This window comes from Cariama cristata, unplaced genomic scaffold (assembly GCF_000690535.1).
Source record: "Cariama cristata isolate BGI_N322 unplaced genomic scaffold, ASM69053v1 scaffold6926, whole genome shotgun sequence".
Classification (NCBI taxonomy): domain Eukaryota; kingdom Metazoa; phylum Chordata; class Aves; order Cariamiformes; family Cariamidae; genus Cariama; species Cariama cristata.
In genome coordinates this window covers 6225-74978 of record NW_009622643.1, presented here as the reverse complement: position 1 = coordinate 74978, position 68754 = coordinate 6225, and the positions used below count along the sequence as shown (strand labels likewise).

The 68754-nt window shown below is 39.5% G+C and overlaps 1 protein-coding gene across 1 annotated transcript; it reads right to left on the bottom strand.

Moving 5' to 3' along the window:
* Window positions 1–34121: 34121 nt before the first annotated feature.
* On the bottom strand, window positions 34122–62409 carry FAM169B (family with sequence similarity 169, member B; the record flags this gene model as incomplete). Its single annotated transcript, XM_009702402.1, is given in 9 exon segments — window positions 34122–34358; window positions 34360–34404; window positions 35390–35466; window positions 39463–39591; window positions 41986–42168; window positions 49666–49840; window positions 51435–51520; window positions 59374–59473; window positions 62276–62409. Coding segments are annotated over 9 exon segments (1166 nt in total), but the record flags the coding sequence as incomplete, so codon positions are not given.
* Between the last annotated feature and the right edge of the window lie 6345 nt (window positions 62410–68754).

Here is a 68754-nt window from a genome sequence, read left to right as displayed (position 1 = left end):
CAAGGATATGACTCTGGCCTGTATATCACTCTCCTCTACAAATTTCCCAACACAGTTCAGCTTATTTCCAGGTACTACTGGAACCTTCAAACTTGTTAACTTGTTTTAACTACCTTTTGCTAACAATCAGATTTTTTTTTAATTAAAAAAAATAGATGCATTTAAAAAATACTGTCTGAAATAAAAATACAGAAAAAATGACTAAAATGGTGGGAAAAAAAAAAAAATCATGTCTGAAACCGAAACATTTCATTCTAAAAATTGCCTTAACAATCTAAGTCCACACTGACACTAAGTGAGAAGAGAGAAGAAGATGCTATGTGATATTTCTGAGAGATTTATTCCTCTGAGAAAATGTTTGTTTGCTAACACAGGGGAGAAAAAAAAAAAGCAGAAAAAAAACCCCACAAATCCCCCCCCCAAAACTCAGAAAGTGGGGGAGAATACTTAAGGCACAAAAATATATGAGAGATATAAGACCTTCCTACCTCATCTCCAGAACATTTCAGAGCAAGACTAATAATATGATTTTAATGATACCCATGTAGGAATCAGTTTTCCTACCTGGAATTTCTTGCCTGACAAAGTGATCAAGGCCTCAGCCTCAGATATCTCACAGAGAAATAATATGTGAGAAAAATACAATTTTAATGTCTTCTACCAAAAATGATGACCAGCTGTGCCCTCTATACTGGCATTATGAGTTCATTACTTTCAGATAATGGGGAAGTACCTTTGCTGTGTGGTCGTAAGTGAAGTAGACTGGAGTAGTGAGTGCAAAAGTGACAGAAAAAAAAAAATCCAAGAACTCAACTGAGAAGCTTACTGGAAAAGTGGGGCTGAAGATCTAAATGCAGGAGGTGGATGATTCAGTAATGAATGGAAGGCTCATTCTGACAGCTTGGGCTGCCATCCAAGCTAATTTGTTTCCAAGCCTTCAGTTTGCCAACTGAAGTGGCTGAGAAATAATAGGGCCCCAAAAATATTTCTAAGGAAACACAATACCCATTATCAGTGTAGGAGAAAGAACCTGCACGTTTCAAAGAGGAAAAAGAAATTTAAGATCTGCCAACTTTGGCCAGTTCCAAGTGACACATGAAGGAGCAGTTACAATGTAGTAAAAGGAAAGAAGTAGAGTATTGTTAAATAAATTCAAAGTAAAAGTCATCATAAAAAATAGACACAATAAATAGAAGGATGTTTCTTTCAGAGAGAGATGATTTTATGGCTGAGCACATGCAAGCAGCCTATGGTAAAGAGTTAGGGGCACAGGAAAAAATGAAAAAGAAAGTGATAAAGAGAAGTAGTACGTAACAAAGTGGAAAATAATGAGATAATCCCTTTATGTTTGACTTAGTCATCATAGAATTTCATACAAACAGGTTTGGATATTTCATAAACATTAGAGACTTCAAAAATTGTCCCGCACACAAAATTTGTAGCTCTCAACAAAGTCAACAGCAGCAAGGAATGTCTTGTAACTGTCACCACAGGTCAAGCCTGGGCTTCCTTGTCCTTCCAGTCACACAGCACCTGTATACTCTCAGCCAAGACACTTAGAGCATGTCTACATCAAGCACGGTGCAGCAATACCCAAGTTACCAGTGAGGCCACATGGCACAGCACAGAGTTGTGCTGGTTTAACACCTGAAGTTAGGAAACGGAAAAGCCACATTCTGTCCATGGATCTGCCAGATGCAAAGACCAGAGCTGCTGAACGGGAGCTGCCTGTCCCTATATCACAGTTGAAAATACATCCACAGCCACTCTCTGCCTTCATACCCTGTTTCTTCACGTTTACTAAGATGACAGCTCATCTAGAAAACAGAAAAGAAGCAGGAGATTTGATAAATGTTTTCCAAAAAGTGAAGGGGTTTTTTGAAGTAGAGTTCTCAGCTAGAAAAAGGAGTTAGCTTTATGTGCAGTTAAGCAAAAGAAGAGATTCTGAAGTGTTGAGAAACCACTTCATGGCTACAAGAACTACCTATGGAGGTTGTACACTCTTTTCCACCACAGACTTTTATGAAGAGGCTAGACGTGGCCAGCAAATATATGTATGTAAAGCTTTTTTGTTGTTTTAATTTATGAGAACATATTAAAAAATGGTTATTATTTGTAAAAATATTTCCTTATTATATTTTTTTTTCTACCTAACGGCACAAAATTCCAGTTTTCTGGAATACTGGCATCTCATCTGCTTTAAGACTTGCTCAGCAAAATACTGAAGTTATCTGTTAGCCTTCAGCTTAGGTTTTCTTAACATTCAGCAGCTGCAAAACTCACCTTTCTCACATGCTACACACACCCTCTCTTTTTGCCAGCATCGTGCACAAAAGCAAACTAACGTTTTACTAAGAGACTTGCCAGCCTTTTGAATGATACCATCTTTGTGACACCCCAACAACACATGACTATAGAAACAGCTTTCTCAGCCTCCTAACCATCTTCCTGACTTGAAACCTCCTTTTTTCTGTAAGGTATGTTCAGCCTGCATTTTTAAATGAACAAAGGAAGAATGAAACTACTGTAATTTTCTTGCACTAGACAGATTCCTAAGTCTTAAGTGTTTTTAGATGCATGTTTCGTGGTAGATGGTACTGAGGACCATTCCTAATAGATTTATATAGGTGCCCGCTACCTCCATTTCCACTGAGAAGAGAATCTAGCACTGAAGGTTATTTTTTCTATTTTTAATACAATTGCATTACCAGGCTACTTAATTAAATGGGCACTCAAAGCTAACATGTTCCCTCAAGGTAAATCTGAATTGCAATGGGAAGGTATGACTGCAACTTACATAGGCATACCAAGCCGAGCTTCCACCTCATAAGTATCAGTAGCAACAAAGCTACACCTGAGCCGGCTTCATTGCAGAGCGTATCACTGCACACATATTCACACAACTGTGTCACCTCTGTGTTTTTTACAGCAGTTAGATTAAAACTAGCTACAGCGGAATCAGGGCCAGCAGTGGACTCATGAAACATCTGAGAAGACAGGATATGGGGTCCCTTCCCCTTCCAATCACCCACTGAATTTCTACCTAACTCAATTTCAAAGCCTTTGTAACTGTCTCCGTCACTTGCCTCTAAAGCCAACAGTGTTTCTGTGTGCTCATTTGCAGCAGAAGTACACTTTTAATAAGTATGCACTGTCATACCTTGTGGTTTTTTCAAGTCAGTTGTTTTCGTGAGTGGTCACCTCTCTACGGCAGAGCCCAAGGGTTTATTCAATACCTTGCAAATTGATTCTTCCTCATGAGAGGGTACTGGCTGGATGCCACTGAAACAGAAATAACTATGTTTCCAGAGGTGAGATGGTTTGTGTTTATTTAAAAAGCTGCACCTTCACAATATTCTGTTATTGGAAATCCAAGTATTTTAAGAAATTAACCTCTCGACAGAATTCTGACAAGACAGGATGTTTTGCTGATAGATGAACAGTATCCTGACGCACTTAAACAGATTAATATTTGTGAATTTTGACATAATTACTGATTTCCTCAACAGATTTAAAGTCTAAGTTTATCTTCATGTTAATCCAATTTCATGCCTAGAACAGAGCAAGCACAACAGAATGTCTTTCGTAACCTTCTGATATCATTAATTATTGCTACATTGGGAGTTACAGCATGGAACAAACAGGTTTTTAAATGGAAATCATTTGTCTCTCAGCAGGGATACTCAACAGTTTTATTTCCTTCAACACCAAGCTGCATTCAAGTAATCTTGTTTCACGGTGATCCTCCCTCGACAACCTGCAAGTCAATGGTGAAATCCCATCTATTTTGTCCCTGGATTGGTCAAACATGCTGCCCATAAGGGGAGGTGTCTATTTCCTCTCCTAATTGTGGAGGAAGGGTTTTCTATATGTTAAGGCCATGCTTTCCCCAAGCTGTGGGCATTTGGTCAGGTTTCCTGGTGATTTTCCACAAAAGGAAATCCCCTAACTCATTAAAAAAAAAAAATAGATTAATTGACCGGTTCAGTAACAAGCTGCCCCAGGACCCAATAAACTTTACAAAGGGTACATTCCAATTACGACTGGGCTCAGCATGAACCTGGTAAGTAAAGCAGCATAATCTTTCTCCAGCATTAAGAATTTTTTTCCTTTTCCCCATTAATTTAACTCTTTCTTGGCACTTGTGAATTGACTAACTTCCTATCTTCCCTTTCCCTGTGAATGTTAACCCTACTGAATAACTCCCATAACATGATCTAACAGGTTCAACAAAACCAACCACTGGTCTATACTCACTTCCTTGGCACTGCTGGGGCCTTGTAAGAAGGGTTAGTTACAGTGCTGCTTTCTTCCACACTTTGCCTGGTGTCATAAAATGAATTCAGATCTCAGACCAGGACCGGGAAGAGGGAAAGTGATCTTCTCACAGCAGAAACATCTACTGGAGCAATTGGAATCACTTGCTAGCAGAGTACAACTACAAGCCTGCCTTCAACTATGTCAGAGGGTTGGGAAGGATACAGGGTCTTTTGGTAACAAGCACAATTGCAACAACAGGAGAAGGAAATAGAAGGCAAACATCAAGTTAGGGAAACAAAACCAAAAGTTACTGGCTCCAAAACATTAGGTGTTTTATATTCTTATATATTAGTCCATCATAGCATTAGACAATACAGACATATAAGAAAGAGCATCTAAGACTCAAGTACTCCTGACCCCTTTGTGCCCATCCCTAAGGCACTGTCTGGAAAAGCCTGATGTTTGGTAACACGTACATGTCAGATGTGAGTAAGCCTCGTTAGCCAAAAAGAAAAGCTCCTAGTTTCAGGCCTTCGCAGCAGTTCTCCACCTGAGGCTGCATGTGCATACAGAAGACCATGCGGTTCAACTCTGTCTCCTCTTTGCCTATGAGAAATATTGTGGAAGCTCAGGCTGAGCACGGGGTTGGCCTCAGATACAAAAGAAATTGTTTGACTGCTCTGGCAGCATCTGGATGTGGCTGAAACAATCATTAGGCATCTCCTCCAGAGACAGGACCCAAAGGTCAGGTGGAAGCATCTCATGAACTGCATTTGCTCTGCAGAACCCCCAGCCTGACCCTGCTGCCACACAGCCCGGTTTGGGTACTGAACCCAAAGTGTTCCACTGGACTGAATACTACGGATGCAAGACAGCCTTTATTCACAGAGGCTTATTTAGAAAACATTCAACGATTAGCTGACTAGTCCCGTAAAGCAAATTTACACACCTGCCTGGTAACTACTGCTACTTTTAACACATAAAAATGCACAGAAATTTGCACAGAAGACACTTAAACTGTTTGGACCTACATCTACTTCTGCTCAGATTTAGAATATAATTTTCATACATTTATTACACCTAGCCTGCACTGTATTTCTTATAGGAACAAGAATAGCTGCAATTATTGTTGTCAATCAAAGTTTCTCTGAAGTCCTTAGCTTTACTGTTTCAATAACTCACTTTTACCGGTGGCAAATGTCTTCAACAAACACTAGAGCCTAATTTGCAGTTTGGTTCCCTTGTCATTTTCTGAGTCATCTTGGTGGAATGCTGTGAGGCAAGAGACTAGTTTTAGGACTTTTTTTCATCTTCCCTTGCTTTACATCTGAGAGCTGTTAAGAAGTTTGGTTTCAATAGCTCAGACATATCCAAGGCGTACTACAGGTACCGAAGGTGCAATAAAATACAAAGTTTATTCTACTTCAGTACAAAGAGAATACCTGATAAACTGTTCCAAAGTAAGCCTTAGCACATGCAGGTGCAGCTGGTTATTGGTTTCACTGGAATTACTGTTGCTTACAACTGGTGCTGGATTTAGCCCCTTACAAGTAAACTCGGCATCACATAGAGCTCAACTGTGATTGCACACCCATTGGTGTAAATCAGAAGTAACTCTACCAACGATGCACAAACCTCAGAGTAAACATCAACCTCCCAAAACAGCTAAGATGCCAAAAATAAACATGATACAATGCTGATGGATTTATAGGTAACTGACAGTTTCCTCCTCAGATTCTTAATCAAGTGTCACTGAGAGGTGCTAATATAATTAGGGATGAGATATGGATTAATAGGAAGAAAATATCATAACCTCACTCTTACAATAAAACAGTCCGTACACTCTACTTACCCGCAAACTGCACCATTCTTCTGGTAGCATGACATTTGCTAAAGCAAAAGCCTGTTGATAATTCTCTATAGTCCTATATAGCACTCTGTCATGGCTGCTCTTCAAAAGGCCATATTTATCCCCTGGGAAATATAGCTGTATTAATATGACATTTTGTCACAAATTAATCTTAAACAGGGGTAATATTTTTGACACTGAGTTGAAACTGGAACTAAAAGGCAGTTCAGGTGGTTAAAGTGGCAATATCCTGTAGCAGACTTATATTCCCTGAGATAATACTGTTATGATGTAAGTACCAATGTACTGGGATGTACCAAGGGGGAGAACCGTGCAAGTCTTTCTTCATTTTAACAACATACAGGATCATTGGCCTTCTGCTTTTTATTACAGCTGTAGTAATGCCCACTGATCCCAAACATCAGAGCCTATGGTGCCAGGTGCAGTATAGAATAACAAACCTTGTGCTCAGAAAAAGCAGCAAAGACAGATAATTAGCACCTCATCTACCATCATGATGGGCTGCACTGTAGAAAAGTAGACAGACAGTTTAACAAACTTCTTTTTTTTTAAAACTAATTTCTCATTAAAGCGATTAAAAGTGGCCTGGTCTGGTTTTTAATTGAAGTCCCATGGCACAAGTCAGTTGTGACGAAAGGGATTTTCGGTGATGCGCTCTCTTTCCTGCTGTGGAAGTTCCCAGGCTTTGTACAGTTCGTCAACGCCAGGCTAATTAACACAATGTAATCTTGCCACTTACACCCATTTCCCAACTCATTTGCACATAGCTTCCACTATTATATAAATCAGGGTAAATTCATAATACAGATTTTCACAGGAGTCGACCCTATTATAGAAAGGATGCTGTTAACCTTTTTTATTCCGTTCCTCCAAACTACATGATGCTGATGGCCACCAAAGATGACAGGTGATTTGGTGTACCCAAATATTACCTTATGGGCACTTCAGTGTACAACTCAGCTGTTCTTCACCAATTGCATGTCATTTGCCTTTAATGGGATCATTTTCATTAAGACTAATGTCTCCTCCCTGGCTGTTTAACTCAATTCCCTCCTGAATCTGAAGGCTGCAGGCAGAGGCCATCCAGAAATATTTGTTATATGAAAGACCGAAATACCTACACTTCTGATCTGTTTAATATCTATCTTTGAGATGTGATGTGAAGCCCGCTGACCGCTAGCAGTCATTAAAGATCCTATGGCACTTTTTGCAAGAGCAGAGGGTATTATTAACTCCAGGATCCTGGCCATATTCCAGTTTGGATAATTATATTCTACTGCACTAAATTTCCTCCTGCAGTTTCAGTTGGGGAACTTCTGTTCTTTGCTTCCTCTTTTAACAACCAGAGCAAAGTGTTGCTCACACTGAAATGCCAACACGTTCCAGCCCCGAGCTGCGGTACGGGACTCAGCCCATGGGTACACATTCTGCAAAATGCTCTGGGACTCGTTAGTAAGGAGGTGCACAACATGTGACCTAGAAAACCATAAAAACATAGCTCCAACCTCAGTGATACTACAGGTCAATCACAATGCTCACATGTTGCTGGATTTTATTTCTGGCAAATGCAATCAACATGAAAGGTCTGGGTATCCATCAGTGCTGCCCTGAAAGTCCCCAGGCTGGACCAAGAGGTTTTTCTGGTGAGTATTTTATCAACTGCTCAAGCAAGTGTAAGAATCAATCCAGCTGAGATCTAAAATTCAGGCCTTTCTACACCTGAGTAATCACTTGGTTGTACTGAGCGTCTACAAGTTTTTTGGGTAACAATTGGATCTTCTGGAAATAGATAGTAAATACAAGTACCTCTAATTTCTCTGTTGGAGAACATCAAAAATATTGACCTAAGGGTAGGATTTCTTACTTGAACAGAGAAACATGTTTGCTTATTCAGCTGAGTTGCTTGCTCCTTCTGAATGCTATTAGCTAAGAATGAAATGCATTTGTAGTGAGGCAACGAGGAGTCACAGGGGTACCGTTTTCATGATCCAGAGAGAGAGGAAACAGAAAGAGACAATGTACGAGTGGGAAGCACTTTGTCAAGAGAGGTAACCCACCAACTATTTAGTTTTGAAGGTTCATTTGATTGATTTCATATGAAAAATATTCCCGGGAAATCTAAGTCTGGGACTCAGAAATTATGATGGCTGAATGGACCAATTCACTGAACTATTAAAGAAACCTTGAAAATACTACTTCTGTGTTCATTTGAGAGCAAACAGACAAAATTCTCTTCTCTGAATTCCTCCAGCTTAGCATACGAAAGATGATACGCTGTAGATTCTGTTGCTCCAGGCAACTGATGAGGAACCTCTTTGATGCACTTTGATTAATGCTGGCTTCTTTGATTCAATGATATTTGGTTCCAGCTGCACTTAAAAAAAGAAAAATCCTTACCACCACAGGGAAAAACATTAAGGACACTTGCTTGGAAAACACTTGGGCTTATGTTAAGAGTTCTTATTCAAGATCAGAAAGTTTTGTTGCCTGTATCGTTCTCTCTCCTTTGAGCTGGTCACCTTGACTGCAAACCTGGACACCAGGTATACTCTCCAGGGGTAGCACTTGCCACCTTTTAGAATGATAGAAAAACAGGAGTGAAAGGGACTTCCAGAGATCATGTAGCCCCTCATCCCTCCCAAACCACCTGACTGTTTCTAGCAGACGTCTACCCGTCTCAGTGACGGAGGTTTCATACTCCTGCAGAGTGATCTATTTGGGGATTTGACTATCCTACCCATTCACACCTTCAGACAAAGAGATGCTTTCGGGAAACATTAGGCCTCCAGAGAAACCCAGCCATTTTTGTAGTAAACTGTGGAAGTTGTATAAAAATATATAGAGCAAATCACACTTCAGAAATGTTTGATTCAAAAATGAAAATTGATTAGGTATCCAGCCCAGGTGGGATTCAGTTAGAGTCAGAACAGCTGGAACCTACCAGGATTCCTTTGGCTATTCCACAACTTTGGGATTTTATCGTTGTTAATTTTGAGTCCAGCAGTTTTGGATTAATCAGACCAGATCACAATACCACGCTATCGTAGTATGACGTCCAGTTAACAGTAGAAGAAACAGAGCCAGCAACCACAAGGAGGAAAAAGTGGACCACCTATCATGTTTCATTCACAGGACAGACATCCTCAAACTCTCAGTCCAAGAAAACTTCCACTTGTTTCTGAACAAGCTGTTCAAAAACAGCATTTTCCTGAATGGATCAGTACAGCTCATAGACTAAAGGCTATTCTAGAATGAGCCAATGGCATTTTTATACTGCTCTGAGTTAATATCAGTCTATACTGCAATGTGTATATTGATAGTGGTGTAAGTTAAGATTTTTTTTTATTTTTTTTTTTTTTTTAAGAAATGTGAATTCCCGTATGCCCTACTTTGGTAGCTTAAAGATTGTAGGAGGTCAAAAAAAAATAGGTCAGTGAAAATAACATTGCAACAAGAAATTAATTGCAAAGAACGTTTAATATGACAGGGGACTACATAAAATCCTATTATATTTCTTCACTATCCTACTCAGTAGTCTGTACTATTGCTATACTCAAAGGCCAGGGCAGTCTCCCAGGGTAAATTGCTACATTAGTTTGACATTTCTGGCTCCAATTAACCTTATATTTGAGCTATTTTCCGAGGGTTTTTTAAAAAAAATCTGTGATAAGGTTATGTTTTTCTATTAGAGTTTCAATTGCTTAATGGCCTGTTCCTGATGCCAATCCCTCTTTAAACACACCCTAGGTAAGAAAATTAGGCCATAGTTTGACAATACATTGCTTTTGGCAGCAGGACCAGCCTAAGGTATTCCAACCTCTCCTTCCTTGCCCCAGTCCTCACAGGACAACACACTATCCTCTCTTTTGCACCCACCCGACTAAGTGCTGCACTCCAGTCCAGGAACTAAACTGGTTTCAAAAGCTTGCCAAAACCCCTATCTTACTAAGTTTGGATTGTGAAGGAATCAGAAGAACAGATTTGACAAGGAAAGCAGAATAACTCCCCAAACTTGCAGCTAAGGGCGATGCATCAAATCACACCTTAGACACTGCAGCTACCCTGGCTGTAAATGTTAAGTATGGACATCACGATGGCAGGTATGTAGAGGACACATAGCCAGGTGGAGGTCACTGAGCAGGATCCCACAGCACTGTCCAACTGAAGAAAGCAAAGCCACCGAATTACAGCTGTTGTAGTTCTGACCTGATTTCCCTTTTGTTTATAGCAGTACAGAGATTTATATAAATAAAACATGGTAGTTTCCACCACAGGATGGGTGGTGCCACATCCTCCTCTCTTTCCTCAAGCTTTAAGGTGCAATTGCACTACACTCCTGATGTGGTACCACTTTACCATGAGGGAGGAAGACTGCCATATTCTACTCATTCTTAGGCATGTCTTCACATATGCATCCTAGGGGATCATGCAGGAATGGCATAAGTTGAATTAGAGAGGTCTTCCACGTGCAAAGTAACCTTGATCAAGAAGAAACAAGATTTGCCTCCCAATCTGTATATTAGATCTGAATAACACAGAAACAAGTAATGCAAACAATTGTCTCAACAAGGAGAGAGCAGGACTAAGGTCTTGCTTATACCTTAAGCGTGGAGTATAAGTATATTGACTCTGACACTACTTGCAGCTATTACTAGCATTTTGAACAGATATCTCCAGTTCAGAAAATGCTGCCAAGAACATGCAAAAATGTGATGAGAACCAATGAACCCTGCTCACAGCTGCAGATCCAACCAGATCAATATCTTCTGGGGACAAATCAAAGAGAAACAAGAAGAAATTCAAGAAAGCTTTCTCTATGGCCACTTGCCCAAATAATGTTCAATGAAAAACACTACCAGTGAAATTGGCTTCCTCCCTCTCCACAGACACAAACATATATTCATTATTTGAACTTCACCAGAAAGTAATTCTTGGGAATAAGTCTTGGTCTGTAATTTGCTGGCAAGCAGTTCGCTCCAAGTATGAAATTTTCAAAACATGACATTCAAGCTATATGACCTACAGTTTGGCAGAAGAGTCAATTTTAATGCTTTAATCACGATTCTGATATAAATGCTTACATTTATGAATGCAAATTCATTAGCTACGAGCATTTGCCAAAAAAATATTTTTTTGAAACATTCCCAATGTCAAGTCTGTTTATTTTAATGTTTCCGGAATAGAATTACTCGGGAAGTGAAACATCTTAGATTTTATTTTTATGTTCATATTAATATATTTCAAATGGAAAGAATAGCAGCTAGATTTTGCAGATCCATCCAGCTCCAGTATTAGGTGAGGGGTAATAATACTGCACAAAGCATCATAGAGACAACTACAGAAGTGCGAGAGCTGAGATATGGTTGGCAAGGAAACCTCAACTTACAATAGCCTGGATTTTCACATGCAGAATCTACAGCACGGTAATGTTAATTACATAGAGCAAGGCAACGCTCTGCTTCTGAAGTCAAGTCACTCCATTGACTGCCGCATGAACCAAACTAAGCAAATACCGTGTACTTCATCACCACACAGAATTTCTCTGACAGATCCAATGGAAGTAAATGACAAAATTCTTCTTTAATTCAGTGGACAAAGATCAGGACCTTGGGCCTTATTTTATTTATTTTAATCCATTCTTAATGCCATTGACCAACCAAAACTAAATGGTATGGTAAAATCCACATGATGCCATACAGTCCTCTGCTTAAAAAACAAACAAATAGATTTTGGGAATACACAGTGACAAAATAATCATGGCTAAGATTTTCAAAAGACTGATACTTAAGTTAGGTAACTTAGTAAGTCATAGTATGGTTTTTAAAAGCACAGGAGCTCTTGAAATCATGTAACACAAATGAGGATACTTATTTAGGTGCCTAAAGAAAGTTCAAGTTAGAAGTGAAGTTCTAGTAGCCATCAAAAAACCCCAACACTAAAATGATACTTCTGAACTACAAAAATCATTCGCCTCAATCCTGAAATCCTGGTCAATATCTTATTAAAATAAGGCATATATAGAAATTATTAAACCAGATTAAAGTTACTATTGAAACCCAAGGCACAAGCATAATTCACAGCCTCTGTGGAGATGTAGACTTACAGCAGACTTCAGGCAAATTTCAGCTCCAGGTGCTTAGAGGAATTGGCTGTTGGCTCAGAATCAAAAAGCTCAACCCCAAAATAAATAAGCTCCAATTTGGAGAAACCTTTCCAGAATTTAACTCTACATGGCATAGTGATAATGCATTTTGAACCTAGCAGTCTGAGATACAGATCCTGCTAGCAAACCTAAAGTCACGAGAGATCCTGCCCTCCGTGCAAACTTGCTGTGCTCCGTAGCTCACCCCTGACCCAGCGAGTCCTTCCTCGCAGGGACACAAGGAGTGTGCAGGGGTGCGAAGCCCGGTGCTAGACCCAGAAAGCCGCTCACTCCTCCCTGCTCACCAGGGCCCAAGATCAACAGAGCCGACCATTAGGCAATCTTCTGCCCATTTGCATTGTAAATGCCGTATGAGCACCACTTTATCCATCTGGAGGTTACCGGCATATCATTTATTTATTGTGTTGTCTAAAAATTACCTTCAGAAATATAAATGCTAATTTGACTGTAAAAAGATTGCATCAATGCAGAGATTCAGACTGGGGGATGTTTTCTACATTCATTAATGCAAAATAAACTGCTCTGTTTTTCAGAAGCTAAGGATCAAGGACTGTCTTTTACATAATTAAAAGTCTGAAATTTTAATATTATCTTCCCTGCACAAGATTCAGAATTCAGGAAACACCTCTCTCAGTATTAATTGTGCAGAATAATATGGCTGTCTGTCTGTATGATCTCTCCATCCTTTGATGTTTAAATTGATCCTAGTATTCTGGAGACAGCTTCTGCAGAACTGATTTCCTTGTCTTTATTTTAGCTAGGTTCATTCAAAGGGCAAAATATCTAAGCATTCAGCTTTTGACCCTACTAGCAAATATTTAATGTATGAATTAAACTGGACAGGGCTTTGCCAGAAGCTCTCTTCATGTTTTATTTCTGAAGCTATTTTTACCAACATTTAATCGCTTAAATGTAAGGAGATAAAGACATCTCTGACAAACTGTGTTTATTGAGCTAAATGCCATCAAGGAAAACCCTTTTATTTTTTTATAATGGGTTCAGCGCACTTTGCATCTCTGGCTTTATTCTCAAACACACTGTTACAATCCTAAAGGATGACACAGTAGCTAATATTACTACTAAATAAATGCACAAGTGGATGGGCACAGGAGGCAACTTGACAAAGAGACGGACGGATCAACTGGAAATCGCCTTTAATAGGCTCCCAAGAAATAAAAGAGTGGTCTACAATCTCCAGTTACTCTCCTGCCCTTTCTGTATATATTTACAAGGGACTGTTCTGTAAAAACCATCAGCAAGCCAGACACCTGATTAAAGGTCAAACCAGCAGCAACAAAGCACAAATTAAAAGGGAAAACTCTGATTTTCACTCCCCCTCCCCTGCTCCCATCAACCAGTAGGCGATAGAGACCAGATTGCTGGGAGTCAGCAAAAGTCAAAAAAATCTGGATATCCAAAATATCCATATATTTTTGGATATTAATGACGAGCTTTGGGATGGCCAGGAAAAGAAGGAAGGCAGTGAGGAGGAGAGGGTTTTAAGAACAAATAGCCAAAAAGCGGAGAGGGCAGCAGCAGAATGGGAGAATGACAAAACCAGGCCACCACCAAGTGGAAAGGGCAATGGGACAGAACGTGATCAAGTAATTAGCAGGTGGAAGGGGAAGTTAATGGTCAAAACCAATCTGTCAGGGGCAGCAGAGAGGTATTACCAGTGCAACTGGCTCTTGATTGACCAACGCAAGAGGAGGTCTGGAGGCTGCTAGGCAGAAATTACTGCCAAACGTTTGCCTCAACTCTGCACTGGCTGCAGCACGTTCCAGAATGGCCCAAACTTTTACTGCATGCCCACCATTGCTGCTTCTGCTACACTTGCCCATTTTTAAGGATAAAACAGGTCTTTGCTTTGACCCCAGTAGGTAGACAATGATCAGGCAGTCTGCTATGATAACTAGCTTTTTGTTTATCTAAACAGGAGGAGAGATATTCCTAAACTAATTCCAGTCCACTAACCATTTTAATGCAAGTAATTAAATACAATGGTCCCTTCGCTTCTCAGCCATCTTGGACTCCAACTTGTTTCTTTTAAACTGTTTTTATCAGGACTTGTCACGGCAAAAGGAGCAACACAATACAAACAGCAAGCATGAGCTAGACCCATGGGGGAGGTTTTTCCCCAAAGAGACTAGGGGAATTTATACACTTTTCTGATTTCAAGAACACAACTGTGTCTCTGTCTTTCTGAACTACCCATCCTTTGATGTTCAAATCCATCCTCAAGTACAGGACAGAGCACTGTGGAACTGATTTCCTTGTCTTTATTTCTTGTGAGGTTCATTCAAAGGTCAAAAATCTAAGTATTCAGCTTTTGACCCTAAATAATCTGACGGGCAGCACCACAGACAGGACAACTCTGTCTACAGTAAGAAGACAGAATGGCAAATGCCGAGCCAAACTTCCCTACCGCACATCCTACAGGATAGACCGTTGACAAATTTCCATTTACCATCAGGGAGAGAGCAGTGTTTTAGCAGGTGAAGCCCTCCACCACTGCCCAGTCACCCTTTGGTGCCCCTGCAGAGGCCAATAATAGTGGTGGTTTTTGTCACGGGGTAGTGATCTGTAATTTAAGCGGAGACATTCATCATTCAGAAGTCACAGTCGAACAAGCTGCTCAATGATGACCTGAGGGCACTCCCAGTCATGAAACCAGACTCAAACAGCAAGCTAGGGTTATAAATGTTCATGTTTAGGGATGAGTGTTTACATCCTGTCTCTCCCTCTCACTATCTCTATTGTTTAATAGATGGGTTGAGACCTCATGCGATGTCCTTCAAGAGTCTATAAAAAGCTACAGGAGTTTCAGCAATCAAAAGAAAAAGGAGATTCTGTTAATAGTCCACACCAATGATCCACTCACATTCATCATAAACTGACAAAAAAAATTAAGCGTCCAAAAATCTGAAGACCAAATACACTGCTTTATTGCACATAGGTGCAATAATCAATGGTTTTTCTGCTTTCTTAAGAGCCAGTTCCCAAATATATTTTTATTTCAATAGCAACTGCAGTGCTATGTGCTGTCTCCAGGAAAAAGAAAAAAGAAGAAAAAAAAGGGAGTGGGAAAAAAGTGAAATCTTTTCCCCCAGGGGCCTCTAAATCCATTTTCCAGCAGGATCCAGCAAGAATACTGAGATTTTTCATGGAGACAGGCTGGAAGTCAATAAAATTCTGAGAACGTTTCATGGCCAGCACACCATATGATGGACGTTTGTGAGTAGATGATCAGGCTTCTTTATGACTGTCTATTTACTAGGCCCATCTAATTACCTACTGGAAAAATTCTATCCATCATCTAACATCTACCTTCAGTGAGAACAATGCTACTGTCCGCTCCAGTTTCGCAGTCAGAGCAGGTTGCCAGGAACAGTAGCAATAATGACAACCCCTTCTGTCCTCACAGGAACTGAACACAGAAATATAGCTGCTGGGACTCTTCTGCACACTTCTGCCAGCTCTCTTGCCAGGATCTAGCCGTAAGACAGACCGAATCCAGAGATGGCTTCATAAAGTGAAAAAACAAAACAAAACAAAAAAAACCAACCCACCAAAAAACCCCAATGACCAGATGTGCCAAATAATTGAGAAACAAGACCCTTTCTCTCATACAGCTATATGAAACTTGCAGTATTATGTGAGAAACATCTTTAGCTGACATACAAAATAGGACATTAGAACTCTTAGGATTTTGCTCCTGCCACTGATCCTTGTGCAATTCACTTCACTGATCTATGCCTTGGTACCCCTTGTCTAAGTGGGGATGACAGTACTTTCCCATGCCTTTGTGGTTTTGTGAGGTTTAACCCTTATTAACATTTGCAAAGCAGACTGGGACCATTGAATGGAAGGCTGAAAAGAATTTTCAAAGCTTTATTACTTGAGAGAAAAATATTGGGGGAAAAAATATCCCAGTTAGGAGCAGAAGACTGTTCCCCTTCATGATGTGGCAGTATTCAACTCTCTGGGACCAGTTTAACCCTGTTCTGTAAGGCCGTTCTCTGGCTCAGCTGACTCTGAACAATCATGCTCTGCAACCACCTCTTTTCATACCCATTACAAAAGGTGAGCAATATTTATTGGTTCAAGCAGGGCCAAGGGCTGACATTAAGCAAATTTCAAGGGTTATTTGAAGTTAATTGAGTTTAATCATGTAATGATTTTATAATTAGTCATAGTTCCCAGTCTTGTACTGAAAAAGTCACACTTAAGAATTTTTTAAAAGAAAATTAAAGCCAATTTAGAATAAGCACGAGGAAACTACATCAGCGATTGGTGGGACTGGGCGAGGGGATCAGAAAGTGTGCTGGCTAAATGCACAAACTGCTTTAGTGCACTGAACCTCTGCCTTTTAGTGCAGTGAGCAGAAGTCCCAGCTGGCAACTTGCACTAAGGGTAAGGACAGCAGTACGTTTCCAAATGTTAGTCATGCTGACTTGGTGGTATTGCTCACTGGCAATGATTTGGATGGATCCTGCCCCATGGGAAAAGAAACTTCGGAGTTTTTCCACCTCACTGGAGCCAGGTCCACCTAGCTGACTCAAAAGCAAAGATCAGGAAATTGTGTTTATACATCCTTAAGATAGGACGTGCCAGTGGAAAACTATACTCCCCAGTTATAAGAGAAGGTAAAACCTACAATATGGTTAGTCTAGAAGTTCAAGCAGGTACTTGGAAGTTGAATCTGAAATGCAACTTTTTATTTTGTTCTTTTTTTAAAGGTTCCTGTGAAAATGGCATGCACAGCATAAATGCGGCATAAACAAGATCTGCATCAATGAATTCAGCGAAGTTATGACAATAATTTGTCATCCATTCTATCCCTAACTCTGCAAGGCATTCAGGACACAGGCAAATAACCACCAGTGGAACATAGCACCTCAGAAACTAAAACTAAATCTCTGGTCATAGATAAAGGACTCACAGATCATACAGCTAACTACCTGCTTGTAGTAACAAGTACCACTTCTCCTCACTTTCTGGTTATCCAGAACAGCCCTTACAGCCATGTTACACGGTCTTGATGAGCTGGGTTTCAGCATGTGATATTCAAACACAGCAGGTAATGGTGGGAGTATTGCTGGTGTTTCTGTCAAGGGTGGAGGCAACATGCAAGTCAGCTTCGTATCTTTTCACTGTCTGTGTCTCTGAGTCTCTGTATACCGTGAATATCATAGAACACTTTGGGTTGGAAGAGACCTTTAAGGGTCATCCAGCCTCTGAAAGTTAGCACATTCCTAGGAAGAGAAAACCCATTGCTTCCAGAGAAGAACTGGTATGGTTCCCACCAAAGCTGGCCTAAGGTGCAGAAAAAGTAGGCAGCAGCATGGGAATCAACTGCAATTGTGACTTTTAGGGTTGAGGCGAAGATCAAAATCTAGGGCTGTAACATCTTAGAGAAGCAGAAAAGTGTTTCCCAGCAAAAGAAGCTGTGCTCTGGCCCACAGTGACAAAAGCATCCTCCAGAGCAACCAGCACCTGGCTCAGCTCCTTCCCCTGGTCTTGTCTCTCAAGACCAAAAGGCACCCAAAGTTTTACCTATGCAACTTGAGCAGCCTCGCAGGGATGCTGGACTGGCTCTGTGTGTTGTTCTGCTGCACACAAGGCATTGCAAGGTTTCACTGCAGACTGCACCCTGTAGCGTGGTGCAGAATGGCACTATTGCCATGCACCGGTCTTCCCACACACAGCAGCATGGCCGTGTTCAGGGCAGGCCCCAAGGACTACGTGACTCATCTGGATTTAAGAAGTCCTCCTGAAAAACAGTTAAGTGTTTATAGGTACCACTTTGGTAAAGATACTTCTCACTCTGCACATAAACATAATTGTTGATAAAATTATACTTCTCCTAATCACCCACTGATAATTCTTCTATAATTGCCTTGCTTATTTTTACCAAATTACAGAACTGATGTGTCCCCAGCCACTTGGCAATGATGAGCCACAAGCAAGACTAGCTGGGACAAATCTTTTCTTTCAAATACTCAAATTGTGTGGAAAATTCAGCCATGGAAAAATAACAAGACAAACAAAAATTCAGAGCAAAAATAAAAACTAAGTAGAATGCTCTCTAACTACATTGTGTTAAAAATTAAATTAATTTGATTTTTCACTTCAGAAATAAGATTTTGAAGTGATGCCTTCCTAACTTTGTTTACAAATTCATACTACAAAAATATATATGTATATTCCAACTTGAAATGACTGGTTCCGCTTTTACTGAGGGAGAGAGGATTTCAGTGATAAATCTGTGAGACAAGACTTTCAGAGCAGCCCAGTAAATATCAGGCCTTCATCCTCTTAAGCAAAGGAGTAACTTGGAGGCAAGGCTCTACATGTGCTGCCATAGGACCTGAGCAGTTGAAAAGTCTGGAGATGCTGCAGTGTCTGCCCAGGACAGCATTGCCATTCAAAACACCACAATGCTGAGTGCTGCCTGATGCGAAACCTTTGGTCCTTCTTGAGAGAAAAATCAAGAACAAGAGGAACAAGAGGTCCATGAGACAGGACTGCATTCAGCAGGGGCCACGCCAAGGAACAGCAGAATCAGAGACAGTCAATTTGGTAGCTAATTCTTTCAGAGCAAATCCACATCCTGGGACAGTTTCCAAAAGCTAATGCCTTAACTCCAAAAGGCGGTGTTTAAAATGATGAGTCTAACAAAGGCTTCTTTTCATTTTAAACACAATCTTATCCACAGTATTCTTACCCTCTCCCTACAGCCATAAATAATACCAGCATATTACTTAATGATATGACTTATTTATTATTTATTTAAATGATTTATGTAGAGCCTATAGCCTTAACAACTGTAACGATAACGATTCAAAAACCAGAAGCAACATGAAAAGGAGATGCTTAAATAATTAAAAGCCTGCCTCCTTTCCCGAAAGAGAGCCAAGGAGCAGTAGGTTTTTCTTTCTTTTAGGTTTTTACTTCTCCTGCAAGTGAAAGGGCAGACTGCCATTGGCTAAATGCTGGCTTAGCAAAGGAAAAACAATAAATCAGAGTAACCAGTGTTACTGCAGCTCTTGTCTAGCCTTTGCCATCCATGCACCTCAGAGGAGGGCAAGTACCACAGGACCTATTTTACAGAAGGTGAAACTGAGGACAAAGAGGTGATACAAATGCTCCACGGTCATCCAGAAGTTCACATGCAAAGCCAAGCATAAATCTTTTCTTCCATCTACTAGACCAGATCTCATCCACCAAGCTACACTGCTTTCATATTTTCTCTTCTTGATTTTTTTTCTTTCATGATTCTCTGCCTCTTCAGCATTTACCATGTTTCTCCTTTATCTCCATCTCTCTTCCAGTGGCTCTGTTCTCAACTTCAAGTATTCCTCCTCCCCGGTAGCCTTTCCCTCCAGGTTTACCTCTCCTAGCATTCACTTTTTACCCAATTTTTCCAAATAGGTTTTATCCTCTGCAACTAGGCAAATACTTGGCAACTCACAGCACAAGTGGGTAATTGAGCACAGTTGTAAGTGGATTATCATAGAAATGACTGATTTTACACAATACAGAAAGCTCAAGGCAGCAACAGGGTGCTTTGCAATTTAAACATTGTAAAAAGAGGGAAAATATTTTCAGGTTTCATTTTAAAACTTTCTAAATGCAAAAATGGAAGCCGATTCCCCAATAGCAAGGCATAAATACATATTGTAAACTCAAATCACCCAATGTTTGCCTAATCCTGTTAAGGGGAACAGATGAATTATCAGAATCAAACTTTACAGAGCAGCTGGAGCAGTAAAAAAAAATACAAAATTTTAAAAGATATTCTGGACTACTCTTCAAACAAGCCAAAAAGACAGAAGCCCCTTGACATCGGTCTAGGGGGTACGATATAAAAATTACCAAAGTAGATGGACAAGTATCTCCAAGAGAAAACCCTAAATACTTAAACTTTGAGATTTCAAAGTTTACACCCATGTTGTGGAGCATTCACAAAAATAGCATTGAGAATTCATGGTCTTGACTGCAAATTCCTAAAGCAAAACCCAACAGCTCTCTAATCTAGAGATCCTCTCTGTCAATTTAACACAAAACTAACTCTTTAGCAAAAGGAATTTAAAATTTTTTCACTGATTTAATTGCGAGTACAGAAAGATAAATGCTTATGGATGTCTGAAAGTCTTTTTAAAAAAAAAAAAATTCAGGACACTGGACTGAGATTTAGTAAAACGATTCAATACTCAGCTCTGCCACATATTTTCTGTGTGATCTTGGATAAGTCATTTAGGTCTACGCATCTACATTAGGAAGCTAATCCACCTAGATAATGCAGAGACAGAGACAGGCACTGAAAGAGCAGGCATGCAGACCACCTAAATAATACATAAAGATATTATTTTCTCCTACTCTTCATCTCCTCTATTGAGTATTGCTCGTTCGATGCTGCATTATCTTTATGGCATAGACTTTTCTCCCACCTCCAATCAGATCCCAGTTTCGTATACCATCTTGAAGTATTGCATTAATACAAATAAAAATAAGAATACAAATTCCAAATTGTTATATTTATCTCATCAGAGCTGCTCAGATTTAAAAGATGTAACTGTCACAGTGAACAGCTCACAAGCAATCTGCAAACTAAAAAGGCAAATAAATGTTTTGTTAAAAGTTATTTGAAGAATGATTCTAGAAACCACAATCAACACAAGAAAACCACAGTCTGCTCAGTGACCCATTGAGAACATAAAGAGATATGAAGTTTGAACGAAAAAATTCACAACTTCAACTACCTTCTTTATTCTCAGAAATAGCAAATAAAGGAAACCATTTGTGAATAAGGACTATTCATGACTGGAAGCAGGTACGTTAGATATGGTGGACTGAGAAAGCAAACTCAGTCTGCTGGAGACAGACAGTCGCAACAATTTCCAGTGTCAAAGAAAAATCTGGCACCTTGTTAAATATTAATAAGCTGTCGGGGTCAAAATGTTTAGGTCCTCCCAACTCAATCACTTTCATTTCTACTTCTCAGAAGCCATTCAATTGGAAATACCCTTTCCTGTCTTGCCCCTCCTCACCCTGCCTTCTCACCAAGAACCATGCAGAATCAGATGAAAATGGACAGTAAATGAGTTGGCAGCCAAATGATGTTTTTGTCTCCGCTGCTTTGCTGGTATGCATTATTTTTAGTGAGGCACAGAAAACTTAAATACAAGAAAAAGAACAATGTGAAGAGTTGGTTTAGCAAATCTCTGCTGCATTTTCTGCAGGTTAGTGTTATTGATTACTAACACCTAAGGGTCTGACACATAATCGATAGACCTCATGACCCGCTTATGTGACATGGCCTGTGGGGGCTTTAGAAACAAGAATGAACATGGCAGCTCCATCCAAAGCTTTTCATATAATATTTATTTATTTATTTGCAGGCAAAGCTGTTTCTACTCAAATTACTGTCATGGTGAAAACTGGTGTCAGAGGGGGTTGCTTATTTCTTCTCCCAGTACCTGACGACTAGATAAAAAAAACCCCGAACTGTTAGTGAAACAAAAATCTAACTCTACATCAGCAATCTAGGAGCTGAAACTCTGAAACTCCCCTTCCCTCCCGAATTTAGTTACTCGCAATGAGAACTAGTCATCTGAAGGAGAAAGAACTGCTTAAATAAGAGAAAGAGGCAGAAGGTGTCTGACCAGCTTACCTTTATCTTTCTGCAAGGTGCCAGAGTAGCACAGACCAGCATGGAAAGCACCAGTTTAACTTCAGAAGAGTGGAGGGGCTCTTTCCTGATGCACAGTCCTCAAAGGTAGATGGTGAGAAAAGCTTTTGTACCGCAGTTTGCAGACCACAGTCTTCTCCAAACATAATTCTTTGTTTCATTGTTGTCTTCTTCCAATACAAACTGGTCACTCAGGATTACTCCTGCGTCTCGAGGAGCTACACCAGATGCGCTCATTTCCTTGACTGCAGCATTGGTTTCAGCTGAAACTTCACACTTCCAGAGCTTTCCTTCTCCCAGCTGACTATCTTTGCTGTTTCTGAATGGGTATTGTCTTCTCTCTACATTGTTCACTTTTAGTTTGAGGAGTCTGTGCTGAATTCCTACCTAATCAGTATTCAAATGAAGACAAACCTCTGAAATTCTCCATCTGGATTTTCAGATATTACTAAACTTTTTCCTCTCATTTCTCCAGTCTATTCTATCAATTGCCAATTACCTCCACAATTTTTCTAGTTTGTTTGGTTTTTTACTGTCGGAGGGGCAATTGCTATAAATTAGTCCTTACGCTGTTGTTGCAATATTTTAAGACCAGCCCATACGCATAGGCCATATGCAGGCTTGCTTATGATGGCACCTAAGATAAACACAGGCAGGTAACCTCAAAAGCACAATGGACAATCGAGAGCACTCACTATATAGTTAGTGGATCCTGGCTGGAAGAAGACAGAAAACCAAGGAAAGTGAAACATGATCAGGTGGTCTGAATAGGGCTCTGGGTATGCATCTTCACCCACATAAACTGATACTGTCTGATAGCAAGGCTGACATCAAGGCTGAAGATCAGCAGGCGTAAGTCTTAGTCTAGTCTCATGTTACTGGAGTGCTCTACTGCATAAGGGCCAGATCCTTCACTGCTTTGGAAACATCAGTATATAGAGCAGATAATGTCCTACTACAACAAGGTACCCTGCCCAGTCATGGCAAGTTAATTGTTTCCTGGATAAGCAAATCCATGCCAGAATAACCTAGGCTTTTTCATAAGTGAGCAATGGCTTTTGTACAGTATCTGCCTTTTTACACCAAGCAATATAGCTTGCTTTCAAGCCAGGCCCCAGGAATCACTTGGTGGGGCTGCCTGAGGCCACAGAAGGCATCCTGCTGTTCTCTTCCCTGTAGACTTTTTACCCTGCTTCTGTCACATTGACACTTTCCTGGCATATTTTGAATGAAAATATGTTTCTGACTCGAAGTTAAGTGGACTTTCTACACTTCTTCTAAATCACAAAGAATCAAACTGCTGGAACCAAAGAATTCCCACCAATAGCAAATAACCAGGACAGAAGCTAAGATATCACAGCAATCCTTTCTTACATTAAATGCCCTACAATAGCACCTAATCTTGAAATATCAGTCAGCAAAAGTCAATTGAGAGGCTGTTGACAAGACTTCAGTTCTAATAGATTCTTTGTCGACATCAGCAAAGTTTTTATTTGGGCAGCGAAGCATGCACTCTGTAATGTAGTGTACCACCACTTGTTGGAGAGGGGCAAATGCAGCTTAAGAGAGAGGTGGAAATGAAGCGTGTGTTGGGGACACACAACCCACACTCACCTGGTGGCCTTAGAGCCACTACAGTTCTAAAGCAGCTCACTACAGCTCTCAGCATAGTAACTATTTCAAATGCTCACTACTGAGCAAAGCTTGTCAATTCAAACTTTTCCACTCAAATCCTTTCCTGAACATCTTAACTCTGGTGCTTTTCTGCCCTCCCTTAATAACGATGTCAGTTCCTGATGCTGAGCAGCTTCACCTCAGTGCTGTGCTCCACCCCAAGCTGGCTGCATGTAAGGGAGGGTGGCAGGTGGCATTCAGCATTCTTGGTCTGTGAAGCATTCTGAATCCTACAGGGTAGAGAATACTACACATTTTACCCACACACATCTTACGCAAGCCAACTACCTACTTTTTTTTTCCTCTAGTTTTCAATTTCTTGCAAGACACTGTTATTTTATGGAGAGCCGAAAAATACCCATAAGTAAGTCAGAGGCAAATAATAACACACATTCAGTTCACCACTAGAAACCCTACGAAGATTTTCTCTTTCCACAAGACCCAGCAATATCCTGCATGAGAGATGGCTTGCTGCTACCATTTCAGAGGTGCAATCTCTTTTTTTTCATCCTTCCTGCAGAAAAATTCTTCATCAGCTCCTGGTAAACACTATTTCTGTTTCACCCTGTTGTGCCGCACAGGCAAATACACTGCTGGGCGCAGGATCTTCCTGGTACCTATTTTACGCTGCCGGGAGTTTTCCAGCAGCCAGCAATAATAAAAAAGATCACCACGGACTGTGATGTGACCAATTACAGCAGACAGCAGTTATTTATAGAAAAGTCAGCAGCACTGAAGCTTTAACACCAGCCAGCACACCCCTCTGCTTCCCATCACTTAGTGTGTGTGCTAGCATCCTGCAACACCCTGTGTAGCAAGGAGTTTTAAGGCAATTACCTTGGTACCTCACAAAACTGTGGAGACACATGGCATATGCCCACAGGACAAGGAAGGAGTAGCACTTTACATACACCATATCTTCGAGCTGCCACAGCATATTTCATTTTCATAAATCGCTGACCCCAGATGTCACTTTCATTCTGAAATCCTTGTCCGCCTACTCAGCAGCATAGCACATTAGGGCACAGCACAGTCGATGTGTGTAAGACCCTGTAACACACACCTTCCTGATTCCTAGCTCTTTGCAAAGTGTCTCTTCTCATCTTCTCCAGGACCTGCTATAAGGCCTATCCAAATATTACAGTACAAAGGAAGACAACATGTTAGCTAGGTACCTTTCTGAACTTCTGCAACCATAATGTAAACTAAACTAGTTGATACAGCTTTCACTCTCTTGATGCAAAGGTGGAAAATCCACCAAAAAGCTAGAAAAATCACAGTAACCAAGCGGGAGATGTTACTTCCAGGGGTCAAATACTGCCTCATTGAATCCCTGCTACAAGACAGACAATGCTGACAGTCCCTAACATGCTCAGAGCTGACACGCAGGATCAGGACTGCTTGGCCGCTGCAGTTTGTAACTCAGGCACCTGACACCAGTCACTGAAGAAATTTGGATTCCAAATGGAATTTCGAATTATTTTGCTTCTGGAATATTTAATCCACTATGTAAGTGCAAACCCGCTCTTGGAAGCTGAGGGAAAAAGTTCATGGCCCCTTTTCGAGGTGAGCATTTATCGCTGAGCACACTGCAGAATGAAAGGCAATATTGCCATCTATTGCGCAGTCGTGGAAACATCCCCTCCTGTCCGACACATTCAGCGGAAGATGAGATCAATGTTTCAGGACAAGGAATCTTTTAATCATAATGAAAATGTGATCTTGACTGATCCGAGGTCACATTACATTAATACGGTCTTCAAAGCTTTTTTAATAATACAATTAACGATTTCTGCCATACCATTAAGAGAATTAAAGACCAAAAATCTTAAGGGGTATTGACCTATTCAGTTTCAGTTTTTAAAATAATCTCAAAGCAACGTGGACTTTTTTCCTTTTTTTTACCCCGCCCCCCCCCCCTTAAACTCCCAGATACATAATTCTTAGATCTGTTGTTCTATTTGTGTTCACGAATATCACACTTTTAGTAAAGATTTGGCTAAGCCAGCAGAGGGGATCTCCATTCTGATTAGCTAACCCCTTTTATCTTGTGAACCAATAGGTCAGGCTAGGACAGCTTGCACTACAGTAAGAAGAAAAACAACAACATTAATTAGGAAGGTCAAAACTAGAGTTTGATGCAGAAAGAGACTTACTTCTACAAAGGCACTTTAATTTACCACCCGCCTTTCTCCAAACCAACAGTCTCATTCTCTTCCTTAACCTACCATCTCGCTAAAGCTCTCATCCATGCCTTTGCAAATGACTTGGAAAGCCTTAAAGGAATTTAATAAAGCCCAAATATATCCTGGCTAATTTTTGCTCACAATGAGTTCACTCCTCAGCACCAGAAGCCACAGATTGAAACGGCATTTCTCAACAAGTGGTGTTATTAGTTGGCTACCAACTTTAGCCTGAGCGTCTCTAGGTTCAAACTGCTCCCTTAGCTGCAGTGCGCAGCGTGGGATGCTGGCTCCCATGAATACCCAGCACCAGGACACAGTGGGGCTCAAACTACCTGGAGGCTGTGGCCAGAAAGGCAGGACTGATGCGCACCGATATGGTCGTTGTACAAGTGAGGTCAGCATCAGAAAGCAGCAACACAGTGAGTTTCACCCTGGGTGAGTTCCAGCATTCAGAAAATATTTTAGCCAAACTGGCATTATACCATGTGCCTCTCTATCAACTGCGTTCTCTTCTGTGCTTGGTTGTTTTCCTTTCTTGCTTTTTTCAGGCATTATATACGAAACCTGGCAGTCCCCATTTAGTTTTAAGTAAGGACAAGTGAATCCAGTGTAAGTTGTTTTGAATTGATTGCAGATACTGGCAGGGTTTTGTGAGGGAAAGCAGAATCGTTTGAGGCTCCATGCTACTCCTGGGCAGGATACAAGAGGAGAAGAGCAGAACTGCGCTTGTGCATGAAAAATTGCAGATAAAACCTGGGGACTGTGAAAAATCTGTAACAACAATGAAGAACACAACTCAGTCCATGTTGTCACCATATGAGCTTACTGTCCTGGGCAGGGGTTCAACCGTGGGATTTGGCAAAGACGATTCTTTCTGATTGGAGTTACACCAATCCACTGCTACAAATATACAGAATAATCTAGCATCAAAGCTGCCAGGATTGTATTTCCCAGCATTTCTGGGTCCTAAGCAGCAGCAGAGTGGCTGCTACCGGGATTTCTAATACCAGTGGCTTTTACTTTTGGCTAGGGTAGGTGATATTGTTTGTCTTGACCCTGTGAAGTTGAGTGGTGAATTATCAGAGTATGTCTTATCTCTCCTTCAGATCCCATTGCTAGAATGGGAGGGGACAGGGAATCGTCTCTGTCATTGTAATTATGCTGCATCAAAGAGACTGGCTCGTCTGAGACTAAGACACTGCAAGGCTGTGACCAGGCAAAAATACAGAGGCAAAAAATCAAGCACTTCCATTGCTTGCAACTGATGTCAGCTCTATCTTTGGTAGAAACCTGCCTTCCCATCCCACTGTAGGATCGCAGCACCACTCTCTAAGCTTAGGCCTGTAAGTCAAAAGCCAGGCAAGGACAGAGCACAGCGTGGAACATGCATCTGTTGGAAGCCAAAGGCTCTCTGAAGCTCTCAGTCTCAATGAGTAGAAAGACATAAGGTCCCTCCCTCCCATCCCCAGCACGGCAGAGCAATGTGCTTTGCAATCTATTTGACAACTCACAAGGATATTACCTATCGAAGTGCTAGTGTCTTTGATGCCTTAACTGTTCAGGCAGGACATGCTAAATATCATCTTGCAGAAACTTCTGATGTCTACAGGGAGCAAGACCCCTTTTTGACCTTTTCTCTTGCTATTTTGCTGGTTTTGTTCTGTGCTTCTCAGAGCTGCTCCTCCATTCCAGACGCACAAAAGAGGTCAAACTAGCAGAGGTGGCTTGTGCCAAAGGCTTTGGCTTCTACCAAGAGACACTTTAAAAGGAAGATATTTGTGCTTGTGACATAGAGCAAAGAGGGACAATACGTCTTTCACTCCAATTGATTTACCCACCAACCTTCTACGCAAACAAGGATAAAAGCAGCATTTCCGTCTGTATTATAGCAGATGGGCTCTGCGTGCAGCACAAGAGAAATAGCTTTAAAAAAGATTGAACCAACCCCAAGATCTGGAGAGGGTGGGAGAATCAGAAGGCTCTTTTAGATCATGCGGCTTGAAGACAGCATTTACTTAGAATGCATCTTAGTTAAGATGCTTATCCAAGGCTTGGAGGAGAGCGGACATGACAAGCAAGAAGAAACTTAGAAAATTAGTGAGTTGAACTAATCCTTTTAGGAAGGGTTTTTCTCTTCTCCCTCCCTGCTCCTTGCAGAAAGCTGGGATGGGATTACTGGTTCCAGGTAGGAGGACTGAAGGTATGCTGCACATCTGTATCCTTTAAAAGCAGCATGAAATTAATGCCATTAAGCCAAGGCCACTCCTGTTGACCAGAGGGCACACATAGCTCTGAAGTGTTTCTCCTCTCATGGTCACTGACCTTTAACATACCACAGTCCAGAGAGGCTGAGCTATTAATTTACAAATCAGATGTTGGTGAATGAATACCGACATCCCCAAATGTACTCATCATGGTGAATGCAACCTCTGATCTCCTTCCTGAGAACTGAAAAAAAAAAAAAAAAAAAAAAAGTTCAACTTCATCTAAGTGTCAGGTGGCTGGGAGAAAATAATTCTTCCAGATGGAGTTTATTGATCTTCCAAAAATGGAGCCTTCAGTTTAAATTAAAACCAAAAAGACTTCTTAAAAAAACACCACCAAAAAAAACCCCCAACCTTAAAGATAGAAAAATTCAATAAAGCAAGGATAAAGTCTAAGACAAATAGAGAAGATTAAACTGAGACTTCACCATCAACTTGGATTGCAAGAGGAAACAAATTGAAAAGCAGGCTAATTACAAACTCCTAATTTTGTCTCCTGTGTACTTAAATTTTATTGCATGCTCACATGTAACAAGAAATATATAAAGGAAAGCCTAAGTCAATACCAAACAACTATAGCATTCTTTGTTTATACAGTTAAGCAATAAATTTGACAAAGCAAAAATTCCATTTGGACATGTTAATTTTGTCTCTTTCTGCAACATCCTTGATATGCAAATGTTAAGAAGGATCCAGCTAGGTACTGAAGTTTAGATTGTTCCCTCCCTTCTTCATCCACAGTGAAGGACACTAAAATGTGGATTTGAACATGCCTAAATGACTCTAAATCAACTGCTGTGTTTTACTGACCTGCCAAGGCTTTCTTTAGGAACATGGGTCACTCAGACAGAATCAATCCCAATTACGTCAGCTAGGCACTCAGCTCTAAGGATGTCACTGAGCCTTTGTTTGGACACAGTCAATGCAAATGTGCCAAGTTAGTCTGTTTTTCAGACTAATGAGTTAAGACAAGTTAGCTGGTTTTTCCTACTTTGGCACCTACTTACAGGGCAGTCTTTTGGATTGCTCACTTCTCATAATCAAGTTATACAAGTGAAAAGTGATTATCTAAGAATGTTTAATTTGTATTTCTGAACCTCTCAAAATTTTCCACAAAAAACATAGCAGAAAGGTGGTCAGAAGTTTCTATAAGGTGACTTCTAGTAGATCCTTCAAGAGCAGTCCGTGAGTGTTCAAACCCATAATACATTAATGTCATCACAGAGATGAGAGGGAAGGATATTGGCCCAAGTTACTGATGTGATAAACTCTTCAGAGTTGCACAGAGCTTCTGCCATTTAGCAGACAGATGTATCGTGCCACCCTAGTCATGGAGTGTGATATTGCAGGCCTGGAGGACTGGGAAAACACCCCAGAACCAGAGTCAGCATTGGGCTTTCAAAGAGCAAGTGAAAGAACAGAGAATGACTTGCTTTGGAAAGTTTGCATTACAATCTTTGATTAGGATGGAGAGTTGCCTTTAATGTAAAACTTTATCTTTGCACTAAAGTTTTATTTTATCAATTAAACTAAACATTAAACATTTTTAAAAATTTAAAAATAAAAATTAGATTAAATCATCCGCTTACTTAATCTGCTCTTCTCTCCTTCGGAATGGTCACATACAAAACATAGTCGCAAAGGAGGAAACTTAGCCTTTAGGGCAAATATAGACCATCCTTGCCTTTCTAATGCTGAGAATATTAACAGCATATTACATGGTAGCTGTTATTTCACCAAAAGAAAAGTAAAAAAGTGCTCGGTAGCAATCTGATGCAAAGCAAGTAGTAGATAGGGAAGGGACAGAAATGGAAAATTGGATGCTGAAGTTATCTGTCGAACAACTGAGACAGAATCACCTTGCACTGGGAAACCATGAAATACAACATGGAAAAGTCTCACTGTGGTGCTGCGGGCTTCCTGATGATACAAGAGTACGAAGAGGCACAACCTGGGTGCAGTTTGCGTTTTGTCCTACTCTATGACTTCATCTTGGCTTCACAGATACTCGAAAAAAATTAACCCAGGGCCCACTTCAGACAAACTCCACAGATACAAAAAGACTGAATAGTAAACAAAAGACAAGCTTTACCACACCCTCATCCTCCTTCCTCTGAACCGGTAATCTTTCTCTGAAGAAGTCAAGCCAACCAGTGCTGTATTTAAATCGTGGGCACCGTCTTAAGTATCCCAAGAGATGACGCCACTGTTAAGCTATGTAATGGTGCCATCTCGTGGTAATAATAAAGATGACGCTGGATTGACTACTTTTTCCGTAGTATGCTGTAACCATTGTGGCCATTAAAGACAAAAACATTAAAAAGAGATACCTCTTAATTCCTCCTTGTCGCTTAAGTTTTACGGTGCATGTTCACCATTAAGACACCCACAAGCACAAAAGAATCCCGTGATAATTTACAACCACAGGTCACAGCAGCCGGGAAGTGCTAATCCGTAACAGTCAGCGTGATTGTAACTGGAACTGGGCCTCTGACGATGTTCAGGTTTCCAAGAGGAATTCAAAAAATTTAAAATCTCTCTGAAAGGACAAGAAGAATGAATCAAGGTCAGGAAAATCTGCCTCACAGAGACAGATCCAAAAAACAGTGCTGTTCACTGATGTCATGATAGACCACAAAGTACCTATCCGCACACTGAAAGAATCTTGATAGTACCAGAGCCATAGCTCAGCGTTAAACAGAAAAGCAAAATCCATCATAGGAGACTAAACCAAAATTAATTCAGACTAAAAAAATCAGGTGCACTTGTAAACTCAAAACTTTAGTACAACTTGCCAACAAATGTGACAGATTTCCCACTGCCCAACATCTGAAAATCAAAACTGTCAAATCAAAACAATCTTTCTAAAAAATGGATTGTTTCCACCAAAACCAATGATTTTTGATACAGCAACCATGCATGAAATTGTGTGGCTTACATTATGTGAAACACCATGACAGATCAATGTTATGAAATTTCTAGCCTTAAAATGCATGTTTACTTGTCCTGAGAGTGATTCAAATATTTATTTAGTTGGCACACACCCACCCAGATCACTGCTAACACTACTGCTGATGTCTAACATCTTACTTGTAGGCTTCTATAAGGACAGATACTAATTTCACTTCAGCAGGTCTGCCATCTCTGTCATGCACACACTTACCTCCTTGTCCCCTAAGCAGAAATATCATCGTGTCAAGACATAACCACCAGAGTGTAGATTCAGAAAGAGATTAAATCCAAGGTTTTGAAAAAAACTCCAAAAATTGGAATGCTTTCAAGCCTTTGCCAGCTTTTCCAGCACTCTGAAACCATCCTACCCTTCAGTAAATACAGATTTCTTTTAAATAAAAGAACTTCCACTGTGAGAAAAAAATGTTTGTGCTGTTGTTTTCTTTTTTATTATGTTCTATTAAGACAGTGAAGATATTGGGTATGTTTCTGCTTCAGACTCTCTTAGGATTCTTGTGATCTCACTAAGCAGCGCTTCAGACTGCCAAGAACGAGTTGCAGGTCCAAGCTTCTACATTAATCAGATACCTTAAAGCACTAATATAACAAAAACACACACACACACACACACACCCCAAAATCAATATTTAGACTAATGGTTCTGCAAGTCAGCATTTCTGAAATAATATGGAACAAGTCTGTGTCCTCCTGCAACCTGTAGCCCAGCAGTTTAGTATCGTTCAGTAGAACCTCAGAACTGGCTCTGGTTCTTTACTGGATATAGATAATGGGCAAATGTCTGTATCCTCTTATTCTACTGTGTCTGCTCTGTGTGTTTCATTTGCCAGGCAGGGCAGATAGATAAACTGAATGTAGAACATCCCTGATTGTCACAAGTTTTGATTAGAAGGATGACGTGATCACTTTCTTTGATTAGAAAGTACCAAGCCATCTGCCAACACCACCTCATCAAATGTACCTTTGCTTACTTCTATAATATGCCCAGTTGCCATCAGGAGCATTTCTGATGAAAAAGCATTACTTCTTAGAAAACAAAAAGCTAAACATAATCAAGGAAGATAATTCTTACACAGAGGAAAGAAGCAACTTTTCTGTGACAACACCAGTAAAGGGGCTGTTAATGCAGTCAGTGGATCACTGGATAAGAGTGGTGAAACAGAAATTCAGTTTGGGGATATTGAATAATTGCTGTTTTTTCCTCTGACACGAAGTGTCCCCAGATACAGAATGAATTTAATCGAATTATGTGTCTGTCCATTCCACACACAGTACCTTATCCATCTTCTTTATTCTAATACAAATTCAGAGAGTTTCCTGGGGCCTTCTTAGACAAAATTTGTTGAAAGACTTAAATCAGATTAAACTTCTTAATAGTCCTCACTTGCTGGACCAACTCCAGTTTACCTTACCCTGACAATTATAATATAGGCTATTATGTGCAAACTAGACATGAGGCTAGTTTGCTAGGCTACTGCAACTCCAGAATCAGTTCTCATAAGGAGAGATATAATAATTTTCTATCATACTTAGGAGCAACTAGTATTGCAACTCTTCACAAATATTGTATTTTTTTTTAAAAAAAAAAAAAAAAGAGGTATGTATTTAACCATACATTAAGTAAGAATACAGGCTGCTGCACAGGAGGACACAGGGTTTCTAGCAGTCTTTATAGCACGCCCTTCGCGACTTGACAAATCAACAACCCGAAGATCAACTGATTATAAAGTTAGTCCTAAATGCATTCTCTTTGAGACAAGAGAACCATAGCAACATGATTAAGGCTGGCATACAATTCAGTGTTTTAATTCTCTTGGCAAAAACTTCTAAGTTCCAATTATAGCATTTTTTAATTTTTCTTTTTTTTTTTTAAAGAGATGCCTAGAAAGGTCTGATTTCGATGTGTCTCAGGCATATGGTTTACTGAGCAGCTTGACAGGGGAGGAGTTACTTGGATACATGAATAAACGCTATGTTAAATCACGACCTGAAACAAAAAGAGGGTGACAAGGCTATGTGTGAGCAATTATACTGTACAGGGAGAAAAATACTCATCCCTACAGTGCACCTATAATGCCTGCCTACAAAACTGTCTCCCTGGAAATGCTGGAATAGTTTCTGGAAAGAAATAGCTACCTCTCCTTGTTCCAAGGCACCCACTTAAGAATTACAGGCTGCTGGATCTATTCAGGTTCATCAAGACTCTACTGCTGTTCGCCACTGAGCCTACCCCTCTGCAAAGCCCTCTCTGCTACTGGACTAAAGATCTGATCCTTAAGAGTTTCACCTGTAATCATTAATACAACATTCAAGCTTTAGAAATTCCACACTAAAAATAAATTCTAATAGAGAACAAGCTTGTGGTAAAAGGACAAAATTTCTTCACCAAGCTTACATGAGTAATCTAGTGAAATATGTTATACTTCCAAGTTAATTAAGTACAAAACATTAGGAAAGAGCCTACAGGAAATAAAACACGCAATATGTAATCTACACAAAGTTCTACATTGAACTTACACATAGCAAGATCACAGTGCCTGAATTTAAAGGCAGTTTAAGGCCTGTAGCTTGCTCACTCTTCTCTGTAACAAACTTTTTCTGCATTAATGGAGTTCATATGCCATCCTGTCCACCACAGGGTTTAAGGAAGATTTTTCTCCTAGAAAAGCTCAAATGAAAGCCATTCAAGATCAACTGTTAGCTTTGAAAGGAAGGTTACAGCTGTCATTCTGATACCAATGTGTGCTGTGGTATCTCTATTCCATAATGCAGGATGTGGTTTCCATAGAAATATCTTCTTACATCAGCATCTACAAGCCCTCCAATTACTCCCTTGTGGACATCTCATGCAATCCAGTAAAATCTTTTCAGAGCAGGGAAATAACTAGGCTCAACTACTACTTAATTACCTGGTGAGAAGAAAAAGAAAAGGACAAGTAGCAAACAAAAGCTTTATTTAAAAAAAAAACACAAGATGAAGAACATGCGTCTTGCAAAAAAAATTTTATCTTACCTGAAGAAATCTCTCCAGCGTTACAAATTATGAACAGTCAACTACAATTTTTAGACCATACTGATTTTGCTGATTTTTGAAAGTGCATTTATGGTATAATTCTAAACTTTTGGTGGCCTTGTCTCCAACTAAGCCCCCAGGGTCTGCTCTTTTTCTGAATGCTTTTCATTGCTGAGTATTGCCTGCACCTGGTTCTAAGTCCTCTTGTTCAGGATCCTGTGAGTTTAGAGTTCCTGCTCCTGGTGTGTCATCTTTTTTTTCCTGTGGCATCTCCTGCCACTTTCCCAACACCAGGAATGTATTCAACACCCTGAAATTAGAACCAAGACAGAGGGAACACCAAATTATAGACAAACAACATAAACAGTGACTTGATGCTAATATAAAATGCCTCTGCCAACCGACGCCACCATAAACGTGGAAGTCAGGAAACTTAGCTGCATTGTTTGTAAAGAACAGCTTCATTCCTGCTGCTCTGCCTTAGTTCCCAGAAGTGTCAGCATAAAGAAAACTGGGAGTACAGGGAGCCTTGATCTGGCTGGGTGGGCTCTGAAGCCGTGACCACAGCACATAACGCAAGAGCGTGTACCACAGGGGCCAGTGCTGTCATAGCTCCCCCAGGAGATCCATGTCTGAAGAAAAAAAAAATGATTTAATTGTGTGGCAGCCAAAATGTGCTGGGGAAACAACCCCTACAGCTCTTTGTTTTGCTTCCACTCATCTCTCCTTTTTCTTTATTACTTGAAAAAGCTTCATTACTGTGACACATGTACTCTTAAATAGGTTTAGGCTTCATTCAAATCTCTCAGTCTGTTTTAGGCCTCCAGTCAGATCTCCAGTCAGATGTGCACCTCAGTAGTGGCACAAAATAATGAGTATCATAAAGAGCTTGGCTTACTCATTCTAAAGGTCTCAGACCCAAGACCCTGTATAGGCACAAGAAAAATCACAGTTCAGTTCAGAAAGCCATTGCATACACAAACCTTGGAATTTGCTGTATGCCAGCTTGGTTATGTCAGTAAGGATCAAACTAAAACTTTTAGCGGAAACTATCCTGTAGTCTGTAGCCTCTCAAACTACTATAGCTATATAAATTAGCTATATGAATCAATTATATGTGTATGTATATACATTATATAGCTATGATTACCTACATAAACCTATGGGTCAGTAGTAAAAACACACCTATAGTTGTCTGTGAAGGTCTCTCACATTTAAACCTCACTACTTCACTAAATAGAGAAAAGGCCACCAACGAAAAAGAAAGTCATAAAATAGCAAATTAGTCACTGTACCTTATTCATCTGGTCCACATCTGATTGTCTGGGTTTACTGGTTTGAGCACTTTCCATACCAGAGCCCACTTCAGCCTCTGGAGAAACGGGGTGAACAGTTTTGCCCCAGAAAGAGATTAAAAAGGAAAAAAAACATTAGCAGACTTCCGTGGCCATTTTAAAAAACACATCAGAAAAAGCCACCTGAATGCTGCCTTCAACTCCTCTTGCCTTGCTTTGGTTCATTAACCAAACCAGGTGCCTGACGACACTACCACAAAAGACTAAAGTGAACAACTATACTAGAAAAAAAAATGTTTCTGAGTCTTTCTTAGCTTAGAAAGTTCTGCTAAATAGATAATCCATTCATCTCTTACACCCAGAAAACCCATATCCCTTCCTCCCTTTCAGAAAATGCAGATACTCTGAGTAATTCAGATAAAGGATTATAAGCAATCATTTGAAATTTATTTTAATTCTTGCTCAGTCTGCTAATTTTTTGCATTACCTTCACATTTACATGCTTTATGTATATTACTAAGCTACTTCAAAACAGCCCAGTTCACTGCCTGGTAGATTTAGCAACTAGGACCAAACCATGTTAAATGACTTCTGTTCCTCCAATCAGCCCCAGAAGAGAAATGTCACTGTGTTCCTGTTACCGAGACTATTTGCTGTAAATAAATCTCTCCATTTTTCAAACAATCAGAATTAATTTAGAATGAACAATTACAGCTATGTGTGATATGCTAAAAAGCTTTATTTTTATAGATATATGTATACATGCAGACAGAAATATGTGTGTATATATATGTCTACCTGTGCACATCCAAATTGAAGTACCAGTTGCAGTAAACAGAGTGCTGCAGTTTATCTCTACTGCCACTAGATGCAGCCACATAACCTTGCAAAATTTAAAATTCTGACCTCAGGGTTACAGAAACCTTTTTTGGAATATCTATGATTCCAGAATTCTTACAACAGCATTAATAGTATTCAATCCTGAGTACTGGGGAAAAAAGTGTAATATGAGCAGAATTTTCAATTTTTCTTCTCAATAATTTTGCTCCAAAACATAGCATTGCAAACATTGACAGGGATCTAAGAAATCAGAGCAGAATAAGACTTGTCTGTTTTCATGGTTGTTGCCATAGATCCAGATTGGCACTGACAATATCAAATTACATTGTGTTTTGCTTTCTACATAACAGAGCAAGTAGGAATGAAGCACTATGTTCCCAAGTGACCCCCTAAAGATAGATACATAGAATCATAGAATAGTTTGATTGGAAGGGACCTTTAAAGGTCATCTAGTCCAACCCCCCTGCAATGAGGAGGGACATCTTCAACTAGATCAGGTTGCTCAGAGCCCCATCCAGTCTGACCTTGAATGTTTCCAGGGATGGGGCATCTACCAGCTCTCTGGGCAACCTGTTCCAGTGTTTCCCCACCCTCATTGTAAAAAATTTCTTCCTTTTATCTAGTCTGAATCTACCCTCTTTTAGTTTAAAACCATTACCCCTTGTCCTATCGCAACAGGCCCTGCTAAAAAGCCTGATCCCGTCTTTCTTATAAGCCCCCTTCAAGCACTGGAAGGCTGTCATAAGGTGTCCCCGGAGCCTTCTCTTCTCCAGGCTGAACAACCCAAACTCTCTCAGCCTGTCCTCATAGGAGAGGTGCTCCAGCCCTCTGGTCATCTTCATGGCCTTCATGGACTCACTTCAAAAGGTCCATGTCCTTCTTGTGCTGAGGACCCCAGAGCTGAAGGCAGTACTGCGGGGGGGGGGTCTCAGCAGAGCGGAGCAGAGGGGCAGAATCCCCTCCCTTGACCTGCTGGCCACGCTGTTTTGAATGCAGCCCAGGATATGGCTGGCTTTCTGGGCTGCAAGCGCACATTGCTGGCTCGTGTTGAGCTTCTCATCAACCAGCACCCCGAAGTCCTTCTTAGCAGGGCTCCTCTCAATCACTTCATCCTCCAGCCTGTATTGATACCGGGGGTTGCCCCAACACAGGTGCAGGGCCCTGCATGTGGCCTTGTTGAACCTCATGAGGTTCACACAGGCCCACTTCTCGAGCTTGTCCAGATCCCTGTGGATGGCATCCCTTCCCTCAGGTCTAGCAACTGTACCACTCAGCTTGGTGTTGTCTGCAAACTTGCAGAAGATCTATATGACTGTGCACACATGGAACACGTAAGTGTACAACTCCAGTGGTTTCCATTCTATGCCACATCATTTTCCTCTCTCTGTCCCTATACCACAACTCTGGAAACATAAGCTTCCCTTTATGTGTATGGTAAGCAGCATGCTAGGTCAGATGATACAGGATTCCTGCATTCAGAAAATGTTTCTGCTTTATCTACTATTAACAGATAGTGTAAAGCCCTGGAAAATTCTCTTGTTATTTCCTCACCAGCTATCAGATAGAGCTATGCAGGAGTCATGCTGCCTTTAGGACAAAGCAAAAGCAGGGAAACACTCCCCCAGTTTTAGCAGGCATTATCGGTCCTGTAGTCTCCTTTGGTATTTCCCTGGGTGCCTAATATGCACAGTACTGGGATAATATAAGCACAAGAAGCACACAAGTAGATTCCATATGTAAAACAGATATAATAAATGTATTACACACTGTTTTAAACACTGTTTTTATAGTGGGTTGATTTTCCACTGAAGATGGATGAAATAAAGCCTGTTCAGCACATTCAGTGTAAAGTAAAGCGATGCCCAGTGAGCTGTGCATCAGAGTGGAGAATATAATTTAAAAAGCAGATTTTTATTATGCATTTTAGTGCCAAATTCACTTGTTTCTGCTCCCTTCCACTATAAAGATCACATGACAATTCACAATCCATATTAATATACATAACATCCCTCCAATTTCTGGTTTATACTTTCCCTCCTTCCTCATTTTGTAGATATGAGATATCTCATTTACGTGCAGAACTGGCCAAGGCAGCTACCAAGCCTCATGTGTGTTTTTTACAATTCCACTCTGGTGGAATTGTATTTACTTATGTTTTGAGTCATTTCTCTTTGTTTGTTTGTTTTTGTAGAAGATGGTAAAAAGAAGAAAAAAAAAAAAAGTATACTCTCCTCCAGGACCCACTGATCTGATCATAATTCTCTTCAATTGCCATTAATAAACTGAACTTAGCAGGATGGATTAAAGGAAAGAGCAACACCAGTTTTTGTTGGTTTAAATCATGAGGAACGTAAATATAATGGCTTTAGGGGAACACAGCCTAGGGCTAAATTCTGCCTTAACTCTCCTGTGAGGTGCTGCAGACAAGATGAAATGCAATGTCTCAATTGAAGATCCCCAAGCCAATACAAAGCAGGATAGATGTGGGAAGGCATGGCAGCAATTTGCTCTGCAGCGCTCCTTGCTGCACTTCCAGAAAGAGACAATGTGTGCCCTTCTTTTGGAACCTCATGCTTATCACAGCTTACGTGCATGCAGCAGAGGGGCCTGTCTGGATCCCCAGGCCGGGTGAACAGATTACATCAACAAGATCACCACATGAATTGTCAAAAGGTTTTCCTACTCTGTCTCTATCTCTTGTGAAGTAAGCAGAAAATGCTCCCAGCAAGGACCTACCCTGTAGGAGTGTACTCAGTCTTCCAAAAGCCATAATGAAAATGTTTGTGTTTCCATCCAAGAATGGTATTGGCAGCAAACTGAAGGTAATTAAACACATTGCCCATTGGCCATACAAATTTCTTCTTTGTAATAATTTCAGAGAAACAAACCCCTTGCTATAACCCAGACATTGTGTTGTGCAACAGGAATTTTTTGGGCTAACTTCTACCCTGCTGTAAGTGCACTGCAATGGGAGTTACAGCCACTTTATGCCAAGACTGTGCTTTGTTCAGTATCTCTCAGATGCTCTGTAGTTCCACTTCATTACCTCATAGTTTCTAAGAATTGTCCTGTTTACTGGGAAAGACCAGTGAACTGGACTGTACATCTAGTAGTTTCTCCATGCGCAAACAACAGAGAAACCACCTACCTGTTATCACAACCTAACCTTTGATTTTATTTCTTATCTTTATATAACTAACATGGCCAAGTTCACACTGTTTATTTTAACTCACTTCCTGAAGCGGATGACTCCATCTGAATTTTTAACCAGATATTCACTCGCTGGCTCCAATCTCCTGGTGCTTCCACCTCCCACAGTCGCTTCTGCTCCTCGGGATAAGTCTGTAAGAATTTCTGGCAAACTGAATAGGAGAAACCAATAGGGAAAAGCATGAATGAGTGAAAAGTATAGTGGAAGAGGGACTGTATTCTATCCCAGAAATTCTCTCAGACCTACTTTCATTAGTTCCTTTGGAAATGTTTTCTTCTGTCTTCTCATCTTACTTTTTTTTCTTTTAGCTGGGGCTTTTAGAAAAAGTCTATGTGGAATGACCTAAACAGGCACGAGTGAATCCTGTCCATGTGCTTCAGTCTAATTACTTCCTTGTGAGTGCAGAAATACAGGACTTGAAATGACTTACTGAGCCACCTTCTTCTGGCACAGCATCACAGAACTATCTCCAGACACTTAGCAGGTTTTAGACTAACACCACTGTGGGTTTTTTCACCCTCACTACTCTGAAATAAAAGGTGTTTCAGTATCTTCCAGCTTTAACCATTAAGAATGTTACTCTAATTTCTATTTATAAACAAAATCTTTGTTATCAGTTTGTTCTTGGGCCAATACCACCCTCCATTTCACTACTGCTACCCTACACTCTGTTGCTGGGGTTCATTTACTTCTTTGGATGTGGAAAACAAGAAATAGGAAGAACCAACAAAGGAATCACAAGGGTACCTGTGTCAGATATACAATCACTTTTAGAAGCCATATTCCCACAGATTTCTATCACTGTCAGTACACACTGAACATGAATATAATTTGGATAAACAATCACATTTAGGTTTGCTTATGTTATCAAACTGAAATCCGTTCTATTTAGAGGTTTCCTTAGGACATCTGCAGAGCCAAGAGGAGGCATATGTTGTAGGACAAACAGTTCAAAAAAACTAAAGGGGATTTTTAAACTTTCCTTAACCACCATTCCATCAGCTCCATCAACTGTACTAAGACAGCAGTCTGTAAACAACAAAATTATTTTGATGCTCTCCTCTGTCCATTGTAGTTCTTCATACTACAGAATGGGTAATTTATCTTCAGCATTCAGTTGAGTTTAACAATAATGGGATGTTGAAACAAAAAAAACAATTCTAGTATGTAAACATTTGCCTTACAGTAATGAGCATATCGCTGTCATTAATTTTATCCAAGGATATCCAAACTAAATTAATCATTTCAATAAAAGCTATTGAAAGTAACATATATACCAAAATAGAGGTATTTGCTAAATGGCTTTTTACTTGCTTTTAGGCCTTTTTAGCACATTAAATAACATGCTAGTGCAAACTGTAAACGTTTAGTACAGAGATTTAAAGGTTGCATTGTGGTTCCAATGAAATTAAAAACAAGCGGGGATTTCAATATACTCAAAATTTAACTTACAGTATTAGTATTTTTATAAAAGTAGGACCCAGAAAACCTAATTAGAACATGATACAAGTCAAATTTATTCACTATTATCTCTAAACTTAATTGAGATAAAAGCACAGTCTTGCAATGTATCACTAGTGTTAACGCATAATCAGTGCAGCTTTCTGATCCATAGCACCTAAACCATTGATGCCTGCCATAAGAAAAATGGATATTATTGGGAGAACAGAAAGAATGTTGTCAATACTATTCCTTCCTGAATTTAGAAGTAGTAGTACCTTAGAAACTCCTGGGGTACATTTCTATATATTGGGGTACATTTGTATACATCCAATGGCATATACTGACGAGGAGAAACAACAGATACAGTCAAAATTTTGTTGACACTTATTAGGAAATGGCTGTAAAGACAGAAGTCAATAGAAACATCTCCCCCAAAATGACAGTAAAGACTGTATACCATATGGAGAGCAACTTCAGGAAAAAATGCTTTTCTAAAGAAAACAGTTATATAAAAAATGTAAGCACAGGTATTTTCTGTAAATTTTACTAGCAAAACCAGAACTTCAACCTGAACACAGAGATGATACATAAATACTTAGTGATCTTTTAAAAGTGCCAAATGTTCAAAGACAGTCAATACAAAACAAGTACTGACGTGACTGTATGAATGAGCAGAGCCTAGGTATATGGCTTATTAAATCTAATTTCTTACAAATGTAGTATCTACAAGAGTATTATGTGCAGAGTGTAGGCTTGACAACATCTTATGATTCTTTTCCCTCTGGTGTCAAATAAAATGGGTAAGTCACTGTCTAGGGCAATGACATAGTTCTATTTCTAAGAGAGAGTGAGAGGAGAATGCAAAATACCAAACAGGCAGTATGAGTTTTCTGCTTCTCATTGTCTTACATAAATATCGGCCTACCTTTCTACAGGAAATTCCAGATGTCTCAAGAAAAGTAACCAGTTGCACACTAACAACAGTTCAGTTCAGACAAGTGCACTGAACTCTTCTACAGTTAAGAAAATCCTACCAAGACCATATTGAAATTTATACATTATACATGACCCTTACCTAACGTTTCCACATCAAACGATTTACCTTGATACATGGCAGCAGAAATAGGGCAGCTGATCCCCAAGGCATCCTCAGCCATGAAAGACTGACAGAAATCATGCAGCATTTTCATCCCTAGGCCACCTCTTCTGTACTTTCTCCGGACAAATATAGTATCCAAAACTGGCAGCAAGTAACATTGACTGGTTGTACCATCACATAGGCTCCCTGAAAGCAGACAGTAAAAAATACATAAATTTGAAAACAAAATCGATATTGCTGCACTAACTAACTGCTGTGTGATTCTAGCCACAAATACTGCCCTGATACCTTTCCACAGGCTATGAGGATGACCTCAACTGAAGTGAATTTGCATAGACTGTAAAACCCCCAGGAGGAAGATTTGTGCCATCAAACTGAGAGGACTTGCTTAACATATGGTTGACAGGTCTCACCATAGTATTTTCCAGACTCCGATTCTCCATAATTGGATGATCCAGGTACACAGGCAAAGTACACAGGAAAGTTCACTGAAAAGATATAACTGGCCTATAGCCAGAGGCTAAATATTCTGAATGTAATCTCAGTATAATCCTTTATCTTTTGGCTATTCTGGTAAATCACCCCACAAACTTTTCTTATGAAATACACTGAACCAGACAATGCAGTATGATCTAAACACTCAGAAGGTCCATACTGCCTGATGCAACCGGACAGTGGAGAAGGCTTCCAGAGAAAACTCCCAATACTGCTTAAGCGAACAATTTCATACAAGAGAAGAGAGACTCTCTTGGCCTCTGCATACATTGCTGTTGTGCCTGCCCAAATGGTATGATAATTCTCTTAAGTATGAAACTTGACTGGCCCCAACATTTAGACCTCCTTTCCGACTTTTACTGGCCAGAAAGTTATACAACCTTTTTACTGCATATTCAGTCTTTGATCTCCTAGCTCAGTAAATTCCGTAGACAATTGTACAAAAGAATATTGCTCTCTTTCAGTTAGCCGTCAACACATACCCAGGAGTCATCTTCAAACCTTTGCTGGTAAGAGAACCACACAAGAAGTGTTGGGGTTGCTCCATCTGAAACTAGAAACAGATCCCTAACGGCGCACGCTCGCAGTGACTCTGGGCCAGAGGAAGGGAAGTCCATCACTCTCCTCCTTCAGAAAACAGAGCTGAAGCCAGGCAGCCCCAACAACCCAGTACGTCACAGGAAGGCAAGTGACTTCCCAAAGAGACAGAACCATGTCTGAGAAAGCACCGAGTCGAATCCAAGTGACAGCTAAACTTGCAGCAGCAGCTTAAGTTCAATCTTATACTGCAGCCCACAAAAGTTACACTGCTATAGGAAGATGAGTACAGACATTAAGGCATTTTGATATAAAGCCATAAACAGAGTGCTGCATTTTAAGAAAGTACTGTAAGTGCTCCTTTGCATGTCACTTGATATCTACTGAGTGGTAATCTATCACACATGTACATGCTTCTAGTCCACCACTTGAACTACTACTATCAGTGTTAAACCAGGGTTTTCACTCAAGGATGTTCCTTGCTAATAAACACATTAAGTCAGTCATTTGAACTCATGGGGACATGACATAATGCTCTACCTGTGGACAAAATACAGACTCAAGTACAAACTTCCAAACTATTAAAACTCAGTTCTCAGTGAAAACTGTCAAAAAAAATTAGAACCAAGGGATTTATTTTGCAATCATGTATGGTAAACTCAAACTGGAGTCAAGAGAAAGTTGATTAAGAACAGACCTTCAGGGTCCAAAATTTTAATGTTCACGCTAAACAACTTAGGGTCCTATTGCAGGAGGTACATTAGCAATTCACTATACTTGACAGCATAAGCATTCAACCCTGAAATGAACGACCAACATCAGTTCATCAGCTACCTACATAAAGGATAAGATCACCACAGAAACATCTCACTGATTTATTTTCATTGTTGGAAAATATTTATAAAGATTTTATGCTGCTTCTATCTGGGTACATAGCAGCTTAAATAGAAATGGATATCCAGGCCTTTATAACAGAAAAAGATTACCTTTTCTTAATTTGTTGTTCTAATCTCATCAAGACCTCAGTTTTCTCTCTTACCACGTGCTAGTGTACCACTCAGTCTAGTTTTCAGTGTCTTGAGACATGAAACTTTCATCACTTCACTAAGACCTATTTCACAGTTTGACAGATCTGCTATTGAATGGTTGTTCCTAATTTCCAATAGAAGACTTTTACTTAATAGATCCATTTTTTCTTTATCACATCCCCATTGTTAACTTAAATTGAAGTCTACTTCTGCTCCTTGAGTCGGAGCCTAGTACCTTTTGCTGACAGTCGCCAGGCCTGACTTTGACTACTCTCTTTTCTAGGATCACAACTCAGCAAAGCATACATGACTATATTTAATTCTAGACCCTGATTTGTCAAGGCTGTAGCTCTCCATTTAGCAAGAATCGACATCACACATACTCAGCCATACAACAAGAGTATGTAGCTATATAACCAATCCATTCACATGCAGGCTTGGTTCACCCCTGCTTAATCAAAGTGCATGCTTAACTTCAAACACATGGTCAAGAACATTGTTGGAAAAGGATGGTTTGTGATGGTGTTTATAACCTTTCAATATTTGTAACACATGATGGGTAGGTACTCTTTTTTCATGAGCCAAAAATTGAGTATATTCCTAGTCCCATTGTTAGTTGTCAGCCCAACAGAGATGTTGGATTCCAGCAGTGTTGCACCATACACTCTAAGAAAGGGACACGAAGTCAATAGCTTTAAGAATTCCTGCATGGTGGAAATGTCCTTATAAGTTTATTATTATCTCATATAGTCTGTCTCCTATAAATCTTGATGAGACTGCCGTGCAGCAATCCCAGGAGCTGAGTGATTTATGTCTGTGGTCCTAATTTTGTGTTGAGAAGACAACAAAAACTTGTAATGTCTAAAGGCACTGTAAATAAAGAAACCATGAAGTCATTCTTCACCTCATCCCTGGGAAACATATTAGAAGAGTCATAGCCCACAGCCATTTGAAATAAACACACAAACCAACCTTTGGAACAAAGGCCACTTTGTCTCTAGTTCCCATCCAACAGCAAAGAGGTTACCGTAAGCTAATGGTGGCCCAGAGGTGACCACTAGGCTCTCACACATTTGGTTCAGAGGTTTGTTTCATTGTTGAAACACACAAGCAGACTAAGTTTTGAGGTGAGGGAGGAGCAGGGAAAATAAGGGCATTGGCGATGGAGATGGAAGTATTCATACAGTCTGCCCTTTGAAAGCCTTTGATCTGTTTGGTTAGGTCAGGAATGCTTTTTATGAGCCAGCAGAATGGTAAACAGATATTACAAGGGCAGGAAAGCAGACAGCCATTAGCATTCCCAAAGAGCCACAAACCAGAAAAAAAAAAAACAATCCAGTCCCCACATCCAACAGACCCAAACAAAACAAGGTTGTGCATACTGACTATTTCACTGCTGAACAAGTTGGCTTGGCACACACATGTTTGGACAGGCCTTCAGCAGGCTGAGTGCTTGTGTAAAGGGTGAGGAATATTTCTGCTGAATGGAACCCAAGGTCAACCCATTGTGTGAGTTTGTATGTGAGAAGGGGAACAAAGGTTCTGGCTTCAATAAAATTAAATGAATTCATGTCTTGACTGGTATGTAGTCATTCAATTTTTATTACAGCCAGAAACTTCAGTCTGCCTCAGAAATGTACTTTAAAAATATTATTGCTAGAAAACAGAGGGAGACAAAAGCAATTATTTAACAAGATTCCAGCTAACTGTCTGTCAGGTTAACTTCAATTCCGATTTAATTTTTTTTTCCCTAAAAGAAATGTATGTAATCAATGAAAAATAAAATCCTATTATCTTTGTAGGGATCTATTTCTACAGAATACCACCTGGGCTACCAAAGTATTAAAAAAAATTTGCAAAGGCTTGTATGAAGAAAGGTGTGAAATGGATTTTAGCTTGGGTAGTCACTTCCAAAGACCATCTCTAAGGCTCTGGCGTAGGAAAAAGCAGAGACTGAGCCAGGGTTGCTTTGCTGCCTACTTTGTATCAGGTTAGAGTTTTTGCAGTCAGGTGTTCCCAAACTGTGATTTGTGGAGCGTCCCTAAAGAACGAATGAGAAGCCAACAATGCATTTACTCCTGGTTCAACGGCATGTTTTACAGCCTTCTCAGAGGACCCAATTTTGTTAAGGCTGGTTTGACTCACATCACAGAGAAAACCATCTTTCTCCACACTTTTACTACCAAGGTTTGACAAAAACGACACAGCAAGCTTGGGAAGGGACAAGCTTTGACAATCTGACTTCTTTGGTTTTTGTACCACAGACAGTTTGGTCCGCAACTGAGCAGCTCCTATGCGTTATAGAAACAGTAATATATAACAGTAGGAAAAAAACTCTATATAAAATAGGGGAGTTGTTCTGTTTTATTCTTAAAGGGACTAAGACACTCCTGGCTCACAGCATCCTCCATCTTCCTTACTGATTTATTTGCATTATGAATCTTCTACATGCTCCTGACATTTATGTGAAGGTGGTAAAAGTCAATTTTCAGTAATTACTAGTCCTCAGTAAATAAAAAAGAAAAACTTTCAGGGAATTACATGGTTTTATTGCACAAGAAATAGCATCAGTAACCATGGTCATTAATCCTACATCACTACACATAGCACATTCTTTTTGAAGTTTTCACACAGATTTAGAGCACGCCAAGAAAAAAAATCTGAAAGAAATACTTAAAAGAACATAAAACAGATTTCAAAACCAAAGTATCTATATGAAGGCTTCCTGCTAAATATTTCATTTTCAGGTTGCTGTCTGGAAATAAAGGGACAGGGAACTGTCATTTCCTGTTGTACCTTTAAGTAGCTGCATTCAGTGAGGTCTAACTCCTCAGCTGTCTAATATGGAAGCCGCTGACACAGATAAAATTGGAGACATTTATCTTGGCACGTGACAAAGTGTCTTATCAGCCTCATTAGTGGCTTAGTACGTCTCATCAATCTTTAGTATACCCAGTGGTAAATGCTGCATGCCTGTCATTGGACAGGAATAGGCACATACCAGAGAGGCTAGGTTGATGATCTGTGTAGTCACGAATAAATTTTGTTTTAATAAAGGTGTCTAATGCTGATGAAAAGTGATAGCCTTGAAGAATTAGTCCTCTGTTTATCTACACAACAGGTGCAGGATGGCCTGTGTCAGTAGTTGCCAAATTGTCTCAAAACCTTGACTTGCAGTTACTGCATGTCTGAGCAAGGCGGGTGCTCAAGACCATCTGTCCCTCTCTAGCTAGACCATCAAAAGAGATACCGTTAAGGGTGCTCATAAGATGCATGGATGCATGGAACTGGACCCAAATTACCAAGTTCACTTTGTACAGGCCACCTAGGAACTGGGAAAAGGAAATTACTTTACAATATTGCCAAGACAGTCAATTGGAACGACTGAAGTCCATTGAAAATTTAGTTTGCCTAACAGCACACTGAATCTGTAGCACAGACTCTCTCCTCCTTGGTCACCATTTCTATGATTCACCTAGATGACTTATGTTTGAAATAGCCATGCTCCACAGATCTGTTCTGGCTTATTTGGTTCCACTGAAGCATGTTTTTTGTCATACTGTAGATAATGGAAAATTCATATATTAGAAATACAGTTGAATACAACATCAGCATGAGAGTCTCAATTACCTACTGAAGAAAATAAAAGTATAAAGAATGGCCAGATAATTGCAGAGCATGGAAATAAAGGGCATTATAACCTTTTGGTTCTAATGGGGCAAAATTAGATGGGCATAGAGGAAGATAACTTCTGCCTAAAACCAGAAGCTGTAACAGAGGTGCAGGACAATATAAAGTCCTGTACTTAAAGCTGCCCCTACTAAATGTTCTGACCAGGACAGTACAAGGAAAAAGAACTTACATTATGGTAAAAAAAGAGAAGTTAAAAAAAATCTAAAACAACCATGTGAAATACAACTTCTAAGAGAAGATATTTATCTTAGCCTGTTTTGGGCCTAATAAATCCATGGCTCTTCTAGAAAGTAGAGAGAGTAGGATGATCCAGAGCATGGCTGGTATGAAATTGAAATCACAGAACTTCAGAAAGAAGAATTATTTTCTAAATGCATTCAGCAAATAGCAAAAAGGGGCAAAACCAATCAGTTTCAAGCTTCCCGAAAAGTCTTTGGCAAAAGACTGCAGTAATTCTTGACACAGGCCAAAAACTAACAAATCTAGTTGACCAGAGAAAAAAAAAAACACTGGCAACAAAAGACAGATGCTGACAAAGCTGGACTTGAAGAATTTGTATTTTATGTGGACCTGGTTTAAAACCAAACTGTGACTCTCAGCTTACTCAGAAACAGTTTCAACTTGGCTAATACTCCACCTAATAACAGACTACTGTACAAATTTATTTTACTGAAGCATGAATCATTACAGCCCATACAAATGTTTCTTTCCAAAAGCTTGGAAATATTTACGGACTTAAAGGAAAATGTACTATGGTAATTGAAGTGTTTGCCAATTACAAACCAGTTCATCAGCATACCTACAGATATATACAAGATTCCTTTATCATAGGCTGAGACTTGATTCATCGTTGATAGTGCAGTAGCACCGTACCAGCACAGTGGTGCACAAGCTAAACGTCAGTGTGAATAAGGATTTTGCACATTCCAACAGAGCAGAAGAGCAGAACATCTCTTATTGTTGCTGGCCTTTGAGACTCTGTCAGAGAAGGCACCTTCAGACTGTCCTCTGGAATCCAAAGGAATCCATATCTGTACAGCTCTCAAGCTGTTGCTTATTCTCCCCTTTTGGACAGATGGCTACTGATTGCTGACTTGAACAATACATTTACCTCCAAAGATACCAACTTCTCTTCGTTTAAGCCACTGGTATCAAGATGACACCCAGGAATCTTAAGCGCAGACCGGTAACCAGCTCGTACATGGGGGTACATACTCAACTGCATACCTGGATTATTCTAATGAAGCCTTTTCCATTCTAGACCTGCATTAATACAAACTCTCTAATAAAAGACCTTTACTAAAGCTTATACTGGTGCAGGTATCCCTAAAGTATCAAATACATTTTGTCTGTTTTCTATGCTAGTTAATCAAGTAATGATGAAATCAGTTAATCATCATTCTTTAAACTGGGAGTACCACAACTGGACAAAGAATTCCAGGACTGATCGAGGGCATACACCTTCCTTTACACAACCCAGCCACTGTTCCTGACGCATCCAAGGATATTGCCACTTCTCGCCACCAGCCACTCCTGATAAACTGGTTTTCCACTATGAACTGTACTCCTTTTTTCAGATATCATTCTTTCCAGGATGCAGTCCTCCGTTCTGTGGGGAGGCCCTGCATTCTTTGTTCCTAGATGTATGGCCTTCTACTTGGCTGCATTAAAGCATATTTTATTGGAATAAGCCAGTACCTCAGATCACTCAGTATAACCGAGGATAGAGTTTGGAACCATCGTGTTTAAATGAAAGTAATATGGATGGCTTCCAAATTCTGGGAAGGTTTGTTCCCCAGATTCATTCTGAGAGAGATTTGATATAAAAATGTAAATGAGAGCCAGGATTATTTATACTGAAAGATAAACAAAAGGATTACATTTCTAGCTATTAGGAATCAATGGAAATGTATCTCTAAAGTGACCTTACCTCTCATCTTGACTGAGTAAAAGGCAACCGCCTCGCCATTTCTCCAGAGTATCTTGGCACACTCGGTGGCAGAGTGAGGTAGAAAGAATGCATCATTAGCTGTACTCCCTTCCAACATTCCAAAAATAATGTAGTTCAGAACAAAGAGGACAATCCTTTCTCCAAAGGTCTGGACCTTAGAGAACAAATAAAAACAGATCAATGAAAAATGAAGCAGAGATTAGTATTTTGCTTTTCATAAAAGGCTTCAAAATTCAAAAAGGCTGGGAAGGAGGAGGTGAGGAAACATGTACACTTAATTTGGGGAAAATATCTCATTAACTGGTACAGACAGACTGGCAAACCAGTTTTTCCCAGTGTTTCAGCCTCTATTCAAAGGGCATAGAATAATTTAGTAACAATTTATAAAGCTTGACATGTCTCCCGTTGTCACAGAGAGGAATTCTAAAGCAGCAGGAAAAGAAGTATCTTGATTGTAGTCACAGCAAACTAGCCTTAGGTTTGGAAATAGGATCAAGGCAATCTAATCCGACCCAAAAGTCAAATAAAGACAGGATTCACTGTGTTATCCTGGTCACCTCTCCCCTATTACCTGTCTTGCCACAGCATCAAAGAACTTTAGTGGACAAGGACCTTACTGAGGTAGACACTATACAAAACAGAGAATAAATACAGTCTGTCCCAAACACCTTATAATCTAGGTGTAACATGAACAATCAGGTTTTATGCCATGCTTCTTACTAGACAACCAACAGGACAGGGAGATGGAGGAATATAAAAGAACAAGATCATATTGGTTATCAAGGTAAAAAGCTTTAGATGCATGCTGAAAAAGAAAATGAGAGTTTCCACAAATAATGACAACTTACCTCTTACCAATGAGCTAGAAGGGGCAAATTTTCTATTTTCAGAAATTTTTTCACTCTCTGTTGATACAACAGATGCTTGAAAGCCTGAAAGCCTGTGTTCATACTCCAAGTTCCATCTTGCAAGGATTTGTATCTCAAAATCCCTCCAGTTCAGTTACTCACAAAAAGCCTACTTAATTCAGTGAGTAATTAAACTCTGTGTATGGCAGATATTATGGAAAGATGATAAAGGAACAGAATCATTACGGAGCAAAGCTGGACTCAGAGAGTTGGATAGGAAACAGAACTGATTTAATATCCTCATGGCAACACAAAGCTCATACGCAGTAGGCATCTGACTTCTTAGTTGAAAACAGACTACAGGCTACTCAAGTCTCTCAAATTACGAAGAAGTAGTTGTATCCTATTAAGGTAATTTATTTGGAAAAAGAATTACAGATATAGAAACTATGCAATAACAACCATTTCATACAATGAACACAATATAAACATTATCCAAAGCAAATAAAGTCGTAACTAGCTAGATAAGACATTATTTCAAAAGGTAGTAACACCTCCCATCAGACAGTCAGTCAAGCAAAACTAATGTGAAGAGTTATTGCTAATGTAGTAATTCAGTTTATCTGATTACTCCTTTAGTAGGCTGTGAGGGTAAACTAAAAACAAGACAAAATAAATCCCACAGATGAATCATAAACTGCATGCAGAAAATTGTTTAGAAAGGATTAATGTGCATGTCACTGTGCAATGGGAGACATGTGAAGTACTTGGTGAGTCACATAGCCCAGATCCCACAGAGGTTATAAAGCATGAGCTATAGGAGACCAGAGACAATTACATATGATTGTTCTAGCTGGGAAGTTCCAGGGTAAAGGTAACTGTTTAAAATAGCATCCTTACCGAAATTAGCCCATCTCTAGAAGGATCAGCTGTCTTTAATACATCTTCAACCGGCCACCAACACTGGTTCAAATAAACTGCCAAAACTACAAAAAGAAAAATACAAGGGAACACCTTACCTGCAAATAAATACAAAGTTGGTTCTGAACCTTTCCACAAGCAGCCTCAGATCTACTTCTCCCTCCAGCTGACTCCAGTTTGATCTGCTGTGAGACAGCAGAACAACAACTGTATTTCAGTTTCACCTCCACGTTCCTTAATATCCAATTTTCAGTACCACATAAGGCATCAAATGAACGTAATTTTATTCAGGAATTGATGCGACTTTGGTGTGACAACCTGTGTGCCATATGAATAAAGACTTCCTGCATAATATCTGCTCAGTAACAAAGTAAGTTTGAGTGGCATTTGGGACACAGAGAGCTACCTAGCGAAAGGTTACATTTTTGAAGTTTTTTTCCCCTGTCCACATGCATACATGCCCGTATTTGCACCCACAGTGAAGTCAAACACAGAAGTTTTCACATCTGCTTTATCAAAAAGCATTTTAGCTGCCTATGTGATTGAATTTCTATATATCTATACCTTTAAAGTACAGACTCCTAAATCTCTGCACAGACAGATATTCACAGAAGTTCAAATGCATAAAGAGAGGTTTCTATCAACAAAGGACAGACATACGCACACAAAAGTAAGATACACTTTGCCCTGAAGCAAAAGCATATGACCAATCTACACATAAGCCAAGTCCTTGTGCCGGTGCTATGCAAAACTTGCACCCCACTTCTTCCTATACTTCCTGAATTTTTCACATATGCAGAAACAAGTATTTAAACCCTACTCCTACATGTTAATCTACAGAATTCACTGCCTGCCATTAGATTTACAAGAGAAATACTGAAGCAGCAACAGTGACAGTGAAATTGCTCCCAAGCCCTGTTCAGAAAGAAAAGTTTTAACACAGGGTCGTTTCAAAGGATATAGAATAGATTTTAAGGGTTTAGAGCAGGTTTTAGAAATTTTATCATTTATGACCACCAACACATCAAGCAGCAAATATTTCAGCAAAAAGAATTTTATTACCCGTACAGTGGTGACATCCACCTAAAGAAAGTACATGGCCACAATTCCAAGATTGCTCAAGAACACCAGTATCTTTACCATCTTCAAATACGGCAGCTAGCACCCCCATTTTTAGACAAAAAGATAAAATGTAGTATAGAAAGTATCTTGCAAAGAACAGCATGTAGTTCACACCTCTTGAGTCCTCGGAGTGTGCACCATCTACCGGTTTTCTAAGCTACCCAACTAGGGACAAACACAAGAAATTTTAAAACTCACACACAAGGAAGTGTAACGGCTTTAATAGGATTCATCATTTACCTGATTTAGCCTCAGGTTATAAAAATGTCACTGCTGCACATAGGTCAGTTTCCCTTTTTGTTTCAGCCTCTACCAGTTTCCGCTGGCTTTAAGGCTGGAGATTCTGCTTAGCTAATTTAGATTTCAAATAAATTATTAAAGCATGTGCCAAAAAGCGTTACACTTTGTGTACTGGATTAACAATGAAGAAAGTATTGCACGCAAGGGCAGATGCCTGTTTATAGCACCAGATTCAATTCATTAAACATTATGCGCTTACTTGCATGGGAGTTTCATACTCTTTCTGTGATGGATTCAATCTGTTCCCTCAATCCCTTCACTCCGCTTTCAAATGCAAGCAGCCACTGCTCCATTACACATCCATGAAACATGCAGCTACAAAGGGAGCTGAGTCAGACAAAGGGGACAGAATGGGCCAAATGCTGACTTTAATGGGAGCTGCACAAAGGTCTGGCACATAGTTCAGACACATACAAGACTCATAGTAAAGGTCAAAAAAGTTTTTAAAAGCTTTGAGGAAAATAGGAAGATGCATAACCATGTTGTAAGGAGCTACTTTTATAGAACATTTACTGTGCTATTCAATAATTTAAATGTGTGGAAGGGAACAGTAGTTGACATAGCAACTGTCACATCATATTACTTGAGCAACCTTATCTATATGGATGCCTTCCTTGAAGGAAAAACATTTCTCCAGATTTCACACAAACATATGTAGTTTGCTTTTTGTTATCATTTTTCAAGTCAACATCTGGTCCGCAGTTAAATCCATCCATGCTTCCCCACATTCTCATATTCATTTTATAATCAACTTTGAGGAACACTATTTCAAATGCAAATATGTTTTGTGAGACCACATGTTCCTTCGCTCTCCTTTCCCAGACTTGTTCTTTCCAAGACATTCCACTATGTTCACCTGATTATAAGAGATCAAGTTATTGCCAACAGCAAGTTACACACATCATGAACTCTGTGAATCATAATGTACACCATTACTATGATCTTGCAGTTGCACGACTAGGTGAAATGGATTAAGCCCAACACATTTCAGTTCACAATTAATGGAGTATAGGCATGCAGAGTTGGGTGGCTTGCCCTGTAAGCACTAGCTTGCTAAACCTCAGTACTTTGAATATATTTGTCTGACTGCAAGCGATCAGAGTGTTGCAAGAAGCTGAGAGCCTGTGAAGCACACAATTCCATACCACTACGGGTATTTGGAATACAGTACTGAAGAACACTGAGTTGAATTAGGCACTAAGCATAATGCAATTGTGATTATGAAATGTCTCCTTTTGCTCGGCAAACATGGATCCCTTCCCAACCCAGGTCTGGATTATATTTTTACTTTCTAGGCTATGCTGGCCAAATGTTCCCTCACTGGTGTGCAACTATTTGAATGAAATGTGCACATCAGGACTCTACACACAGAGTAAAGCAGGAAAAATTAAAGCAACATCCAGCCTTGTACTTCTTTTTCCCAAGCCTTCACCTGAATTGCTGAAACACATCCCTCTGTCACAAACTAAATTAAAGGCAATGCTATATATGACAGATGTAATTCGAGTTTGTTTAATAAATATACAATGTACCAGTTCTTTACCTTAGATAAAGTCATCTTTACCTTAATTTTGGCAGTATTTCAGACTGATGACACACTTACAGAGGCTGCTTTTGCCAGATTTCCACCTTGGAAGGAGAATGGTAAACTACCCCAACATGTAGTTCCATGCAACCGAGCCTAGGTCAGCTCTGACAAAGGAGCAAGCTCAGATATCCTACATTAAACTGCATTCTGCAACACTGACATACTGTGAATAGCTGTCCCTCCCAGTTCCCTGTCTTTAAAATGGAATAAGAGCATTTCTCTCTCTCTCTCTCTCCTAAGAGTCTTATTGAAATAAATACATTAAAGCTTGGGAAGCATGCAGATGCTGCAGTAACGGTAGCCATTCAAGTATCTAAGATAGATATCTTTCCTGCAACCAATGGCATTTTCTTCTACAATTCGAGCTTTACTCTGTGATTTGCTGCAAATGTCTTGTGATAAATGTTCCATGGCACCTAACAGTTATTGTAAATTATTATATACAGCATACAGAAAATGCACAATAGGGTATGTTTATTTAGTGTTATAAAGATGTTAATCACCCATGCTATGCTCTGTAAGCCCTTACAACAGAATTTACATTCTCATAAAAATATCTGTACAGATATACTAACAGAACAGAACACTCAGTCCATCCAAAATAAATTAAAAATGCTCCCAACCAAGACCAAGTCCTGTGGAAGAGCTACCATACCCATTTTCTCTTTGAAATATGCAGGTCGTTTCAGATTACAAGCTACACATCACTTCTGGACGACAACCCATCTGATCACAATGATCAGATATAAATCTCAGTGTTGGAATCAACCCCTCCTCAACCTACATTGAAGAATTAAAAGCCATCAAACTATAAAGCTCTTCACATGCAAACTTGTAGCTAGGCTGGTAAATTCAGTATTTTTCCAGAGTCTAAATTATTAGAATTTCATAAATTCTTAGACTGATAACATTTTCTTTGGGAACTGTGGGAAAATAAGTACATTGCAGGAGATACTATTTCATAAGTATTAGATGCATCATTTTATCTACGCAATACTTAACCATTATAGATGTAAACACAAAAGAAGTTGAAAGAGAAAATCCCATCACATATGAACATAAGACATGCAAGGTATACAGCTTTCTTGTTGAGATTAAGGTCCTGCCCAGGCGAGTGGTTAACCCCAGCAGTTGTCAAGGCTTTGTACAGAGTTCATTTTAGGGGGTGAGGGATGTTGGGGAGCCACCGGGAACAAAGGTGGAGATGCTAGAGCAAAGTTGAAGGAACTGATGGTGTCAGGGATAGAGCTGGAGAAGAGAACTAGATTCAAAAGGCTCTAGCCAGAGTTTTAGCAGTCACCAGTCAGTAGAACCACCGGAGTAGAGGAAGGTTGCAGCTCTTGGGAGCGGTATGATAGGGTCTCAAAGCATCATGTGAACTGTGGTATAACCAAGCAATGAGGATTCTAACACTTCTTGCTGCTTCACTATCCACATCAGGATCTGAGAAGTACACAACTAAGCATGCCCTGCATACTTACTAGCTGCATTTTCTACATTGTTTCCAATTGCTTCTCAGTAAAGAACCACTATTGCAGCGTATCCTGGGACACCCTGGGCTCCCTTCCCCCACTGAACTTCAGAAATGTGCAAATTAATTGGAAGAGGAAAAATCAGTGTGCCATGTTTGCATTAGCAAGATTAACACGAACAAAACTGTACTTACAGAGCAAAACATTTGGTGCAGAGAACCTGATGTTCACAAATTCTAGCCTGGTGCTGAAAACCAAAAGCCCCTTAGAGGTTGGGGCACATCAGTGTGCTTCTGGAGTGCATCCTCTAATTTCATTTCAGCCAAAAGTAATCCAGTTCACACGCTCTGAGACTGCTCCTTGATATGAACTGAAGCACAGTACGTGGGGACAACCAGGAAATTTGCTTCTAAGAGCGCTCCTGGTGTGAAGTAAAACTAAAATGCAGATACACCAGGCAGCACATGAGAAAGAGTAGAGATCAGCTACAGCAAGATTGTTTGCCTCTCCCATCTGGACGAAACTCTAGTTCACAAGAAAAGTGTAAAGCTCAAGGGAAGAAAAAACATCAGGAAAACACCTGTTCAGTGTTTTAACTTTCTGCCCACATCCTTAAGCAACGATGACTGAGTTAATAAATACTGCTTTTCTCTGAAGGAATTGGTTTTGAAACAATTTGATCTGTTCACTGGTCAGAACAAAAGGTCATATAGGTAAGCAAATCCAGATGGACTTGCCACATTAACACAGTCTGCTGCCTTGAGAGTCAATTCCAAATTTGTTGAACTGTGGGAAAAATATTTGGACAAAATACTTCAAATGTATATACCCATATGTATAGGTATGCACACACATATACATACACCCTAGCAGACTATTAGAGAACTAATGAAAACTTGTTAAAACTCATCTAAAGAAAAAAATCATGTCAGTCAAATTTGATATGCATAGGAAGGCTGGCCACACGTTTATAGCATAGAAAATCCAGAAACAAAGAACTTCCAATAAAATCCTTTAAATCGTACTTTTAAAAGGAAATATTAAAAGCCAGATGATGTAGGCCTTACTTAAATAACTAGATTTACTGGTCTCTGTGAAACTCTTTCTGTAACTATGGGCTGGTGACTCGAGCTAAAGTTTTGCAAGGGGGTCAACAGCAGTCAGCCAGTCTGTTGTTTATAATATAATAAGGCATTTATTCTGCTAGGTTTAAGCTTTTAATATAAACATTCTATGGTATGGAATATCCCTTTGGCTAGTTTGGGTCAGCTGTCCTGGCTGTGCTCCCTCCCAGCTTCTTATGTACCTCCTTGTTGGCAGAGCAGGGGAAACTGAAAAGTCCTTGACTTAGAGTAAGCACCGCTTGGCAACAACTAAAACATCAATGTCTTATCAACATTATTTTCACACTAAATCCAAAAAACACAGTGCAGTACCAGCTACTAGGAAGGAAATTAATTCTATCCCAGCTGAAAACAGGACACTACCATGTAATTTAGGCTCCAATGTGGACTTGTTTGTCTTGCTCCTGTAGGAAATAATTTTTTCCTTGTGTACATGTATCTCATTAATACTTGTTCTTCCTAATGCTATTAGACCATTTAACTGAAGATTTGTGCTAAATGAACTGCTTTCACCTGCATTTATTTAATACTTCTTTAGTTTTACATAGTAGCTGTTACAGATCCCTATTCCTCTTGTGCTGCCTAAACCAACTTAATGCTGTTTTCAACTACATTCCTTTGAACATGAGTCAGTAGGTATGCACAACTGCACTCATAGAGCAAGTTTGGGCTCCGGTGTAGACGCTTCTCTCCTTTATCACACCGGTGCCTTTCTCTCTTCAGAAAAATGTTAAGGGAATATACAAATTAATGTCAGGAAAGTAATTCTATATCAATAGTTTTAGAGGGACCAGAAAGTCTTTTGACTACACTCGTAACTTGGAAAGGTCTCTTATTGTCCACTATGTGAATCACAGCCCATTACCAAAAGTCCAATTGAAATTGTATGTAAAAGGTGCTGGAAAACTTTGCAGAGTTCATCTCTAACCACTGATGATTTTAATCTGCTTTTTGTTCTTATGAAGAAATTTCCTGGTTACAGGGTTTGGACTGAACAATGAACACATAGTTACACTAATAGTACTTGTTCTAGGAGTGCAAGATCATTACCTGACACACTTTAGAACGGAACATAAGAGTGCTAAACTTCTTTCCCTTGCCTTTGTTGTATTATTAAGAACACTGGCCAGTAAAGCCTTTCAGGCATAATTTATAGCTTATCCTTTCAAAAAAAAAAAAAAAGTATGCTTTTAATGACAGATGTCATTAGTTTGCTGCCACATGTGGAAGCTGAAAGTTTAAGAGGTTTCATGTGTTCTGTATTCCCTAACAATGGGTCAATGCATAGGTTCATGTCTTTATTGCAGATATTCCAAAAATTCTATAGCCCATTGCTTCCCAACAGCTCCAACACTCATTTAATCTAGGTGGGTCGCAACCTGGGCTTTTGGTACTATGCCACTTGGAGTCAAGTTTCCTGTTAATGACAGTGGTATCAAGAGCTGTTACTTATTTTACATTTGCATTTTTTCGCATTCCGTAGTCAAAGACACTTGCCTAAGAGAGTAAGTAGGAAGAAATCAGGCTGTGTCTGAAGATACTGTGATCCTGATAGCAGGAAGATAAAACTTAGACACAATTATTGATCAAATCATAATAACCTGTTGATACTCTAAGCAGTGACTCATGAAACAGAAACACCAGTAAGCACATGCTGACTTCTGCCTGTAACACAATTGTAGTGTAACCCTGCCAGGCTGACACATGGCTGTAATAGGAAAACACCAGCATTACTAGCAGTAAGCAAGGCAAAGCTGGTAGAGCTTAAAGAACATCTTGGGAGAACTGCCAAATAAAAGGGATTTAACTCAATTCCTGAGCATGGTTTCACTCCATATTTACCCCTCACACATCAGTACTGGAAATAGGAGGCAATTAAACCTAGGACTGAAGAAGATACCATAAAGTAAAAATAATACGAATAAGAACCAGTAAGACCTAATACAATTTCACATATATATTTGCTTTTGTTTAAGGATTTCAAAATTCTATCCAAACTATAATGCACTAAATTTCACATGATCCTGAATTAGAAAAATATTACCCTGTTGAACAAATATAGAAAGGATAACAGATTTACCCAAGGTGATTTTTCAGCTACCGGCAGAGCGATGCATAGAAGTTAAAAGCTGTGATTGTCAATCCTCCCTTCTAATCAGTAGCCCACTGACACAAATCCCTGACAGGTAAACTGAATCCACTTCATATTCAAAGCAAAACCCAAAATAGTTAAATATATAAACAAGCAGACCATCTTAAAAGTAAAGAAAGTATAACTACTCAAATTTCAAAACATTTTAACCAATTCTAACCTGTCTCTTTATCCTTCGGATCAGTTAACAGCAACATTTTGCAAGTAGGATTACTTCGGTAGAGAGGGACAAAACACACACAGGAATCTTCAAGTTTAACCTAAAAAAGAAACAAGCCCTGTAGCTGTTTGTACTGCAAAGCTCATGAGAAGTATTTCATGTATTAGATGCACTTATGATATGTTTTACTAACATGCATGGTATAAGCTTAGCACAACATCCTCTCAATTCTGAACTTCAAGGCACTGAAACATACATAAAATTCTAATATTATCAGTAACACTAATTTAAAAGAAATCAAGCTACCAAAGTTAGTGAAGACCTTAATGCCAGCTTTACTATGATTAGTACATAACCTGGCTTTGAACACTGTTACATGGAGACAAATGGTGTTATTAAAGACCAGACACATCAAATAAAAACAAATACAACTTGCACTTCTTACAGCATCGTCCCGCTGAGTACTTGTGGTGTTTTGCAAACAATGAATTAAGCCTCAGGGTACAGGGAGTATCAAAGCATGAGGGTAGCGCCTGGGCAGTTTATCTGTGAGGCACAGGGAGGGTAGATAATTGGCACACGGTGGTCATGTTGAAGGCAAAGCTAAAATCAAAACGCAGCTCTCAAGCTCTCAGTCTTAGACTAAACTTCTAAATGATGTGACACATAAACACAAAATTACTGTGCTCAAACAGCTCTATATGCATAGAGATGACGATTTCCATATGAATATGGCAAATGCTCTCATGTAACTTTAGGTACAGGCAAAGAGTGTGCATAATTTAGCACAGTATGTACTGTACTTTCAAAAATCTGGTCCATTGTGTATGTGTGGGTGTGCCTCTCTCTCTAATTGCACCCATTTGTCAGTTTGCTATGAAACTCAAATCAGTCATGTGATACATTTAATATTTCTTGGTGCATGGAAGGAGTAGTATGAATATGGATAATTCAAGAGAATAACTTTAAGTTGAAACCCATGTTCACTAGTTCGACTGCCAGAATCCTGGGATCATCTATGCAAACACTGGACTCCAGGAGAAAAACTGAAAACTGCCTGAAACCTGTATTCATGAGCTTCCCAAAATCTCAAGTGTGTTCCGGGGATTCAGTTGTTCTTTGCATGCTTCAAATATAACAGCATCGACATCATTATGGCATCTGGGAGCATTAATATAATGAAAAGGCCAGTACTATTTCCAATACTGCTATGATTGTTACTCTCTTTTATAAGGTAATGTGTAATTTCACAGGTGCTAACAACATCAGCATGAGCCAAGCATAGCTTTCTGTGTATGAATGCCGCCAACGTGCTTCCATTCTGACTTGCAATAATCCTTGCTATTTCTGTACTGACTGCTTGACCAAAGACCATGCCATACCAAAAAGAAGTTCTGTGACCCGAGCAAGTGGGCTGACAGCCACTTAACACTTGCTAAATAATTATTCATGGTTGCTGGTCCTGCCACTTGAAACCTGCTTTAATTCAGATGCTCAGGGGAAAAAAATAAAAGCCTGGTAACTACAGTCATTATTCAAACACCAAAATCCTCATCCTTCAGGTTGTAGGTATATAATAGAGATTGTTAGCAGAGATGTTCACTGGGGATGGAAGCTTTACCTTATTACATTTAATTTATTTTTAATTACAAAATATTAACATTCTCTGAACAATTTATTAAACAGTATAAAGGAAAAAAACAATACAGCAAGAACATTGCCATTACTTATGCCCTTGACTAGCTGCCTGACTGCAGATTAGATTAGACTTGAATTAAATGAATGCAAAGAGAAATGTGTTGCTATGAGACTCAAATCAGTCACGTGATATATTTAAGACCTGACGACAAGCCACAAAATCAAGACAATTCTAAATCAAAAGCTGCAAGCCCACTTTTAACGGATCTCACTGTGTCTAGCTATTGCAGGAATATGCACAGCACTGCTTGGGATTTTAACTTATCCTCCCTTCTAATGGAACAGCAAATGAGCCTCTCAAAGTACAACCAGGCATGTAAGGCTGAGGTAAGGACACAGAGGCCCTAAACTAGGGGGATCTTTGCATTTTCAGGTTTGTTTGTATTTAACCCTACATAGTCCACTAGAGGGCATTCAAAGAGTATTTAAAACTAGTCACATTCAAACTCAAAGATGAAGCTACCCACCTGAAACAGCGTTTTTCTGGAAATTACTGCATATTATTTTCCTAAATTGTAGAAAAGCCAGCATATTCCAAACATTTATTTCAACTAATCCACTTACTAGTTTGATAGTACAATAACAGTTAGTCCAGCACACCTTTTATGATCTAGAAAATGCCCAGAATGAAAGGTTTCATAGGTTGACTGAAGTCAGAATTTTTAATAGGCCTGCTCAGTCATCTCCAATGCACTGCCCCCCAGGTGGCTCAGGAATGGACCCTAAAGCATTGGCACCTACAGTATTTATACCATCTATCAATCACATCTGATCAGAATTTCTTTGGAAAAACCCATATTCAAAATTAGCAATATAAGTATTGGAAAGAATGGAAACAAAAGATAGACGGTATCACAATACCTGTGTAAACTGCACAGCAGAGGCAGAATACAGAGCTGTGCCATGGTATAAATGTCTATCAAATTCACTTTTGATTCAGTCCTGTAAGGAGGCAGGTCAAGATGCAAAGTTCAGCTAAGTACTTCAAACCCTCATCCACACTCAGAGTGTTTTAGACTTGTAGTTTAAGGGTATCTCTCATTTGCAGCATGCAAACTATTTGAAATAATGCAGACTTTGCTGATTTTAAGAGATTTGTAATCCTGCTGCACCAGTTTACCCCTATTCACAGACAGACTATGAGTATAACAACAAACTAGCTTGCAAGTATCTAACTTGTAGTATGAAAACATCAGCCTACTACCTCTTCTCCTCCAGGGACCAAAAAGACATCAGGAGCGGACAAGGATTTCTTCAAGAGTTTTTCATAGTATGTTTCAGCATCTACTTGCAGAACCTGTGGATCTCCTGCTAATGTATCTACCAAGTAAAGGCAACCTGTAGTTAAAACACAAGATATTTTTATTTTTAAAATGAACTAAGAAACATGAGTTTTAAAATCTCAGTTTCCCCAGAAGCTGCTTGGTGTAGCTGAGCCCTTATTGTTCCCATTAGAGCCTTTTATATAATCCTAGTCTAAAATAGTATGGCTGGTAAAAACCCATCTACATGTTATTTACCTCTTGACATGCAATTTTACAAAGTAGAAGCATGACAGCATCAAATCACCTTTGTCTGCTTTGAATTCAACAAGCACAGTCTCAAATTTCTCTAGTGTGAGTAAATTGCTTTAAAGCTGGAAGAGCAAAAAAACTTCTTTAAAACACAGCCTGAGTTTTAGTACTGTCCAAAAATATAACAGGAAAAGAATTCCAAAGCTTCCACTCTTTCTTGGAAGAGTGCCTCTTTATGGGTCAGTCCATGATCTGTTGTATATCATTAGTCTTCTCTTTCTCTTTTATGAGTAACTTCAATTGGGCACTTTCACAACAATGAAATAATGTCAAAAAATAATAAAATATTTACCTACATAAGAGTTCCCAAAATAGTAAACATCATCTTTTATGCAACACAACCTTTAATCCATTTGACTCAATGCTGAAGGGTATTCATGCAAGGTATTCGTTAACTGCATGCAAACAAAAATTACATACATCTGATGCCTGTTACCTAAATGCAAAGTCCAGCTTGGTGCTCCTGAGGAACTGGGCAACCTCTTTCTGATATAACAAACCAGACTGATTGGTGGCTTATCACCAGCTCAAGACAAAGAACATCAGAAGAAATGGGTTAGCAGTCAAATAGTATTCTGTCAGTCTTCTATCACAGGAAGCAAGTAGTTTCATTTTAAGGGGCTTTCAATCAACAAGCTACACCTGCAGCTCTTATAAGCCCCAAACTGAGGACAAAATCTTCTATCACACTGCTATAGTTGGAATCTTAGTTCTGAAATCTCCACTCTTATTCATGGTTTGCTCTTGCATGGCAGCTCCTGTGACCCAAGTTTAACGTGAAATAACTACACTGGAAGTAAGTGCAAAGAAAACAGCTGAGACAATGAACAGTCTTACGAGGGCCATTGCAAGAACTGTCTGTATTAAGATTCAGAAACTATGAATCATAAAAGTATCATATTGAAAATGATACCTTTACATGCACAAGTAGGAGCATGGGGTTTGCAGTACCAGGTCAGACTATTCACCCACGGTCCCACCATCTTCCCTCTGGCAGTGATCAGTATCTGACTCCTCAGCAAAAGGGTAAGAAACTACAACTGATAATTCACCACCATCCAGCACTGCTTAAAATGCTTTAAACATTATTTTCCTGCCCTTTGCAGGCAATCAGTTTACATCCTGAGGCTTGACAGCAAAGCTATGTACTCAGAATGCTGAACAGAAGCTACTCTGTAAATGGTTTTCATAGCGTGTTTGTATGTGACAAAATGGGAGAGAAAACAGCATTGCAACACTGGCAAGTTGAGTCATATTATAAAATCCCAGCCAGTACTTAGCAGTGGCAGTTCTCTTCTGCAGCGGCCTTCCCCAGCGTACTGTGTAACACCATCAAGCAAAGAAGCCATATAAGGGAAAGAAATTAAAGATTATTATTAAAAACTTTCTTAATTTACTGAAGTAAATTTACTAGTAAATTAACTCTCTGCAAAAGAGCAGCATATGAGAGTTAAGTTTAGCACAAAGAAAAAATATTGGCCATGCTAATAAAAACTATTCATGAGATGCTGCTATTGTTAAGCCAAAGCAACTTAATAAGCACAATCATATTTTCTCCTCACTGAAGAAAACAACTAGTACCTTCAAGGTTACACTAACTTTCTGGTACATAACATGCTTGTATTCTAAGGTAACAGTAACCATTTGAAGAATGAAATAACGTCACAGATTAAATAACGATGCATTAGAGAAAACGTCTGATGAACTTTCCATTAATACAGCTTTCCACGGAAGTAATTTTTTTCTTTAAAAAATGATTTTAGACTTCCAGTTAACTTGTCTTTCCTGTGTAATACTCTGAAAACGCCCAAGTGACTTAGGAGCACATATTCCAATAAAGGGGAAATCCAAAAATTTTTCATGAAGAAAACAAATCTGTCTCTGCTTCGGTATGGGGGGGGGAAGAGAGGGTCCTTTAGGGACAACACGGAGCAGAAGTCTAACTTCAGGTACCCTGCAGTGCCCTCAAGAAGTCAGTTGTGCTAAGGCTGGCTTTTGCGAACATCCCCCAAAACTTGCACACACATGCATATACCACTCATAGCGTTCAGCTGCCATAGGCAGGAGAAAAATCACTAGTTGGAATTTTTTCTTACGTTAACTAATGTGTTTCCCAGTTTTCCCCAGGACAAAGTAAAAGAAATTACCTTTGCCCTCCTGTATACGTTCCTTTTATGCCTTTTTTTGTACACAGAAACAAACAAACAAACAAACCTCGACGAAGTCTAACCATAACTATTGTTACTATGTATTTGACTACAACTATCATTATTGCTGGCTAACAGGATGTTTTAAAGGTTCCAAAATCAAATGCAAAATAAATTGTTAACTTCACTTTAAAAGAAAAGCAGCGCTATTCTCCTGTGAGCGCTTCAGTCTGAGGCCCCTAACAGCATCTTGGGATACCAAAATTGCGAAGTTCCAAGGACAGCCCTTTAACCTAATTTGAATTCCAGGATTTCATTCGAATTTGATCTTACCTAGTGGCAACAAAAGAGCACAGTGTGGTAGCCAATCTGCTACACACCCAGCGAGCACTTCTTTCAAACAGGCGATGTGCACAAAGGGTTACCATCTGCGGGTGGGAGGGAGGGAGCGAGGAAGGGGGAGAGGGAAGGGGGGCAGAAGGGGTGAGTCATAAAAAGGGGGCCTCTTGCTGCAGCCACAGAGGAGGGACCATAAACCATAAGGAGAGTAAATTTAGAACGGGAGGCCTCCTGCATTAGAGGGATTCCTGACATTCGCGCCGAAGTGGCTGACATCTTAAATAGCCAAAGCTGGTAAACAAGGTCAAGACATCATCTAGGCGGATTCTACAGCAGCAATGACAAAGAAGCATTTACAGACAGGTAGCAGACTTTGTTTTTTACAGGGCACCGGCATTCAAGGTAAAGGAGGAGGAACTGTATGCAATTCCAGCGAAAAAAAACTTACCTAGAGATAAATAAATGAGAAATCTGAATGGGCATATTTTGATTTCAAGCATATGCAATAGATTTTTAAAGCAAAAACTAACACCACTTCTGCTTCTCCTCTCTTTTGTTTCCATGGAGCAGTCTGGGCCACATTCTCAAGCGAGGATGTGCAAGTACATCTCCTCTCACTCTAGTGATCTGTCATGAATTTGCACTAAGAATCTGATTTTTAAAGTGAAAAGCTAAAGGTAAAACCAGCTATAGAAACAAGCAGGCACTGCCCATACAACTCATTCGTCTATAGTAGATACTACCCTCCAGCACCTATAGATACCTCAGCCTAAAACATCACACAGCTCTGCCAATAAGGCACAAACCAAGGCCCCTGTTTCAGTCCTGATCCTTAAACTCAGCTTTTTCTAAATCCCCTGCTATTCCACCTCTGATCTTCTCCAGAAGACAGAGCTGAATTTTATGGCGGTCTCATGAAGTGGACAAATATCCTCCTTGAGAGGTCAAGCTCAGACAAAGTTCTATTCACTTATGATCCAAAAAGATCACTATGTGGGAATCCAGATAGATCTGATTAACATGCTTATGTTCTGCACCAGGTAGATAAATAACAAATGCAATCACAAAATAGAAGACAATATTCTACGTAAACTATAAATTATTTTTTGTAGATTAGAGACAGACCCCCATCATTACAGATTCAGCAAGTATTTCATTCTATCAGTCAAAGTAAGCAGGAAAACATTTTCCACGGGCAAAAGAATTTATTCTCACTACAACAGAAAACACATGGTGCACACACTTGTATGCAAAATTCCACAAGTGAAACTACAGACTGCTGTCATGCCCGAAGGTAAATGACATACTTCAATCTAATCATATATTCTGAAGATTCCTTTTGATGATCCTTCTATATCCTCTGCAACTAAACCCTGTGCCATAATAGAAATAATTTAACTAGAATATAGATAACCACAGACTTATCTCATGAACATAATGCTATGGCAATTCAAATCACCATTATGTCCCTCAAGCTCTCTTTCACTAGGCTAGTCATTTTAGTACCTATGTATTTGTTTTACTATTTTGCCATTATCTAACAAATCAGTTACAACTTGGGACAATCAACTCTGTCTCTTTGTAAAGATGTTTTAAATACTCATTTACATTTCAAATTAGTATGCACTGCCAAGACACTTAAGTCCTTTTTGACCATGAACCCAATACACAGTGTATTAAACAAGAGATATTTGCTTTCACTGTTAAGAATTTTCTATTCTTGCATTCATCTGTAGCTTATTAATACTGTTTCCTTAAGCCAACAAAGCTGGTGATGCAGCTTTTTCGGACTAGACACACCATTGGGTTGATTAAGATGCATTGAGGTATTGCTGGTACTCCCAGGGAAGACTTACTTGTTGAAAAGCCCATTTCAGAGATTTGTAAGGGCATTTAGGATGCAGCCAGATTGTAAAGCAAAATACATCAACCTCACCGTAGATGAAGCATGAAAAGTGTTATGTCTGAAGTGAATTAATCATTTATCCTACAACTACTTTTTCATGTTCTACAAACACAGAGAATGATACTACATGCATCCATTAAGAATTGTATGTTTACAGAAGAGCCATCAGCCACCACAGGATTTGTATCTGGACTGTGCATCTTTGTATATTTGTGCAAATTTGTGCATAATTTTACATGTAAAAACATAAAAAGTACTTAAGTGTTATTTCTAGTGGTGCAGAAACAAGACAGATAAAAAGAACATTTCTAACTTTCAAGTTTCATTATTTTTTTATCCAGTTTTGTCAAGTCTAATGCTTACAATAGCAGTATTGGTTTGATTTATGGGCTTTATTTTCATGCCAATATATTCACAATAAAATAAAAAAAAACACCCAACTTCATCAGATTTTAAGTGCTTCTGACAGTATTGTGAGTTTTTTGGTCCAAGAAGTATTCTCCCTTTTTTTTATTAAATCAAAACTCACTTTGAAATATGAGACAAACACGTGCACTAACACAAAATGACAGCATATCATGTCAATATTTAGGAGGGAATGTTCTTATAATTAAAGCAGACAACTGTGACCAGAACTCCTAAGATTTACTCTTAACACAGGTGTGTTTTTGTAGACCCAAACAAATCACTTCACCTTCTGTCTGGTTTCTTATCAGTTAAGTGTATGTCTTATTTACCACTTCAAAAGGGTGTGATGTTTTCCTTATCAGTGCCTCTGAAGTCACAACACAAAAAGCCAAAGAACTCATATAACATAAATTGTTCTCTGTTCTCAGGTGGACTGTCACTGCCACACTATGGCAGCACAACCACGACTGCATCTAGGATCTAAAGGTAACTTTTTTTGCCTTTCTAAATCGTGCACCTATAACACAAGTGCTTTCCATTACCCTCTCACAGGAGTGGGAGCTCTGTGTTGAACAGCAGTGCTTAACATCAACTCTTCTCCTTTCCTTCCAATGAGCCTGAACAACTCTATGCATGTGGTTATCATTAGACAACCATATTTGTTTAACCTTTCAAAGGAAGGAAGAGGTCTTTGGCACGTTTCCGGGAGTACATCCAGAACCTGACTCTCATATCCTGAATTTAATTGAGCAAGTACATGTCAAAAACCCAAGTTCTAGTGTAAGTGAAACCAGTATCATAACAATGTGTGGTGGCAATGGAACTAGTGGGCAAACGCGGCGGTGTGAGATCTGTCCAACATGGCAAGGCAGCTCTTAACTGCGTGCTGTACATCATTAATGAAACAATGTTCTTCCCCACTGCATTGCTTCTCACCATTACTAATAGAGCAATCAGGCTAAAAAATGAAAAAAATGCATTGGCATTAGCAGGTTTCTATGTTTCGATCCCAAAATACCATTTATATATTACTTACTATTCTATCACGATTCAAATGGCACGAATGGTTTCAGAAGACAAACTAAACACAAGTTTCTGTTTGTAAATAATTTTCTGCTGTGGAATCTATAAATGAAGGTGGAAGGGAAAGAAATAATCCTAATCCCATTTTCAATTAAGAAATCAAACAGATTAAATAGATGAGTTCAGCTGTAGCTATACATGTCATTACTGCAAATTCTGTCACTCAAATGGAGGGCACACCAAATGTTAGGCATCCCAAATGCAGGATGCTATCGTATTAGCCATC